The sequence below is a fragment of the Homo sapiens genome, chromosome 11 (assembly GCF_000001405.40).
Source record: "Homo sapiens chromosome 11, GRCh38.p14 Primary Assembly".
In the NCBI taxonomy this organism is placed as follows: domain Eukaryota; kingdom Metazoa; phylum Chordata; class Mammalia; order Primates; family Hominidae; genus Homo; species Homo sapiens.
The window spans coordinates 31,908,440-31,980,528 of NC_000011.10; the positions used below are offsets into that span (position 1 = coordinate 31,908,440).

General features: G+C 42.3%; 4 annotated features.

Annotated features, from left to right (window-relative positions):
- Positions 30,868 to 31,065: a silencer, noted in NCBI's record as "fragment chr11:31960853-31961050 (GRCh37/hg19 assembly coordinates)". NCBI's record gives its function as "represses an EF-1alpha promoter that drives an FKBP-Casp9 reporter gene in an ReSE screen in K562 erythroleukemia cells {active_cell/tissue: K562}" and the evidence as "EXISTENCE:reporter gene assay evidence [ECO:0000049][PMID:32094911]".
- Positions 34,845 to 34,954: an enhancer, noted in NCBI's record as "active region_4559". NCBI's record gives its function as "activates an Ori minimal core promoter by ATAC-STARR-seq in GM12878 lymphoblastoid cells {active_cell/tissue: GM12878}" and the evidence as "EXISTENCE:reporter gene assay evidence [ECO:0000049][PMID:35858748]".
- Positions 41,645 to 41,694: an enhancer, noted in NCBI's record as "active region_4560". NCBI's record gives its function as "activates an Ori minimal core promoter by ATAC-STARR-seq in GM12878 lymphoblastoid cells {active_cell/tissue: GM12878}" and the evidence as "EXISTENCE:reporter gene assay evidence [ECO:0000049][PMID:35858748]".
- Positions 59,188 to 60,037: an enhancer, noted in NCBI's record as "VISTA enhancer hs855". NCBI's record gives its function as "enhancer in: forebrain[6/9]" and the evidence as "EXISTENCE:transgenic organism evidence [ECO:0001131][PMID:17130149]".

Below are 72,089 nucleotides of genomic sequence, written 5' to 3' on the forward strand. Positions count from 1 at the left end.
TCAATAGAAAAAGAGGGAATCCTCCCTAACTCATTTTATGAGGCCAGCATCATTCTGATACCAAAGCCTGGCAGAGACACAACAAAAAAAGAGAATTTTAGACCAATATCCCCGATGAACATCGATGCAAAAATCCTCAATAAAATACTGGCAAACCGAATCCAGCAGCACATCAAAAAGCTTATCCACCATGATCAAGTGGGCTTCATCCCTGGGATACAAGGCTGGTTCGACATACACAAATCAATCAAGTAATCCAGCATATAAACAGAACCAATGGCAAAAACCACATGATTATCTCAATAGATGCAGAAAAGGCCTTTGACAAAATTCAACAGCCCTTCATGCTAAAAACTCTCAATATATTAGGTATTGATGGGACGTATCTCAAAATAATAACTGTCTATGACAAACCCACAACCAATATCATACTGAATGGGCAAAAACTGGAAGCATTCCCTTTGAAAACTGGCACAAGACAGGGATGCCCTCTCTCACCACTCCTATTCAACATAGTGTTGGAAGTTCTGGCCAGGGAAATCAGGCAGGAGAAGGAAATAAAGGGCATTCGATTAAGAAAAGAGGAAGTCCAATTGTCCCTGTTTGCAGATGACATGATTGTATATCTAGAAAACCCCATCGTCTCAGCCCAAAATCTCCTTAAGCTGATAGACAACTTCAGCAAAGTCTCAGGATACAAAATCAATGTGCAAAAATCACAAGCATTCTTACACACCATTAACAGACAAACAGAGAGCCAAGTCATGAGTGAACTCCCATTCACAATTGCTTTAAAGAGAATAAAATACCTAGGAATCCAACTTACAAGGGATGTGAAGGACCTCTTCAAGGAGAGCTACAAACCGCTGTTCAGTGAAATAAAAGGGGATACAAACAAACGGAAGAATATTCCATGCTCATGGGTAGGAAGAATCAATATCATGAAAATGGCCATACTGCCCAAGGTAATTTATAGATTCAATGCCATCCCCATCAAGCTACCAATGACTTTCTTCACAGAATTGGAAAAAACTACTTTAAAGTTCATGTGGGACTAAAAAAGAGCCCACATCGCCAAGTCAATCCTAAGCCAAAAGAACAAAGCTGGAGGCATCACACTACCTGACTTCAAACTATGCTACAAGGCTACAGTAACCAAAACAGCATGGTACTGGTACCAAAACAGAGATATAGACCAATGGAACAGAACAGAGCCCTCAGAAATAATACCATACATCTACAACCATCTGATCTTTGACAAACCTGAGAAAAACAAGCAATGGGGAAAGGATTCCCTATTTAATAAATGGTGCTGGGAAAACTGGCTAGCCATATGTAGAAAGCTGAAACTGGATCCCTTCCTTACATCTTACACAAAAATTAATTCAAGATGGATTAAAGACTTAAATGTTAGACCTAAAACCATAAAAACCCTAGAAGAAAACCTAGGCAATACCATTCAGGACATAGGCATGGGCAAGGACTTCATGTCTAAAACACCAAAAGCAATGGCAACAAAAGCCAAAATTGACAAATGGGATCTAATTAAACTAAAGAACTTCTGCACAGCAAAAGAAACTACCATCAGAGTGAACAGATAACCTACAGAACGGGAGAAAATTTTTGCAATCTACTCATCTGACAAAGGGCTAATATCCAGAATCTACAATGAACTCAAACAAATTTACAAGAAAAAAACAAACAACCCCATCAAAAAGTGGGTGAAGGAGATGAACAGACACTTCTCAAAAGAAGACATTTATGCAGCCAAAAGACACATGAAAAAATGCTCATCATCACTGGTCATCAGAGAAATGCAAATCAAAACCACAATGAGATACCATCTCACACCAGTTAGAATGGCGATCATTAAAAAGTCAGGAAACAACAGGTGCTGGAGAGGATGTGGAGAAATAGGAACACTTTTACACTGTTGGTGGGACTGTAAACTACTTCAACCATTGTGGAACCAGTGTGGCGATTCCTCAAGGATCTAGAACTAGAAATACCATTTGACCCAGCCATCCCATTACTGGGTATATACCCAAAGGATTATAAAACATGCCGCTATAAAGACACATGCACATGTATGTTTATTGTGGCACTATTCACAATAGCAAAGACTTGGAACTAACCGAAATGTCCAACAATGATAGACTGGATTAAGAAAATGTGGCACATATACATCATGGAATACTATGCAGCCATAAAAAATGATGAGTTCATGTCCTTTGTAGGGACATGGATGAAGCTGGAAACCATCATTCTCAGCAAACTATCGCAAGGACAAAAAACCAAACACTGCATGTTCTCACTTATAGGTGGGAATTGAACAATGAGAACACATGGACACAGGAAGGGGAACATCACACACCGGGGCCTGTTGTGGGGTGGGGGGAGGGGGGAGGGATAGCATTAGGAGATATACCTAATGTTAAATGACGAGTTAATGGGTGCAGCACACCAAAATGGCACATGTATACATATGTAACAAACCTGCGCGTTGTGCACATGTACCCTAAAACTTAAAGTATAATAGAAAAAAAATAGAAAAGGTAGAAGAGACCACGCATGATGGCTCACACTTGTTCTCCCAGCACTTTGGGAGGCCAAGGCAGCTGGATCACCTGAGCCCAGGAGTTTGAGACTAGCCTGAGGAACATGGTGAAATCCTATCTCTACAAAAAGTTTAAAAATTAACTGAGCATAGTGGCTCATGACTGTAGTTACAGCTACTTTGGAGGCTGAAGTGGATAGATCACTTAAGCCTGGGCAGTTGAGGCTGCAGTGAGCCATGATTTTGCCTGTGCCACAGCACTCCAGCTTGGGTGAGAGACCTGTTTCAAAAAGGAAAGGAAAGGAAAGGAAAGGAAAGGAAAGGAAAGGAAAGGAAAGGAAAGGAAAGGAAAGGAAAGGAAAGGAAAGGAAAGGAAAGGAAAGGAAAGGAAAGGAAAGGAAAGGAAAGGAAAGGAAAGGAACAATATTTGATTGCTTGATTCTTACCTTTTAAAAATAATCTAGTTTCCAAATAATTATTACCTAGCATCCTCCAAAGTTAACTTTTAAAAAAGGATAACTGAAAACTCATGAATTTAAACACATTTGAAGTGTCAACATCCATTAAGGTTATTTTTATGGAACCTCATATTGTCCTATCTTTGGCCAATGAGATCTTCTTTTAAGTTGGCCCCTGAGTCTTCTTGACATGACCCCAGTAACCTGTGATACTGTAGTTGCTCTTTGGTTTGATGAAATATTTCCAAGCCCTTTTATAATATGTTTCCTGTCTTTGCCCTGGAATCAGCCATTTCTCTAAGGATTCCTGGTTCTTTTCATTTGGAAATAGTGATTCAAAACCACAGCTTTGGCACTACGGGAGGGCATTGGATTGGTTATTATCTCCAGATCTTTTTGGTGGAAAATGTAGGGATAAAGAGAAATACAACATAAATTGATATTGATAAACATCATTTCAAATTTGAGACTAAGGGTTTCTATTTAACTGCATCTATCTTGCTTCTCTTTCTTCTTTGTACGCCAGATTCTGGTTCCCAAGGACACAAACTTACTCATTTCTTTTAATCTATAATACATATTAGAACACCCGTGTTAGACTACCAACTCCACCATCAATGATATAATGACAGAAAATTGTTTAGGGTTTTTTTTTCCCTTCAGTTCTTTTTGCTTTTGGGTGATATCCCATGAGGGATGTTTTAAGACCCTAAATCAGATTTTTGCTAATTAAAAGCTCTGGCTTTTGAAACACCAAAGCCAAGAATTAGACTCTTGTTCTCCTGTCTGGAGGAGCCCTACCTTAGAAAATGCAGTGGATGCTGGGGGAGGAGATAACAGTGAACATGTATGGAATCAGTGTGTGAATTCTAAGTGATGGAGGTTGTGGGCAAAATTACCTCTCAATTTTTCACTTAGAAATCTCTGAACATCTAGTTTATCACTTGGTCAATACTAGACGTTTGATACATATGTAAATTAATTAGACTTACCCACTAATGGCTCTAGCCTGGACATATAAACTGAGAGCAATTTCTGCAGATAGCGATGCCAGAGTAGATGTTTCTCTGGATCCTAGCTGCCTTGGGTTTCCAGGTAGAATATTTCCTGTTGGGAGCTGTGGTGCCTGGTGCTCAGAACTTGGTGAGGCCCTTAGGAAGCTCAAGTCACCACAAGGTAAAGTGCATCCCTCTTGAGTCACCTGCTTTTGACTTTTTATATAACCCGATTCAAAGTTTTCACCTTTGTTAAGGGTAGGACTTAACAGTTTATTAATCAGTAATTATTTCATAGTAACTGTGTTAGCACAAACATAATAGTTATACCAACATAAATGTATTACGTATATAAATATATGTTACTTATCATTTTCTCTTAAGTCACTAAGCATGAGTTGCATCATCTAAAGAGTTATTCAGGGCATGGGTGAGTTCTGACTGGTTCCACAAGTGCAAGATCTGATTGGTCAAAAGTTTGCCAGAGACATCCCTACACAAGTCTTTTTATGTGGGTGTTTTAAATTTTACAGAGTGCATAATAGCTTTTATTTGTTCTAAGCAAATATCTGACAAGGTCCCAATCCATTGATTTTGCAGATGAAATGTTTCAAAATGCAATTGCCTTTTCCTAAAAGCCAGCTTGAAACCCACACATGTTTATATTGCATGTTGTGTTCAAAGTGCACCTGAATGAGTGGAGTGGGTTCTGCCTGATCTTGTTGGGTAGGAAAGATGTTCCACGGTACTTGAACATGGGAGACCCTAGATGGCACTTCAGTTTTCCCTCCTGCAGGTAGCATCAGCACTAGGCACTGTAGTGGGGGAGAAATGGTCTGAGATGCACAGGGCCTGGGTACCAGTTTTGGCTGTCCTACTGAAGAGCCACATCCCCTTGGGAAAGTGTCTAATCATTTGTTTCTCACTTCCTTAACTTTTATTTTAGGTTTGGGGGTACATGTGAAGATTTGTTACAAAGTAGGACTCGTGTCATGGGGGTTTGTTGTACAGATTATTTCATCACCAAGGTATTAAGCCCTTCACCCAATAGTTATCTTTTCTGCTCCTCTCCCTCCTCCCACCCTCCACCCTCAAGGGTATCCCAGTGTCTGTTGTTCCCTTCTTTGTGTCCATGAGTTCTCATCCTTTAGTTCCCACTTATAAGCGAGAACATATGGTATTTGGTTTTCTGTTCCTTTGTTAGTTTGCTAAGGATAATAGCCTCCAGCTACTTCCATGTTCCTGCAAAAGACATGATCTCCTTCTTTTTTTATGGCTGCATAGTATTCTATGGTGTATATGTATACATTTTCTTTATCTAATTTGTCATTGATGGACATTCATGTTGATCCCATATCTTTACTACTGTGAGTAGTGCAGCAGTGAACATTTGCATGAATGTGTCTTTATGGTAGAATGATTTACATTCCCTTGGGTATATACCCAGTAATGGGATTGCTGGGTCAAATGGTCATTCTGCTTTTAGCTCTTTGAGGAATTGCCATACTGCTTTCCACAATGGTTGAATTAATTTACAGTCCTACTAACAGTGTATAAGCATTCCCTTTCCTCCACAACCCCACCAGCATCTGTTATTTTTTGACTTTTTAGTAATAGCCATCTGATTGATGTGAGATGGTATCTCATTGTGGTTTGGATTTGCATTTCTCCAATCATCTCACTTCCTTACTTCTATCAGGGTTGCCTGTCCACTGCATCTTACCAGGTTGTGGTTAGGGTCACATGAGACCTTGTACAAGCATGAAAGCCTTGGTAAGCTATAGAGAGTCACATGCATGTTTTCTGGTACATGCTGCTTGTTGAGTGTCTTCATAGTAACCAGCTTTATGAACAGCAGAGGAAGAGAAGACATTTCCCTTGAGGAACAAGCAGAATCCACCATCCTGTAGAGGCCCAGAATAGCACTGCCGTTTTCACTTTTTAGTATGGTGCATTTGCTTTTCCTCAGTTGTGCTGCGGTAACGAACAGCCCTGCAGCTCAGTGGCTCTTGAAAAAAGGTCTATTCCTTGTGTTCCATCACATTTCAGCGGTGGGTGAGCTGCAGCTCTGCTCCATGTGTCTTCCCTCTGGGATCCAGGTTGAAGAGGCTGTTGATACACACGTCATGAAGCTTTCCTGGCAGAGAAAGGAGCAAAGATAGAACTACCTGTTGGCTCTTACAACTTCTGTTTGAGTGTGACATATGTTACTGCCACTCACATGCCATTGACCAAACCAAGTCACAGAGGCACGCTTGATGTCACCTGGGTGGGAAGTACAATCTTCTCATGAAGAGGGACAGCAAATATGCAAGAACAATAGTAGAATCTCCCATGGCAAGGAAGGTCACTTAACATCGTGGTCCTCAGCCACCAGAACCAAATATCATACCAGTGAGATGCTTTTAAGCTTCACCTGGTAGATCATCAAGCTGGTTGCTTTCGCCACAGCTCTCCCTGAAGTCATTAGAGAATTGAAGACTTGATTGCCACACTGGGTCCTTGCTCAGTTAGGATAAGGAAATAAACCAAAAAGACTCAGAGCCTTGGGGTTGGGCTCTGGAAGAAATGATTAAAAGTCCTAGTGGAGAGGAATGTGCACTGACTACTCTCAGAGCACAAAGATGATTTTTAGGGAACAGAAACAGGTAAGCAATCAGATGGGGAAATAAAGGAAAGAAAAGTGAGTTAGAAATGGGATTCCTTGGAAAAAAGGCCACTGGTTTAAAGAGACAGTAGGTCAAGGACCACCCTAATTCACATGAGGACTAATTACAGAGGAAAGGAAGTTGCTTGGCCACCAGATTTGGGAGTGATGGTTCTGGCTGGTGTGGTCTTGCCAGCATCTTTGGTGGTGTTTAAGAGCAACACAGGCATGGTTTTGATGACATCAGATAACCTTCCATTTGAATGGATTTCTTTCATTTGGGAACAGCAACATGTTCGTGTAAAGATATGAATAGAGATAAAGGAAGAGGCACAGGCAGCAAATGAGGTGGGGCGAGTTGGCGGTGAGAGAGCATTTTACAATTTATCCAGCTGTAAGCACCCACCATAATGCCTCCCCAAACCTCCAAAGTCTTACTTCCTCCTCGAGAGATCCCTCTGTCCTCAACAAGATGAACAGAACAATGTCCTCATACTCTTTTGGTTGAACAATTCTGTGACAGAGCAGGGGATTTGGGGCTGACGACATTTAGGGAGCAGACCCTGGCTGCCCCAACAATACAGCCCTTGGGTGTGTTTTTCTTACTGAGTTGTTTGAATGTTCAGGTCAAGGGGCCAGAGCCTTTTGGTACATTCCCTGTGCTGCAAGTTGAAGCTCTGGCATGAGCTCATCATGGGGTTTTTTGGAATCATGGGCCAAGATGGAATGTCTCAGAGCAACGAGGGACCTTACAGGTCAGGAGCCCAGTGGATAAAGCTGCTGGCTCAGGTTTACATGAGAAATCTGTGTTGGAACTGTGACGGGACCAATGTCTCCTGGCTTCCAGGCCACAGAATCCTGTACATGCCATGCCAGCTCCCATTCACAAACTTGAAAAATTATTTCCCCAAATACAATTCAGATACTTTTGATAATAACAGACTTGGGATAGTGGCTCCCCCTGAAGGCCTTTTCCAGACACCATCTCAAATGATGGCTCTCTTGACACAAACTCTTGGGCTTGACTGAGCTTCCTCCTTCATTGGTGAGAGCCCAGTGCTACAGGCTGTTCCTCTACAAGAGGATTAGGAGGGAGCTAAGTACCTGTCCATGGGGCCAGAGGTGTCAAGGAGGTAGTCACCTGAGGCCTGGGTGCAAGGCCAATGTCAAAGAGCTAGGGCAGAATCTTGGGAGAATAACAGCTCAGGAGACAAGGCAAGGTCTTACCTTAATTTCTTTTGCTGTCTTAGAGCCACCCTTGTAATCAAAGCAAATACTCCAAGGCTGGGAGACGCCATAGCTCTGTCCTTCTCACCCTTCTTTCCGGAAATAGTTGCAATCAAGAGCTGGGGCTTTCTATTTAGACTAGCTGGCTTCCAATTCCAGCTCCACTGTTTACTATCTCTTTACCTTTGTGCTTCTTATATAAACCCCCTAAGCCTCAGTACTATTGTCTGTAGAATGGGGTAACAGTAGTACCTACCTCATAAGACTGTTCTGAGAATTAAATAAGAGAAGGCACCTACAGTATATAGAGCAATGTCTGGAAAAGTGCCCAGTGATGGTTTCCTATTACTATTAATATTGTTATTATTATTATTATTATTATTATTTTGAGACAGACTCTTGCTCTGTTGCCTAGGCTAGAGTGCAATGGCGCCATCTCAGGTCACTGGAACCTCTGCCTCCTGGGGTCAAGCGATTCTCCTGCCTCAGCCTCCTGAGTAGCTGGGATTACAGGCATGCACCACCAAGCCCCACTAATTTTTGTATTTTCAGTAGAGATGGGGTTTCGCCATGTTGGCCAGGCTGATTTTGAACTCCTGACCTCAGGTGATCCACCCGCCTCGGTCTCCCAAAGTGCTGGGATTACAGGCATGAGCCACCATGCCCAGCCTATTATTTTTAAATGATGCTATTTTTCACATACTGGATACTTAGTTACAAAAAAGTCATATGCATACTCTGCCCTTGTGGAGATCTGATCTAGCAAATGAGCATTTTGCCTTCTCATTGGTCCTCCATGCTTTTTGGAAATTCAGGATGCTAATGCTGGGAGATCCTTTAGGGATCAAAGGTCAGCCCTCTCATTTTATGGCTGAAGTCATTGAGGCACAAGGAGGAAAAGGGATTCAACCAAGGTCTTGAACTCAAGCGTTAGATGCTGTATTTCTTTCATTCATCTCTATTATTGTCATTAATTAATTTTGATATTCTTTCTAATATGTTTTTTAACTTTTAGGGAACTTATATTTGTCAGCTTTGCAAGTGGGGCTCAGTTTCGGGGAAGGGGTGAGAGAGAAGAAAGGAAGAAACTGATGAAGAGAATGAAAGAGGAAAAGACCTGCCTGACACCTGGATCTTAGAAACAAACCTTTCCTAACAACAGACCTCCAAGCATAAAGAGAGTATTTTCAAACAACTCAAAAAATCAGTCTAAATCAACGATATTCAAAAGGACAAAGAAAAAAATAATAGGGGATTATGTTCTTTTCTCATCTGTCTTATGTTCTGAAGTTATTCATTTGACACCTTCTGCTCTTGTACGATGGCAGGCCTGTATTCCCAAAGATGCCCATTCCAGCCATCTATTGCTGTGTAACAAATGACGACAATGTATGATGGTTTAAAATCACAACTATTTTATTTCATCTCTCAATATTGTGGGTCAGAGTTCAGGCTTGGTGAAGTGATTCATCTGCTCCATATGGCTTGAACAGTGGTCTCAGAGTGGTATTCTGCTGGTGAGTTGGCTGGTTTCAAGGGTCTAAGTGAAGTTTAGAGGCTTCACTCACATGTCTGCACCTTGGCAGGGATGGCTTCAAAGATGGGGTCCACTGGGACTGGCGACTGGAGCCCACACCTGGCCTCTCCACTCAGACTTCTGACAGTAAGCAAGGCAGAATCACATGACTTTTTATGACCTAGCTTCAGAAGTCACAAAGCATCATTTTGGTCATACCCCATTGGTCAAAACAGTCACAAGCCTGCCTAGACTGAAGAGGCAGGGGATGGACGCTAGCTTTTAATGGAGGGAGTGTCAAAGAAGTCATACTTCCATGGCTCCGAAGTTGGGCTCCAATGTGGAATGTGTTTACCTTTTTCCTTCTGAATGGGCCCCATGAGCAGCCATAACTGTGAAGACAGATACAATGGCAGGGACCATGGCGCCTTCATTTCCTAAGGTCCATGGTAATTTTCTGCAAACCAATACTTCTCCTCAATAAACACATTATAGAATAACTCCTTCTAATTTGGGTCCAGTCTTGTTATAATTGTAATATGCATGACATTTTGATATGACCATTCTGACATTCACATCTCTTTTATGACTCTGAAATTGAAAGTGTTTGGCTTAAAAAAATTTTTTTACCAACAAATGAACACTGAACTCTTTTCCCATTTCCTCAATCTTACACCATGGGAATGGAATAGATTCAGACATGTTCCTATCACTTTATTCAGGCAATAGTGTAGTTATTTTTGATAATTGGCTTTGTGTTAGGCACTGTGCCAACTGATTTTTATACACTATCTTGTTTATGCCTCTTAATAACCCTGTGATATGACTATTATGCCCATTTCCCGGATGAAGAAACAGAGGTTTGGAGAATTTAAGTAACTTTCTCAAAGTTCATCTAGTTAGTAAATGACTCACCCATTCATGCAACAAATACTTATTAAGTGCTTACTATGTGCCAGGCACTGACCTAGGAGCTGAGATTACAGCTGCAAACAAAGCAGACAAAAGCGCCTGCCCTCATGAAGCTTACATTCGAGGAGGGAGCAACGGAGACAGATAATAAGAAACAAACAACATGCATACGTAACACATCAGGTGATAAATGCTATGGAGAAAAACAAATGAGGAAAGATGGGTGGAGGCAGTGGGGGTGCAGGCAGATTGCTACTTTAAATCCAGTGGTCAGTTGGCATAGCAGCAAAAGCGACATCTGAGCAAACACCTGAAGGAGATGAGGGAGGGGGCTAGAAGGAAATCTGAGAAGAAGGAACAGTGTTAGAGTTCAGGAAAATGATTTGACCCCCCAGTCTGTGCCATGGTAAACCCATGCTTATAATCACTGGACTATAGTACAGTGCCATAGCCACTGGGTTGGGTCTGAGCTCAGTGCTGCTCATGTTTGACCACACATAGGATCGTGAAAAGGTCTTGTTAACTTGAGATTCCTGGGCTCACCTTCAGAGATTCTGGTGCTCTAGGTCCCCTATAGGGTCTGAAAGTGTGCATTTCTAACAAGCGCTCCGAAAATGCTGACACTGCTGGTTAAAGATCATTCTTTGAGAAGTGCTGTTAAAGAAACTCACTTAGTAAAGTAGGGCACGAAGAGCAAAGAAAGTCCTATGAGTTTCCAGGGATGCTTATGGATACTTTGGCTAACAGTAATTTCCATACCCACACAACTCCCCCCTAAAAAGGCCAAGTGTTCTCTATTCAACACACAGACACGTAAATGCACACACACACTGGATCAAATCCTCAACAAATCCTCAATTATCATTTAACCTAATGTTAATTTAGAAGTTAGGACCCTGAGTCAGAAAATCTGGCCCAGCTTATACCAGCTGTGCATCCTAGGCAAGTCACTTAACCTCTCTATGCCAAATATAGAGGTCTTTGTTTATTATGAAATTTGGGAGAAGGAGGCATTTGTAATTTGCAGTTATTCAATGAAAAGAAGTGAACTGCCATGCCCTCCCGACCCCATCCCTCTCCAGCAAAGCATTAGCCCATCCTATGAAGTGGGGAAGAGGCCAAGGGGATGAGGGAGAGGAAAGGGAATTGCAGGAAGTACACACAGGATACAAACCATGCGTGTAATTTTGTGAGCAACGATGCAACCTGACAGTTTTCAGCCTCTTCCCTGGGGCCAGCACCCCATCATGAGATGCTTTTCCTTTGCCACATTTCCTTGTCTTCTGGGTCCAGAGGAAAACGGTTTTTCCATTCTCACTATGGTGATTCACTAGCTGTACCTTCCCACCACACCTCCCAAGCCTAGATTTATAGCTCAAAGGGAAGATGTGAAGGCCGGATTTGTTCATAAATGGCAGGTGGTGATAGGAAGACTGTGTGGTCTGAGAGAGGGAGCATTGAACCAGACCAAGCCCATTCCTGTCTGAGGTCGGCCTGAGGGATTGTGGCCTTGGCAAGGCTTTCAACAAGTTCTTCTTCTGTAAAATGGGCAGAATTGCCACGGCTTCTACTTCCTCCTGGACACAGAAGTACCAAGAACAGCTAGAAGCTCAGGATCCTACTAATGTTGAATATGCCAAATACACAAATATCCAAATAGTGCTTATGGATAGCTGGGTACTGTTGGCAGTTACAGCCTCACTCACCTTTTCTGATATTAATAATAATTAAGGACGGTTGTTCAGCACCTACCCTTTGCCAGGCACTGTGCCTGGCCCTTTGCTTCCAGAATCTCTCCAGATCCCTGTGATTGCCCTGTGGGATGAGTAGAGTTATCATTCCTATTTTTCAGATAAGGACACTGAAGCTCAGAGACAGTAAATTACTTTCTCCCAAGGTCATACAGCTACTAATGGCCAGGTTGGGGTTTGAACTGGGAACTCTCTCCATAGTTTGTGCCCATATGCTATTGCCTGGTCTCCATGCACTAACTTGTTTGTTTCCTACAGCAACAAAGTTGGTTTCATAAATCTGTAAATTGATGCTGTAGTCTTAGAGATGGCTGTAGACCGGAAAACTGACATTGCCACACAATTTGGCTTAGAAACCCATCCATTTGATTATAACTTCTTTTGCTCTTTCCCTTATCCTTGCTTTTTTTTTTTTTTTGGCGGTGTCTTGCTTTGTTGCCCAGGCTGGAGTGCAGTGGTGCAATCATAGCTCACTGCAGCCTTGATTTCCTGGGCTCAAGTGATCCTCTCACCTCAGCCTCCAAGGAGCTGGGCCTACAGGCATATGCCACCATGCCCAGCTTATTTTTTAAAACCTTTTGTAGAGCTGGGTCTCACTATGTTGCCCTGGCTGGTCTCAAATTCCTGGGCTCAAGCAATCCTCCTGCCTTGGCCCACCAAAGTGCTAGGATTACAGATATAAGCCATCGTGTCTGGCCCTTGCGTTTTGATTTGGTTTTACTCTTCTCTCAGGAAAGATACAATCTGGCTTCCCAAATTCCTGAAATACTGACTCAACACAAATGCCTTCTGCTGTTTTCCCAAGGAGCTATTTGGTTGTGCTTTAACTTGCACCACAAATTGTTCCTCTCAGCATCTCCTTCCTTGAAGGAATGAGGTATGGCTAATGCTCTGGAGTCTCTTGATATTGAAAAGAAGAAACGAAAATAAACGCTGAGCTTTTAGACCCATAAGCCAATTGCTGAAGTCACTTCTCCCCAGCCTCAGCTTCAAATAGCGGAGGAAGGCTGCCTGCCTACCCCTTCCGAAAGGACAATCCAATTGTAAATATTATCTGCACTTCTAAGAACATTTGAATGGTAACACTCAAGCAATTACTTTACTTTCAAGATCATTAAACACAAATCTGACTTGTACTTTAATAGGGCTGCCAATGTTGTTAATGGTGGAGAGGGTGGCATAAAGGCTAAGTTTTTTCCTCTAATGGGTGAATGTTTACATTATTACCCTTTCTGAGGAGTGCTGTTGCTGAGAGAGGTTGCTCAATGCCCAGAGACATTTTTTTTCTTTCTCACACCCCAGAATCCAACCCCTCTTTTGCCAAATGCAATGTCAGAACAGGTAGGAGGTACAGCAATTGTGGCATGGGCCATGACAGTCCCCCAACTCCTTTCTCCTCTGGGTTGCTCACAGTCAGTCTCCCTCACCCAGCTCCTCTCCATGGACATGTCAGGGTCCCAGCAAAGAAAATGGACTTTGGAAGGAATGAACAATATTTTTACTTAGGAGGCTCCACTCTCATGCCTTGAATCTTAGCTCCCTGCTATTTTCCTCCTGTTTTAGAGAACGGGGGTTCTAAGAACGGTGCCAGAGGCAACTGTCTAGAGGCCTGCATCCTCTGCTCATATTCAGGGTGGAAGGGGCCAGCTTTGCAGGAGGGAGGCCTGTAGACTTTGCTCTCCTTTTTCCCCAGGCTACCTGGTCTCTTAGAGGCACCTGCAGTGCCACCTTGGAGGCTATGGAAAGACAACTGCTGTCATCGTAGAAATTGGACACTGGAGTCTGCAAAAAGCCTCCTGGAAGGGACACTCACTCGCTGGAGGTGCTGACTCCCAGGGGTTGGGGTGGTCCATTCCTTGTCCCCCAGCCCACAACACACACACTCAGGCCATTGCTCGTCCTTCACTGGTAGACCTCATAGCATGTCTCATGGCCCCTCCCTTGGCTTCCTATGAAAGTGACCTGGGTGGCTGCCTATGGAGTGAGATCTCAGGTTCACCTAGAAGCCACTCTGTCCCCAAAGAATTCTGTCTGGCAGTCGGGATCTGATAGTCCTTTGATAGGCAGGGTCTGGTGCCTTTCATTGCTCATTGAGAAACTGGACTGAAAATAGAAGTTTTGAATGTTGGGTGAGCAGAGCGTGCTGTCAGGGCAGTGTCTATACAGTGTGTTTCCCTTTTAACTTGTGGTTTAGTTTCAGGTATGATTAAGTTATACATTTCCAGAAAGCAAAGACGTTAGGGGCTCAGACTTTGGGATTACATTGCCCTAATTTTAATTGTCTTGGTGGTTTCTAGCTGTGTGACCTCAGGCAGTTTATTAAACTCTGTGGGCCTTATTTCTTCAAACATAAAATGGAGGTGGGGGGTAGGGGGTGCAGGGGTGAGAGTGGAGGGTTGGGGGGATTGGGGAGGTAGTGGGGAGACTACAGCTAATAATCCTTATTTCACAGGGTCGTTATGAGGGTTAGATAAATGTAAAGTCCTTGCATAAGCTGCTTCATGGGAAGTACTTAATGATCATTTCTCTGTTGTGAAATTTGCTTCCTTTGCCTGCTACAGACATTTCAAACACTACACATACAGCAATAACCAAGTAGAAAAGTCTCTCTGAGGTTGATGTGACTGATATCGGTCATTTTTTTATTTATTTTTTCCTTAGATTTATTTATATTTATTTATTTATTTATTTATTTATTTATTTATTTGAGACAGAGTCTCAATCTGTCACCTTGGCTGGAGTGCAGTTGCCCGATTGTGGCTCACCACAACCTCTGCCTCCTAGGCTCAAGCGATCCTCCCACCTCAGCCTCCTGTGTAGCTGGGACCACAGGTGTGCAACATCCCTGCCAGCTAATTTTTTGTATTTTTTGTAAAGACGGGGTCTCACCATGTTGCCCAGGCTGGCCTCAAACTCCTGGACTTAAGTGATCCTCCTGCCTCTGTCTCCCAAATTGCTGGGATTACAGGTGTGAGCCACCACACCCAGCTAGTCATTCTTAATATCAGCTTTTGATGGAAGAGGAGAGATGAAGAAAGGTTCAGAAAGGAGCCTCCAAACCTCAGCGACAGGCTCTGCTGCATTCACACTTCTGTCGAGAACCCGCAGCTTCTCCATTTTGTCCCAGGTAGGTGCAAGAGTGTGAGGGAGCAAATCCTCCCTAGTGCCTATTCTTCTCCGGGACAAATATTCATTTCACTTTTTTTTTTCTGTCCAGGTAATTCCACAAGAATTGCCATATTCATATCTATTCGATATTCTACTCTAGCAATGGGACCCATAACATGCCTTATATTCATTGGTCAGAAACAAAATGGCAGCCAAAATGATTTTCCAATGGGCTGAGAAGGATAGGAAAGTTGGCGTTTGGACGGAGACCTATGGTTGCTCTGGACCCTGAGTGAGAGTCATGATTCTGGAGCCATCTTTTGTGCCCAGATCAACTAATAACAGACATAGCCAAGCCCACTGATTTAATCAATGTGTCCCCCAGCTTCTCCTTCTCTGGCCAGCTCTGTTGATTTTTCTGAATTAATTCTTTTGAGTAAGGAAAAGATCAAACTCTGGGATCCCTTCAGTGCCTAAGTCTACTGGTTTATTCAAGAAGAGTGAGAGCTCTGGGATTTGGAATCTCACTTCTGTCCTAGAAGACCCGTTTGTGCCCCTGAAGAATAGAAGTACCTGAAAAGCATCATTTTGAGGAGTGTGCATTTAAGGTTTTTCCTTGAGTTTTCCTCACTAATGAGGTTAATAAGGAAATGATGCTTCCAACAATAGCTGTTACTGCTAAGCCCCTGTGGAGATAAAAGATCAGTGGTAAGATCTTTCAATGCCTTCTCATTTTAAACTCGTAGAATTGGTGTCTGGTACGTGCACATAATTCAGTTGTTTGAGGGATTTGCATCTGCACTACTCACTGGTCTTCCACATGCATTCACTAGGTTTTATGTCTGAAGGAGGCAGGCGTGACATTTCCAAGTCAAAGCCGGCTGACTTCTGTCAGGGAGCTGGTAGAGTTATTTTAAAAGTTTAGTAACATGCTTTTCTCTATAAAATAATATCTGCTAATAATAGAAAATTTAGACTCCATAAATAAGCAGAAAGAATAGTAGAAAATCACCCATCATCCTACCACCTAAAGATAGCCCATGTTAGCATTTGGAGATACTGTTTTCTATTTATTTATCTATTCATTAATTTTTAAAAACATAATATGATCACACAATACAAACAATTTTTTCCTGCTTTTTTTCAGTTAACATTATGGTGTAAACAGATTATTGAAAATTTTTAATAAATATAATTTTAGTAACTATATGACATTTGTAAAATTCATCCAACCATTTCTATATTATTGGACACTTTCTGATTTTTTGTTATTACAAGTAATGCTAGTTATGGCATCTATGAGTAGATGTTTTATTTACTATAATAAACATCTGTGAGTAGCTGTTTACTATAATAAACATCTGTGAGTAGATGTTTATTATAGTAGTAGCTTTAGTAGTTTATTATAGTAGTAGCTTTAGTAGTTTATTATAGTAGTAGCTTTTTCATTATGTGAGATTATTTCCTTAGGTCAGAGTTCCAGAATTGGAATTACTGGGTCAGAAGGGATAAATATTTGATAGCTCTTAATCTATAATGCAAAGTAGAAATTATTATGTTGGCAAAAGGGATGGATTTGATGGCTATGAAGGCCCCTTCTGGTGCTACTAGTCTGTGTTTCTAAGACTCTTTCTTCCTCCTATGTTGATATATCTATCAAGCCACTATAACATAGAGGCTTGCCAGACATTGATTTTTCAACATTGAACATTTGAGACAGTGTATAAAATAATCATCAAAAAGGATTTGAGTAGTATGTGTAAGTAATATTAGAACCCTCAATCAAACACACTTGAGCAAAAGAGACTCATTTATTGGCTCATCTAATTAATACTCCAGAGGTAATACGCATTCAGGCATAGTTGAACCCAGGACCTTGGTTTTCTTCTCCCCATCCTTTGGTCTTGTTTTCTTCTCTACTGGCTTCTCAGGCAAGCTCTCCCATTTTGCTCACATGATGATGCCAGAAACTCCATCTTTATCTTTCAAGCAACTCTAGTGAGGAAAACTTGCCTCTTTCCCATTATTCCAGCAAAATTCCAAGATTAATACTTACCAGCTCTGACTGGCCTAGTTTGAATCATGCGGCTATGGTAACAGGCATATTATACTCCCATTTTGCCTGGACTGGGTTACATGCATTTCTCTAGAGCTGGAGAAGAAGTCATCTTCACCTAAACCAATATTGACTAAGAGTGGAAGAGAGTCCGCCAAGAGAGAATGAGGAAGGTTTAACTTAAAGAAAAGAAGATGAATGTCAGCTGAGTGAGAACAGTCTCTCCATTAAAAAGCACTTCTCTTTTAGAGTGCTCTCTAGAACCCTTCCTCTAGGATACAAATCTCTAACAAGGTATTGCCTTGAATAAAGAAAGACCCTGAGCCCTCATGACCTTCTATAGGAAGCAAGTGACTGTTAATATCAGGTAAGCAGGTCACCACGGAAGACATTCCTAGAAAACCAAACCCATTTCTTCATTTATTCATTTGGCAAATATTATTGCAGCACCTACCATGTATCAATTTAGCATTTATTTAGCTGCCAATGTTCTAGGTGCTGGGGGCACAACAAAGATTCCTGTCCAATCTCGCCATCTGGTTTAGCCTTTTGAAGGTGCTAATGAATTCTCTGAAATGTCTCTGATGCACCCCGACTGTCTATAGGCCATGCATGTGTTTATTTACAATTGGAATGGCTCATTGCCGCTCTGGCTGGCTGGGCTATAATTTGCTCAGGCACTTAAGCTTCACTATAAAAAAAATCCAAAAAAATCACTGCTTCTTCGCTAGTTTCAATTTGGCTGTTATGTTTATACTGAAGATTACCTGGATGAAGCACTCAGCTTAAATGCAGCAGAAATGTAAAATAGGGCATGTGAAAGAAAATAGGTATGGATGGCTAATAAATCCCCTCAAATGAAGAGAGCTTCTCATGCAGCCTTAGAAGATATTTGCATAACCTAATTTCCCATAGCAGGATCTTTGCCGCTATTCATTCACATGTTTAAATCTCTCTAAAATAGAGACTGGTCATTTATACTTTTACCTGAATAATAGTCATTTGTAATTTTACTTGAATATCCTAACAAAATTTTAGTGAGAAGCATCTCCCTACAGTATGATACCATGGAACACTGTGACCAAAAGATGTGTTGAAATTAGTGAACAAGTGTCCACTCATTCAATAAATATTGGCCGAGCCATGTGCCAGGCACTGTTCTAAGAGTGCTCTTGAGCCAAGAAAAGATCCTGAGGTAGACAAATTATTCAAGGTAGGACTAATATGGTTTGGCTCTGTGTCCCCACCCAAATCTCATCTTGAATTGTAATCCAAATTGTAATCCCTAGGTGTCAAGGGAGGGACCTGGTGGGAGGGGATTGGATAATGGGGACAGTTTCCCCCATGCTGTTCTTGTGATAGTGAGTGAATTCCCATGAGATGTGGTTGTTTGATAAGTGTGGAGCTCTTCCCCCTTGATGCTCTCTGTCTCTCACCTGCCGCAATGTGCCTGCTTCCCCTTCCACCATGATTGTAAGTTTCCTGAGGCTTCCCCAGCTATGTGGAACTGAGTCAATTAAACCTCTTTCCTTTATAAATTACCCAGTCTCAGGGAAGTTCTTGATAGCAGTGTGAAAATGAACTAATACAAAGAATTTAGACTTGCGTTTGAAACCTTTCACTGACAAATGCTGACTGTGTGATTCTGGGCAGGTACATTTGTCTTTCAGGCTTCATTTTGTTGATGTTGTAATCTGAGAAGCAAAGGCAGGAAAGGCAAAGAAGAGGCCACAGTGTGAAGAGGTTAGGAGCTCAGGTGATAATCTCTCTGAGGCCCGGGTTCAATTCCCTACTCCCACTTAGTAGCTGTGTGACTTGGGTGAGTTTCTTCTCTTTAATCTTAGGGTTTTCAATTGTAAAATGGAGTTTATAAGAGACGTGCTTTATAGGATTGCTGTGAGAAACACTTGCGATACTGCATTGAAAGCACTTAGCCTAGTGCCTGGCACATAAGGATGCCTCAATCAACGCGAGCTGTCACTTTTCCCATTACTGCTATGGTTACTGTTATTGTTGTTATTGCTATCTTAGCTGACAACTTTAATAATTACAGTTGGCACTGAATTCATTCATTCATTTTATATATACGTATATATTTAGTGAGTTCTGCTATGCACCAGGGACACTCTAGTGATGGGGACCAAGCTATGACCAGTCAGAAAGACTTTTACTGGCTAGGAGCTTGAATTCTAGTGAAGAGAGAGGCAGATGATAAATTAGTAAACAAGCAAACAAATACAGAAATAATAGTTTCAGAGAGTGATATTTGCTATTAAGGAAATAAAATGGAAAAACTAATACACAATGACTGGAAGTAGGGGGAGTCTTTAAATCTTCAGAGAGGGAGACATTTTTCCTAAGAGGTGAATGCTGAGAAGATAACAGTTACGTAACAGACCTGAAGAAGGGCTTTCAAAGCAGGAGAGATAGCATGAAGATCCTAGGAAAGCCAGGGTAGCTAGAGAGTAGCTGACAAAACAGGAAAATGACATTAAGAGAAAAATTGGAGAGATGAGTGCCATGATCGATTAGTGATGTCTGTGCATGGCAAAGAAGATGAAGAATCAGCGAGAACATCACACATTTGCAAGCCCTGCTGTCCCTAAAGTCCCTTTTAATTGCTAGTATAAAAAACTTCCAGGAATCTCCTACCTTTACCCTATAATCTGACCAAATTAGAAGCATACAGCCGTTTAATAATCATATTTCTGATTTTAAGAATTTTAAGAACCAAAGTTTCTTGAGGTTATCTACTTCTGGGTTGAATAAGAAATAAGGCTATTTCCTGGTTAAGAACAACTATCTCGGCCGGGTGCGGTGGCTCACGCCTGTAATCCCAGCACTTTGGGAGGCTGAGGTGGGTGGATCACCTGAGGTCAGGAGTTCGAGACCAGCCTGGCCAACATGGTGAAACCCCGTCTCTACTAAATATACAAAAAATTAGCTGGGTGTGGTGGTTGAGCATCTGTAATCCCAGCTATTTGGGAGGCTGAGGCAGGAGAATCGCTTGAACCCGGGAGGCGGAGGTTGCAGTGAGCCGAGATTGTGCCATTGCACTCCCGCCTGGGCAACAAGAGTGAAACTCCATCTCAGAAAAAAAAGAAAAACTATCCTGGTACAAATCTGGTGCGATGGTCACTTTCTCTCTCCTCTGTCACATAGCAGCTGAGAAGGGAGAGCAGTTTCACTAGAGCTCAGCTTCATGGTTGGTTTTATTCTAAGCTAACAATTATGGTAAGCTATATCAAATAAGTCAATGGAAAAAAATTGGCCAAAAATAGGAGGGTTGAGATGAACATTTGGTTGAACCAATGATTTGGGTGAAAGTAATTTCCACAGACACTGGATTTGCTACATAAAAAACCCATACACACACAGTGTTGGTGCACAATGGGAAGGTTTTGTCATCTTTGATGTGGCTGTATATATTTATGCCATTTTTTCATTTTTCTATTTTTAAATTTATTTTCATTTATGCACTTCATCTTTGTACTGTTTGTAATATACAACCTGAATGTAATCAAACTGGAGATTGGTTAATACTGTATGTGATAAATGTTAGGGATGAGCTGACTAAAACATACATGTGTTTTATATGTATACATATAGAAATGTATCTGCATGGATGAACATGATGGAATTAACAACGGAGGATGTCTCTGAGTGAAGCTGATGGTTTAACTATAATTTAAATACTATATTCTGATTTTCATATACTGGTTTTGATATTATACTGGTTTGGATATTATAAAAAATTAAGTAATAAAGCATGAAAGGAATAATAAAAAAGTATCTAGAAATTTCAGAAGGTTGTTCGAAGTTTTTGTTCATTTCAAATTTATTTTCAGTTCATTGTAATGTCTGCTCTGCTCATTTGGATGTATTTTCATCTATGTTATAACTTTTTGCACATTTGTCAAAAATTTGTGTTTTCTATTGCTTACTTTTTAAACTCCATACAATGCATGCTACTTTGTAACCCATTATAATATATTGTTGAATTCACTACAGCTGATTCTTTAACTTACTTCCTTCTTTTCAATATTATATGCAGTCAGAACAGGAGTAGCTGGCAGAAATCAATGCAAATTTTAAAATCGACTGTGCACGGTGGCTCACGCCTGTAATCCCAGCACTTTGGGAGGCCAAGGAGGGTGGATCACCTGAGGTCAGGAGTTCGAGACCAGCCTGACCAACATCATCTGAAACTCCATCTCTACTAAAAATACAAAAAAAATTAGCTGGGCGTGGTGGCGCATGCCTATAATCCCAGTTACTTGGGAGGCTGAGGCAGGAGAATCACTTGAACCCGGGATACGGAGGTTGCAGTGAGCCGAGATTATGCCATTGCACTCCAGTCTGGGCAACAAGAGTGAAACTCTGTCTCAAAAAAAAAAAAAAATCAACAACATAGTAACAAATCTTGAAAATTTCTGAAATTCAGATAAAATTGTTTGAAGATCCATTGTAAGTTGCAAAACCATTCCCATGTCATATCCAAATTATCCATATGAGAAACATAGTGAGTAGGAATGATTGTTTCCAGTGATTATCTCAACCAATGGTGTGCTTCCACAGAAAGCCTCTCTGGCCTTCCCACAGTCACTAGCAAGGCTCTGGTGGATGCCTGAATTTCACTTACTCTAGCTTCATTTTCGAGAAATAATATGCAAATGTCCTTTTTGAGAATTGGAGTTCAAGAAGAAGGGCTCAGTCAAACTCCAAAGTAACCTGTAAATGCATTTGGAGAGGTATATGATGTTAAAATTTTTCTCTGTCTCAACACACACACACACACACACACACACACACACACACACTCATACTTTCTCTTTTTAGTTTTAGTGATATTTAATTTTTATTTCCAATTCACATTCCACTCAATTCTTAAAAGTGTGGCAGTCTACCAGCTCTCTAGTCTCTTGGTTATGTAATGATTGGAAAAACAGGACTGTTTCAAGGAAACTTACCTTTTTGTTTGTTTGTTTGTTTTAAATCTTAGATTCAGGAGGTACATGTGCAGGTTTGTTACATGGGCATATTGCATAATGCTGAGGTTTGGTTTCTCTTGATCCGGTTACCCAAATAGTGAGCATACTATCTAATAGATAGTTTTTCAATCCTTGTCCCCTTCCTTCCCTCTCTCCTTTTGGAGTCCCCAGCATCTGCTGTTCCCATCTGCTGTTCCCGTCTGTGTGTACCCAATGTTTAGCTCCCACTTCTAAGTCTCTCTCTGTGTCTTTCTCTCTCTCTGTCTTTCTCTTGCTCTCTCTTCTGAGATCATTTTAGGGCTCATTTTTAGAATTACCCTAGGTATTAGATATTGAGTAGCCCAGGCTAACCTGAGCAGAGTCTGCAGCTTTACTTTGCTGTGGAATCTAGTGCAAAGTATTCTCCGGCCCCTTTGCTACACAGTCTTCTTAGGCTTAAAGCACACAACCCTTATTGGTGCCCCCTATTTCTGAATCCTGCCACATCCTGGACACTGGGATTTCTTACCCTGGCATCCCAGCCTCCCTGCCAGCTTCATCTCTCTTCATTTTCCCATGATGTCCTAATCCCAAATGACCTGCTTCCACTCTCAGCTTTAGGCCTTTCAACTTTCGGTTCCCTCTGCCTGGAGCTCCCCCACTCCCATCTGAGGGCCCATCTTTTTCTGCTGGCTAATTTCTTCCACTTCCTTCAAGACTCAGAGCAGGTGGCAGTTCCTCTCTGAAGCTTTCCTATTTTTGTTTTCCCTATTCTGTATCCCCTTCAAGTTGGGCTCAGAACCTCTTCTGTCTCCTCACATTATCTTCCTGGGTGGTAGCTATGAATTTATATGCTCTACTCCCGGGTAGTCACTGAGCTCCTGGAGGGCAGGGTCTGTGTGCTATTTATATCTGTGTCCATGCACTCTCACCTGGCATTGTCCAACAGAACTTCCCATGATGAAGGAAAGGTTCTGTGTCTGCACCGTCCTGTACAGTAGCCACTAGCCACAAGTGGCTATTGATTATTTGAAATGTGGCTAATGCAACTGTGGTAATGAATTTTTTATTTTGTTTAATTCTGGCCAATTGAAATTGAAATAGCCACATGTAGCTAGTGGCTACCATATTATTGGACAGTGCAGATTAGCACTTTATGGAGCCCGTATTAGGTATTGACCTTGAAGGAGCATGATAGTTGTATTATATTTTTTACATGATGGCAAAAGATGTTAGTCCCTTTTATTTTTAGTGACTTTGAACCCTCAAATCCATTAATATTCTCCTCTCCTTCACTGGCCCAGAAGAGCAAGTTTATGAATTCATTCATTGTCCTATTACAGCTAAGCATAGAGGCTCCGGGTTCAAACACAGCCAGATTTGGATCTAGATTCACCACTTACCAGCATCACTAGCCACATATCCACACCAAGTTATTGAACCTCTTTAGGAACCAATTTCCTTATCTGCAAAATGGGATGGTTGATAATACCCAGGTAAAGGCTATTTGCAATCATTAAATAAGAGAATGCATGTAGAATATTTAGCGCATTGCTTGGCACACAGTAAGCATCCAAAAACATTAAGCAATTGTCATTTATTCTTTTATTCATATAAACCACATTTATTGAGCACCTACCCTGTTTCAGATGCTATGCTAAGGGACAGAGATAAAAATTTTTCAAGCCAACGAGAACAAAAAAAAGGGAATATAAGAAAAATGATAGATTGGAAAGTCACGTATATTATCACAAGATGAACATCAGCGCCTCATTTTTAAGCTTAAAATCATATTAAAGTATTTTATTTGCCCAGGAGTAAATTTGACCCCATTTTTTAAACATGGAGGCCCAGAATTTGCATTCACACTATCTAAGCCCTTACAATATGCTTGTTAATTAGTGTTCAGGCTAGAAAAGCATTATTTTTCATCATCAAGTAATGAATTTGTGTGTGGTATTAAGCTTTTATATTGTAAAATTCAGCTCAAAAAGAAAGATTTTTTCTGCTCCACAGAGGACTGAATTTTTCAACTGTGATATATCATTTATGCATCTCATCCATTATTGATGTGTGACAGCTTTTACATGAGGCACCGACCTTTTAAAATAAAAATAAAACTACATCGTCCTGATCTGTTTCTTGTCGATATTGTTTTTAGAGTACAAGAGATTCTTGTGTTCTATGGAATTCACTTTGAAGCTTCCTTTCTTTGAAAAGAAATGGCAGGAAGGCCCCCAAACAAACTGGGCTTTCCTATTTGGTGCAAGAGCTCTGTGCATGTGTCTAATCTTGAATTCTGAAGTGCAAATGTCATGTAATGAAAGTATCAGCAGTTACTTAAATGTGGTTAAATATGGAAACTCGGCATAAAGTCGATGTTTATTTGCAGCCAGTGACAGTGATAAGGGCAGGAGCCCTCCGATAAGTGGCTTTTAGCCACCGTTAATCGGCTGATGGATGGATTGGTGCAAGGCTGGTCACGAAGGAAGCCGTCTCACCCTCTGTAATGGAACGTGCTCATCTGTCTAGCAGAGGGTGAGAAGGAGACCATGTGTGCTGTTGATTCCATTATGCTGCTCAGGGTAACCTCTGCCGCTGGTGAGAGGAGGCAAAAATCAAGAGACCTTGACCTGAATCATAGTGGAAACTTAGAGACTTGCAGAATGTCACAACTGGAAGGGATCTTAGCGATCATCTAATCCAACCCCTGTATTTTTAGATGAGGAAAATTCCATGCGTAAAAAGACACCAGTATTTATTAATCAATGTACATATATTTACTCCCTGCATAAAATCACAGCTGGCTGCCCACTGCCCTTAAGGTGACTCCTTATTAAGACATCAAGGCCCTTCATTGTCTGGATTCTGCTTCCTTCCCACCCCAGCCCTCATATTTCTTTCTTGCTCTCTCTGTCTGTCTCTCTCTCCTCATGCTGTACCTCGACTGGGGAGCTCCAGTGTGAGTAACTCCTGTTCTAGCTTTAGGTGTCTGCTTGGATGACAGCAACACAAAGGTTTTCCCTGACTCTCCAGAACTGAGCTGGGGGTGCTTTCTGTTACCCTTGGTTCTTATTCCCCTCCTCATGATTACCTTACTGTCATATTTGTCTTTAACTCATTTGTCTCCTACTTGATCAGGAGCTCTTTAAGGATGTCTCATCCATCATTGTATACCAAGGGTCTTGCAAGGTGCCTGGCACATAGTAGGTGCTCATTAAATATCTGACACTAAATGAAATGGTTAATTATATGCCAAGCATTACAGCAGATACCAGTAATACAAAACTGACTAAGACACATTCCTGCCCTGGAAGAAATCAGGTTAGTCCATTCCATTTATTCATAGTTTTTCCTAAATAGGGCATTTTTTTATCCCGTTTATGAAATTTGAAGAAGTTGCATACCTAGAAGCTTTGAGAAAAGTGCAGGGACACTTGAAATTCCCAAATTTTCAAACAATGGTTAAAAATACCCCACCAGGTTGGGCGTGGTGGTTCATGCCTGTAACCCCAGCACTTTGAGAGGCTGAGGCAGAGGATCACTTGAGGCCGGGAGTTCAAGACCAGCCTGGGCAACATAGACCCCATCTCTATTTTAAATAAAATAAAAATTAAGAAAAGAATATCACACCATTAGCATCAGACAAAAGGAACCACAAAATAATTTAATCTCAATTAAGCTGTCCCCTCACAAGTAGTAAGAAACAAGCTCATATTTGTGGTGTAAAAGAACCACTGCCAGGGTGATCTCAGTGTCCACAGCTATTCTTTCCTGTACATGCCCAGGTGACAGGCAGGGATGAGAAATAGGAGCCCTGTGGAATGTTAGGACTTGGGCAGGCTTTGGAATGACCAAGCTCTGTCCCCTCCTCTTACAGAGGAGAAAATGGCAGGCCAAAGAGAATCATTGGCTCAAAGTCAAGTACCAAGTGAGTGGCCACCCTAGGCCTCTGGGCTGTGTCCCTTCTCCAATGAGGTATTGTGACCCCACACGTCACCACCCCAAATTAGTCATCTTCAGACACATTTCCAATTGTGGTAGTGGACATTGGCTTTTTTGGTTGGCCCAGCTTCCCGTACAATTGGTAACAGTACCCTAATTTTTATTAGGAAAACTACGACTCCCACACATGGGGGAGCTCGTTCCACCCCAGCTTCAGGCATGCATCCTGAGTGACTAAAGTCAATGCACCTTCCGCCCAGCACTCTGGTTTACAATCTAAGTTGACTTAACAAGGAAGGTCCTTTTCAACCGAGCTCTTGTCTAGCTCTTATCATAGCTAGAGTTCAGGGTTAAAAGCCCCCCCATGATCTTGGCTCATCCAGGGATATCTGATATTGGGGAGGGGGCAGGATTTAGGAACTGCTCCTCGACATGGGAATGATTTACAAGTGCCAACAAGGCTCCTTAGTGACTGCTGGAAGATAACTTCCATCAAAGACAGCAATAGTAAAATCAGATAAAGACAGTCTTTGTTTTAGACATCAGCACCCCAACCCTCACTCCCTTGAACTCATAGTTCAGGGAAGTCCATTTACTGCCATGTTCCAGCCGGCTTGTTGGATTTCTGTTTGTCAGTAATCTTCAGTTCCCAGCCACCAAAAAATTAATTATTTAATCAAACAATTAATTAGTCCATGCAGTTAGCTAGTTCATGGTGCCACGTACCCTGCAAAGGTGTAAAAAGCTGCTGCTGATTCTCAAATGGCTGTTTGGATCCACCTGCAGACACTGGCCACCTTTTTTTTTTAGACAGAGTCTCACTGTGTCACCCAGGGTGGAGTGCAATGGCGCGATCTCAGCTCACTGCAACCTCTGCCTCCTGGGTTCAAATGATTCTTCTGCCTCAGCCTCCCAAGTAGCTGGGGTTAAAGGCGCTCCCCACTTCGCCCAGCTAATTTTTGTATTTTTAATAGAGGTGAGGTTTCACCATGTTGGCCAGGCTGGTTTCAAACTCCTGACCTCTAGCGAATCGCCCACCTCAGCCACCCAAAGTGCTGGGATTACAGGCGTGAACCACTGTGCTGAACCTCAAATTTTTTCTTAGGCAATTAATTTCAGTTCAGAAAACTTTTATTGAGCACCTACTATATGCCAGGCCTGCATGAAGCGATACATAAATGGGTAAGATACACTCTTGGTTTTGAGGGGCTTGCATGGCATAACTGGGGAGTCAGGAAGGTAAAAAGTGCTGCTGGCCTCTCATTCTGACCTTCCTGAAGCCAATATTCTGGGGTCAAATTCAACCAAGGAACTTACCTGTCCAGGGCGGCTCTGGCCTCAGCTCAGACTGCATATGTTTAATTTTCAAGTGTACAAGGAATTTTAAAATTTTGTTTTGAGAAAGAAAAGTATCCCAGAATGTTAAGTACAGAGGATCATTACTGCAATTTCTTCATAATGAGAGATAACTCCAAGCTCACAGTGTGTATTTTTTAAAAATAAGGCTAAATAATAGGTTGGGGCTGCTTTCAGCTAGCTGCAGCAATGTTTATGAACGAGCAAACCTCTGGTGCATCTGGGAAGCAGGAGATGCAGGGCCTGGTAGGAGTCATGACACCGCAAATAAGAATGATCCTACACCAAAACAAAAATACTGTGACCTACATGCGCTCTCTTGGAGACTGCTGCTTGGTTGTTATTAATGTAATTAGGGAAAGAACATGTAAGAGTGTGTTTAGAAGTTCCTGGTGACTTTGTTAGAGTACCACTTTTTAGAAAGCTACCACCTATCAAAAGCCTGCTGTGTGTTAGGTATTTTATATGGCAATGACTTCATTTAATGCTCATTAACTGCCCTGTGAAGTAGGTGTGGTTGTCTACTTCACAGCTTGGAAAAGTTAAGAAACTTGCTCAAAGGCATGCAGCAAGGAAGTCCACAGTGGCTATAACAGGACTCGCCTACTGATGACTGTGCCACCCATAGAAAATGAGGTCAACTCCCAACCCTAAGAGCAGGTGTCATAGGTATTTTATATGTTCATAGACTTTTATTAGGAAACATACACATAAAAATGTATAATATGTATATGTATATGCAGTTTAAAGAATAATGAGAGAACAAATTCTTATGTATTCAAATTCTTATGTATTCACCACCAAGCTTATGAAACAGAATATTGTTATCATTTTGTTTGAGGTTTCTTGTTCTTTTTTCTTTATCATCTATATATGTATATGCTTTAGTATTTCCTGTTTTTATAGGATGGAATAATGCATTATCTATTCTCCCGTGACTTGATTCTTTAACATTATATTTTAGTGATTTATCCAAGTTGATTCATGTAGATGTAGTTTATTCAATTTTACTGCTACCTGGCTTACCAATTTGTGAATATGCCACAATTTATTTATTCATTCTGTTGCTGATGGGAATTTGGATTGTTTCTGGCTTTACTAACAGCACTGCTGTGAATTTTCTTGTATGTACCTGTTGGTGCACACGTGTGTGTTTTAGGGTAAATACCAGTGGAATTGATAGAGTGTAAGCATGGGTTCCTCTTGATGATAATGCCAGAGTGTTTACCAAAGGACTGTACCAATTTTAATTCCCATAAGCAGTGGATGAGAGCTTACATTGTTCTCCAATCTCTCCATCCTGATATTGACCAGTTTGTAAATTTTCACCATTCTGGTGGTATTTTCTTGGAATGCTAATTTGCATTTACTGATCATTCATAGGTTTAGGCACCTTTTCATAAATTTAAGAACCATTTGTGCTGCTTCTGCTATGAAATATGTGTTCAACTCCTTTGCCCCTTTTTCTTTTGGGTTTCCTTTTTCATATTGATTTGGAGTTCTTTATATTTTCTGAATGCTAGTTGCATTAGTTCGTTTTCACACTGCTACAAAGAACTGCCTGAGACTGAGTAATTTATAAACAAACGAGGTTTAATTGACCCACAGCTCCACATAGCAGGGGACACCTCAGGAGACTTACAGTAATGGCAGAAGGGGAAGAAGAAGCAAGTATCTTCCTCACAAGGCAGCAGGAGAGAGGAAAGAGAGCGGAGGAAACTGTCATTTATAAAACCATCAGATCTTGTGAGCACTCACTCACTATCACGAGACCAGCATGGAGGAAACCACCCCCATGATTCAGTCACCTCCCACCAGATCCTTCCCTCAACACATGGGGAGTATGGGGATTACAATTTGAGACGAGATTTGGATGGAGATACAGAGGCAAACCATATCACTAATTTTTATCAGTTATATGTATTGTAAATGTATTTTCAATTTGAGGCTTGTCTTTTTATTCTCTTCAGGGCATTTTTATTTATTTATTTTTTTTGAAATGGAGTCTTGCTCTGTCTCCCAGGCTGGAGTGCAGGGGCGTGATCTCGGCTCACTGCAACCTCTGCCTCCCAGATTCTCCCATCTCAGCCTCCCAAGTAGCTGGGACTATAGGCATGCACCACTATGCCTGGCTAATTCAGAGCATTTTTTAAAATGAGCAAGAAGTTCTTACATTTTAAAACTTTTGGGCTGGGTGCAGTGGCTCATGCCTGTAATCGCAGCACTTTGAGGGGCTGAGCTGGGTGGACCATCTGAGGTCAGGAGTTCAAGACCAGCCTGACTAAAGTGGCGAAACCCTGTCTCTACTAAAAATACAAAAATTAGCTGGGCGTGGTGGCAGGCAACTGTAATCCCAGCTACTCGGGAGGCTGAGGCAAGAGAATCGCTTGAACCCAGCAGGCGGAGGTTGCAGTGAGCTGAGATGGTGCCACTGCACTCCAGCCTGGGCGAAAAGAGCAAAACTCCATCTCAGAAAAAAAAAAAAAAGGCTTTTTATATTTCAGACTGAAGGAAAAGTTATAAAAGTAGTACAAAGATTTTTTCATCCAGATTTTCTAAATGTTAACATTTTATTGCATTTGCTTTAACACTTTATCTCTTTTATATTTTTCTTGCTGTTGTAAATGGTGTCTTTAAAAATTGCATATTCTAACTTGGTGGTGTTTAGAGATGCAATTGACTTTTTATATTGTTTTTCTATAGAATTTTGATAAACTCTCCAATTCTAACATTTTTATACATCATTTGGCATGTTTTCCAGGTAAGTAATTAAGTCATCTGCAAATAATGACAGTTTTTGTTTTGTTTCCAGTCTTTTTGAGGTTATACTTCTCTGATTGATGCCTTCAGTACCAAGTTGAATAGGTACGTTAATAGTGAGCATTCTTGTCCCCTTCCTTGTCTTGAAGGCAACATTTTCAACATTTCACCATAAAGAATGATGTTTGTGGTAGTTTTTTGTTTTTCCTTTCTTTCATTTTTGAGGTTGCCCATGATTGGGTGTGGAAGTTCCCTCTCATTCCTAGTTTAAGAAGACTTTTGTTTTAAAAAAAACATGAGTTAATGTTACATTTTATTGAATACTTTTCTCTGTGTTTACTGAAATGATCATGTTTTTTTTCTCCTTTAATCTGTAAATGGAGTGGATTTCATTAATCAATTTTCTAGTATTACATTCTTGGGATAAACCCAACTTGGTTTTATGCATTATCTTTGTTTATACATGGCTGGATTCAGCTTGCCAATATTTTGTCTAGGACTTTGGTATCTATGTTCATGAATGAGATTAGCCCGTCACTTTCGTTTTGATTCTTTGTCTAGTCTGGATAACAAGGTTAATGTTTTGGTCATCTTCTGCTACATAAAAATTTGTTCTAGGTATTTGTTGTACGTAAAAAACTACCCCAAACTGAGTGGTGTAAAACAACAACAATTATTTATTGTTATTATCTATCATGGCTCTGGGGGTTGACAGGGCTCAACTAAGTGGCTCTTGATTGGGATCTTTTGTGTGTTTGCAGCCAGAGGGTGGCTGGGAATCACTTGAAAGGCTTTCTTGCTCATTTGCCTGCTGCCTGATTTGGGAAGACTCAAACAGGTGGAGCTGGAAAGCTGAGACTCACAGGTATCTCTTTCTATCTCTATTTGTTTTGGTTTCTTCAGCATGGCAGTTTCCAAGTCATTGAGCTCCCAGAGACTTCCAGAGCAAATATCCCAACAGAAACTGGTAGAAGCTGCATAGCCTTTTCAAATCTTGGAAGTTATATGGCACCTCTTCTGCTGCATCTTGTTTGCTGAGGAAGTCACATCAGGTTTCAGGGGAGGGCACAGAGACTTCACCCTTTTTTTCTCACTATATTGCCCAGGCTGACCTTGAACTGCCCAGGCTGACCTTGAACTCTTGGGCTCAAGTGAACTTCTCAGACTACAGGCACATACCACCATCCCCAGCTGACTTCACCTTTTCAAGGAAGAAGTTTCAAAGAGCGTGTGACACGATTTAAAATCATTATACTTAAACTAGCCCCATAAAATAATTTCAGCAGTGTTTCCTCTATTTTTTCATCCTCCAGACTATTTGTGTGAGATTAGCATTAATCTGTTCTGGAAATTTTGGTAGTGCTGATCTGTAACACCAAGTGGACCTTGCATTTTCTTTGTGGAGCCACTTTTGACTACACATTAAATTTTGAAAATGGATATAGGGCTCTTTATCTTTTCTGTTTCTTGTTGAATCTTATTTTTAGGCCATGTAGATTTATTACTCATAGATAGGCAGCAAGGATAAACGGAAGCCTAGGATCCATGGTGAGCCGGTCCAGCAGGGCTCAGGAAAGCTGCCCAGGGTAGATGGAGTCTCATCTCCCTGTGCCCCATGTTGCACCACAACTGAGGGGCCTCAAAATCACTCTGCTCTGGCCTGGGTTTATGTGCTCTGGGCGTCACTTGGCTCACTGAGCACCAGTGTTGCAGAATATCCAGTTCTAGAAGGAATAAGGACATAGCCCTGGTTGTTTTGGACATTTCCTCCTTATCTCAGGATGTTGCATTCTTAGTCCATCCTGCCTGAGAAATGCAAGCAAGAGAGGGAAGAGCTGGGTCAGCCAAGGTCATCTGGAGACGTGTGCTACAATTGTGGTGCCTGCAAACTCTATTGCAATTAGTCATGTACAACATACTTTCCCAGACTATGAGCTCTTTGAGGCCAGGAACTATTTATAATTTATCTCCATATTCATGTGCCTGGCACCATGCCTGGCTCATCATAACCCTCTTGCCGAATGCAGACAGTAGAGTAAAAGCATAAAGAAGTGTGTAGTCAGGAAGTCTGCCAATTTAGGCAGTCAGGTGGAAGGTTTAACAGGGGAAGCAACATTTGAGCTGTGCTTGAAAGATGATTTGGTGTTAGCCAGGCAGGAGAGCGGAAGGAAAGACACTGGAAACAGCACCAGTAAAGCACAGAGATATAACACAGTACAGGATAACTGCAGGCTGTATTAGTCCATTTTCATACTGCTATGAAGAAATACCTGAGACTGGGTCATTTATAAAGGAAAAGAGGTTTAATGGACTCACAGTTCCACATGGCTGGGGAGGCCTCACAATCATAGTGGAAGGCGAAGGAGGAGCAAACGCACATCTTACATGGTAGCAGGCAAGAGAGCATGTACAGGGGAAATGCCCTTTATAAAACCATCAGATCTTATGAGACTTTTTCACTATCACGAGAACAGTACGGGAAAAACCTGGCCCCATGATTCAACTACCTCCAGCTGGGTCCCTCCCATGACACCTAAGGATTATCAGAATCACAATTCAAGATGAGATTTGGGTGGGAAAACAGCCAAACCATATCAGAGGGCTATAGGTCAGTGTCTTCAGAGCCTATCAGAGTGCTTGGCTCACAGTGGGTGCTCAGTAAATGCTTGTAGATGAATGAATGAATGAATATATTGATATCCTTAACTTTCTTACTATAGGAACATTTCTGTCTATAAGACCAAATCTATTGTTTGTGTTTTAAAATGTAGATTTTATTATTATTCAGATATGATGAAGCCAACAGATCACGAGATGATGGCTATTGCAAAGATAGTTTGTTACTCAAGTTTCCCAAGAAGAGGGGACAGGCCACATTATGGGGTTGGGGACACATAAGGAAGCACTAGGGTTGGTCAAGAGGCAGAGGGAGCAAGGGGAAAACATGGGCAAGGGCATTTATGGTGGTTTCTGCAGGAAGAAATGGGCAAGGCAGGATAAGCAAGTTTAGGCTTGGTTAGTTTGAATAATTTCAGTGTGCTCTGAGGAATAGGGGCTGTCTCTAGATACCTGGTACCTAGCCCTGGAGTGATTAGGGCAGGTAGGTATTAGCCCTGAGTGTGAGAACTCAACAAAGGAGGTGGTTGGGCTATGGGCTCTTAATGGATGTGTTTGCATACAAAAAGTGCACTTGTAGATGAGTTTAGTTTAGTTTTGTTTTTTTTTTGAGATGGAGTCTCGCTCTGTCACCCAGACTGGAGTGCAGTGGTACGATCTTGGCTTACTGCAACCTCCGCCTCCCGGGTTCAAGCAATTCTCCTGCCTCAGCCTCCTGAGTAGCTGGGATTACAGGCACCCGCCACCACACCTGGCTAATTTTTATATTTTTAGTAGAGACGGGGTTTCACCATGTTGGTCAGGCTGGTCTCGAACTCCTGACCTCGTGATCTCCCCAACTAGGCATCCCAAAGTGCTGGGATTACAGGCGTGAGCCACCGTGCCCAGCCTGAGTTTTTTTTACTATCCCTAAGAATTGTCTAACCCTGGGAAGGGCAGTTCCCCAAGATTCATCAAGGTCCCAAGATGTCAATGCAGCAAATATTGAAACTAGAAAACACAATGATTGATTATACTTTGACAATTAGGGAATTCTGTCTCTTAGATCATTTGGTGATAGAGCTGTGATCACTGGGAACTTTCATGACCTGTTTTGTCTTGATACCACCCATTTTCATGCCAATTTTTGCCATATTTTATTATTTCATTTATTCATTCATTTAATAAATACTTACTGAGCATCCACTGTAAACCAGGCCCTGTGTCAGACTCTGGCCCTCGCAACTTGGTCAAGAGAGACAGCCTAGGAAGCAAGTGGAATTCCTGCCTGCATGGTTAGTGCTCTAATGAAGCCCTAAATACTGTTATCTTCAGAGGCTCCTTGCCCTCCCCTGGATTCCTCAGGTAGGAAGGTACCTTGATGTCAAGTTTAGTGCCATCTATGGAGGCAGTTTCATTTCTCATAATGGAGGATTTGCTTTTAATCAAAGAGAAGGCCTTTTGTCAGTCTGAGAGCTTTGTCTTTTTTGTGACTTGCAGATAGACATTTTAATAATAGGACTAGATACGTGGCTCTTGGAGACCAGGCTGTGACTTTAAATAGTGTGAAGACCCCAATGGCTGGATTCACAGGGGCAATCTGAATACTGATCATGAATTTTTAAATGGCCTTAGAAAGTGCAGCATGATTTTAGGAGAGATTTCCAATTAACTTGGGCTGTTCAAAGCAGCTCTATGCCTGGGAAAGAGAATGCATGAGAATTTTCCAAAGAGCTTTTTCTCTTGAAACAGAAAATATAAATGGTAGTGGGGGGAAAAAAATCAAAGTTACTGAATATGGAAATCACCACTTTGGGGTTTATGAGAACCACATCCTGCTAACTCCCTGCTATGCGATGGGGCTTTCAGAGGTAATGAGGCAAGTACCAGAGTGTCAAATGTCTGCCTTGCTTTACACTTATGTGTGCTCTTGTCCTGGTCCTCCTGCTGGTAGGCTACATGCTCAGCCCAGGCAGAGATGGTGTCTGACTCCTCCTTCTAGTCTCCTAGGGAAAATCTTGCACTCAGCAGGCACTTAATGCACTCTGGTGGGATTGAACTGAAAAGACAAGACTCCCCAGGAAGGCATAGGGAGTCCTCCTGTTGCCTATTACTCTGCTGTGAATTGGAGGCACAGCAGCCTCTCTGAGGCTACAGGCAAAGGCTTTTGCCTTCTGGATGGAGGAAGGAAACTAGCTCTTACTGAGCCCTTACCATATGCCTGGTAGGCACCTTGCAGCATTTTTTCATCAAACCTCTTGATAACCCTTTGTAATTGGTATTGTTACCCCCATTTTACAGATGAGGAAATAGAGGCACTGAAGAATAAGCTCTCCTGAACGATTTTCACTGGAAAGATTTTTCAACATTCCATCTGTCCACTCCACCAGCCTGAGACAACCATCTTTACTGAGGTTTTGAATAGTTAAGCAGGAGGTAATGCACTCTTAACAGTGTTTAAAAGGATTAAGCAATTCAAAGCATACCTCCAAGGAACCCCTGCCAGAGATGCTGAATCTTGAGTTTGCTTTCTTCCTCTGAAGGGCATCTGAACTTTCACCTGACTCCTTATGCTTAGCTCAAACGGGGGCAGGTTCAAGCAGGAAATCGGATGGCCTGAGAGGTGCTGCCACTGTAATTAAGAACAGAGCAGACCATTGCCAAGACTCAAGAAAGTTGTATGCCTCTTAATCTGGTTTGTTTCATTAGGCCTTTTACTAATGCCCAAGTTATGGCCCTTCTGAAGGTGGCTAGAAGCAGGTGTTGGGGTGGAAGTGGGCCTAAAACCCAGAGCCCAGTGGCTGCTCCGCAAAAGAGAGATGGGCAATAACATTAAAATTATATTTATACCTCAACTTAGTCCACAAAACTGAGGTTCAAGCACTGAACCACCTGCCTGATCATTGTCACCACAGGGCATGATCATTTACAGTCTGGATTTGACAATACATCAGAGAGCATGGACTTATGTTTGGACATTTAAAAACCGCCTCCACGGGAGGCAGAGTTTGCAGTGAGCACGGGTGGCAGAGTTTGCAGTGAGCTGACATCACACCACTGCACTCCAGCCTGGGTGACAGAGGGAGACTCTGTCTCAAAAAAACAAAACAAAACAAAACAAAACAAAACACCTTCTGAATATCGCATTCAAAATAAATTTTTAAAAGTTATCAAAAACTTCCTAAATGATGCAGATTCTTAGGATGATACAGGTATTTGACTTTGAAGAGGACAAAGGCTGATTGCAATTCTTCTTCTGACACGAGACTCTCCGACAGTGTGTGTGGCTCCCTTTACTTTCCACATCTTCCTTCTTTCTTCTTTCCTAGCTTCATTCCTTCTGTATCTCCTGCATCTCAGACATCATAGCAGAAACTGCTAATCATTTTTCAATGTGCATTCTCCTCTTCTTCCTTCAGGAGAACCCTCAAGTTTTTGCTGAGGAGATAGCTGCTCAGTTAAAAACCAGATTTCTCAGCCTCCCATGCAACTATGTGACAATGTGACTCTTTTCTTGCCAGTGGTGTGTGAGCAAAAATAATACGTGCAACCTTTGAAAGTGCAATTAAAAAAAAGAAGAAGCATGCCCTGTTCTTCCTCCACTTTCTCCTTTCCTCTGCTTGGCACATAGCTATGATGGCAGGAGTTGGAGCAGCCATTTTGGGCCATGAGATGAAAGCCTTATATTGAGCCATGTTTTGAGCAGAAGAACAGAAAAGAAAGAACCTGGGCCCCTGACATTACTGAGCCACCATAAAGACCTAGGCTCTCTACTTGAACTTCAGGTAAGAGAGAAATAAACTTCAATATTGTTTAAGCCATTGTATTTGGGCGTTTCTCTATTATAGCAGCCTACCATGTATGCTAACAGAAGTCATAGATGTATCTTTTTTTTTTTTTTTTTTGAGATGGAGTCTCGCTCTGTCACCCATGCTGGAGTGCAATGGTGCGATCTCTGCTCACTGCAAGCTCCACTTCCCGGGTTCACACCATTCTCCTGCCTCAGCCTACCGAGGAGCTGGGACTACAGGCACCCACCACCACGCCTGGCTAATTTTTGTATTTTTAGTACAGACGGGGTTTCACCATGTTAGCCAGGATGGTCTCGATCTCCTGACCTGGTGATCCACCCACCTCGGCCTCCCAAAGTGCTGGAATTACAGGCGTGAGCCACTGCACCCAGCCAATAGATGTATCTTTAAAGCCAGCTATAGGTAATATTCAGGATAGAGAATTAATGGGTAACAGACTGGAAGTCAACAGAACAATTCACCCATCCATGACTTGCTGGTCAAAACTCTTTAGCAGCTGAAAGACTGTAGAAGAGCATGTCTCGTGGTAGCATCCACCCAAGAAAAGGTGGAATGGAGAGGTTTCAATGGAATGGAAGTCAGACAGACATGAGTGCACTTATTAGCTCTGTAGCTTTGGGTAATTCTTAATACCCTTTCTCAGTTTCTCCTTCTATTAAATGGATACAATAACTCTTGCCTGACTATTTTGTGAATCAACAAGACCATATGTTTAAAGAGAAGCATAGTGTGAATGAAAGAGCCAGAAGGTCTGGATTTGAGTCCCATCTGCCATTAACTTGCTGGGTTGCCTTAGGCAAGTCACTGCACTTCTCTGGGCCTGGTCCCATATCCTTCAAATGCGGAAGTTTAGACTAGATTATCTCTGAGGTCTTTTCCTGCTCAGACATTGTATGGTTCAACAAATTAGGCTATAATATTATGATGAGAGTCAGAATTTACAGCAACATTTTGCTGAAGGTGGCCTGGCTGGCACTGGTTCCTGAGAGTGGATTGTGTGTATCAGTTCTTAAATTGGTAGTCAGTTCTTAAATTGGGTCAGGATGGCAGCTTGAAATAGGCCATAGTAGGAGTATTTACACCACAGAAATTGGCAAACACTATGAAGTGGGGCTCCCCCCTACCCTCCACAGAGAGCTGGTTGTTAAGCACTTACCCGCATGCCACTTACTACAAGGAAAGAAAAAGTTTTTGTATGCTTTGGTGCTCACAGCAGCAAATAACTAGTAAAGCTTAAGATGAGAACGTGCAATATTTGTCTATAATGTACGGAGGACTGAGGGGGAAGAATTAGAAGTTACTCCACTCCTAGATCCCAGGTGCCCTGGTCCAGTGCTAAGTTATAGTAAATGGGCCCCTTGTGGCATGAAGGAGTTAGTATCTCTTCCTCAGTCACTAATTTACCTGGGCTTATTGTCCTGTTGTGCTTCTGGTGCACCATTTTGTAATTTAATTAAAACTGGAGGCTTGAGATAATGGGCTGGTCGTGCCTGCAACCCCACCCTGGGTAAAAGTTGGGCCCCTGGGAGCAGGAAAAAAGGTCTTCCAAGGCACCAAGTGATCAGGAGCAGTCGTTACATTATTCCAGTTAATCCAAATGAAGTAGTTACCTAAGGCCCTGACTGATCTAGCCAAGTGGGACCTGTGGCTTGGAAAATGTTTAGAGATTCTGGACCAAGGGATTACCCACTTACTCATTCTCACCATTTAGAGTGTCTTCTCCAAAGCGTATTTTGAGATACAGCACTTCCTTGGTATGCTGGTAGCAATCCTTCCCACCCCAAAATACCTCATGGTTAAATAAGTTTGGGAAACACTGAATTTAACAAAGATAAACAGGTTATTTATGGCACTACTCCTCAGACATTTTCATAAATTAAAGTAGTGCTTCTCCAACTGTCTGTGGTGATGGATCAGATTTTAAAATTTCTATTCAATGCATGATTTGGAAATCAATACATCCTATTGCCCATTACTAATAACAGCTCTTGTCTTGTGCACTTATTGTGCAAGTGTGGACATTCAACCTGGTCTAAATCTTTCAATGAGATGAGTTCATGGCTATGCACTTGGATGACCCAGCAATGTCCAATTGCTATAAAAGTCTCTAGTTGGGAGTGAGACCGGCCCTTCGGTTTGCACGGGAGCCGGGTGAGGCCTGTGACTACTGGCTTTCCTCCACTTCCCTGATAACCTGCATGACTCAGCAGAGGAAGCCATAATCCTCCTAGGTACACAACTCTGGTGACCCGAGAGTCTCACCCCCATTCTCCACAGCAGCTGCAGCAAGACCCGCCCAAGACAACCTGAGCTCAGACACACCTAGCCCTGCCCCCACCTGATGCTCCTTCCCTACCCACCCTGGTAGCCGAAGGCAAAGGGCATATAATCCTGGGAGTCCTCACCCACTGCTGGTCCCTCTCCATACTACTACAGCTGATGCTTTCTGGAAAGTGCCACCTCCTGGCAGGAGGCCAACCAGCACAAAAATAGAGCATTAAACCACCAAAGCTAAGAACCCTCAAGGAGACCATTGCACCCTGTCCCCACCACCACCTCTACTGGAACAGGCACTGGTATCCATGGCTGAGGGTCCCATAGAAGGTTCACATCGCAGGACTCTGTGCAGACAACCCCCAGTACCAGGTTAGACTTCCTAGGTGGCTAGACCCAGAAGAGAGACAACAACCACTGCAGTTTGGCCCACAGGAAGCCACATCCATAGGAAAAGAGGGAGAGTACTACATCAAGGGAACACCCCATAGGACAAAATAATCTAAGCAACAGCTTTCAGCCCCAGACCTTCCGTCTGACAGAGTCTACCTAAATGAGAAGGAACCAGAAAACCAACCCTGGTAATATGACAAAACAAGGCTCTTAACACCTCCTAAAAATCACACTAGTTCACCAGAACTGAATCCAAACCAAGAAGAAATCCCTGATTTACCCGAAAATGAATTCAGGAAGTTAGTTATTAAGCTAATCAGGGAGGCACCAGAGAAAGGCAAAGCCCAATGCAAGGAAATCCAAAAAATGATACAAGAAATGAAGGGAGAAATATTCAAGGAAAAAGATAGCTTAAAGAAAAAACAGTCAAAAATTCAGGAAACTTTAGACACACTTTTAGAAATGTGAAGTGCTCTAGAAAGTCTCAGCAACAGAACTGCACAATTAGAAGAAAGAAATTCAGAGCTCAAAGACAGGACTTCAAATTAACTCGATCAAACAGAGACAAAGAAAAAAGAATAAAAAAATGTGAACAAAGCCTCCAAGAAGTCTGGGATTATGTTAAATGACCAAACCTAAGAATAATTGGTGTTTCTGAGGAAGAAGAGAATTCTAAGAGTTTGGAAAACATATTTGGAGGAATAATCAAGGAAAACTTCCCCAGCCTTGCTAGAGACCTAAACATCCAAATACAAGAAGCACAAAGAACACCTGGGAAATTCATCACAAAAAGATCTTTGCCCAGGCACATTGTCTTCAGGTTATCCAAAGTTAAGAGGAAGGAAAGAATTTTAAGAGCTGTGAGACAGAAGCACCAGGTAGCTAATAAAGAAAAACCTATCAGGCTAAGAGGAGATTTCTCAGCAGAAACCCTACAACCTAGAAGGGATTGGGGCCCTATCTTCAGCCTCCTCAAACAAAACAATTATCAGCCAAGATACAGCCTTTTTCAGACAAACAAATGCTGAGAGAATTCACCATTACCAAGCCACCACTACAAGAACTGCTGAAAAGAGCTCTAAATCTTGAAACAAATCCTAGAAATACATCAAAACAGAACCTCTTTAAAGCATAAATCACACAGGACCTATGAAACAAAAATACAAATTAAAAAGCAAAAACAAAAGACAAAAAAACCAAAGTACACAGGCAATAAAGAGCACAATGAATACAACCGTATCTAACATTTCAACACTAACATTGAATGTAAATGGCCTAAATGCTCCACTTAAAAGATACAGAACCTCAGAATGGATAAGAACTCACCAGCCAACTACCTGCTGCCTTCAGGAGACTCACCTAACACATAAGGACTCACATAAACTTATAGTAAATGGGTGGAAAAAGGCATTTCATGCAAATGGAGGCCAAAAGAGAGCAGGGGTAGCTATTCTTATATCAGACAAAACAAACTTTAAAGCAACAGCAGTTAAAAGAGACAAAGAGAGACATTATGTAATGGTAAAAGGCCTTGTCCAACAGGAAAATATCACAATCCTAAATATATATGCACCTAACACTGGAGCTTCCAAATTTATGAAACAATTACTAATAGACTTAAGAAATGAGATAGACAGCAACACAATAATAGTGGGGGACTTCAATACTCCACTGACAGTACTAGACAGGTCATCAAGAGAGAAAGTCAACAAAGAAACAATGGATTTAAACTATACCTTGGAACAAATGGACTTAACAGATATATACAGAGCATTTCACCCAACAACCACAGAATACACATTCTATTCAACAGTGCATGGAACTTTCTCCAAGATAGACCATATGATAGGCCATAAAAGGAGCCTCAATACATCTAAGAAAATTGAAATTACATCAAGCACTCTCTCAGACCACAGTGGAATGAAACTGGAAATCAACACCAAAAGGAACCTTCAAAACCATGCAAATACATGGAAATTAAATAACCTGCTCCTGAATGAGCATTGGGTTAAAAATAAAATCAAGATGGAAATTAAAAAGTTCTTTGAACTGAATGACAATAATGACACAAACTACCCAAACCTCTGGATTACAGCAAAGACAGTGCTAAGAGGAAAGTTCATAGCCCTAAATGCCTACATCAAAAAGACTGAAAGAGCACAAACTGACATTCTAAGGTCATACCTCATGAACTAGAGAAACAAGAAAACACCAAACCCAAACCCAGCAGAAAAAAGGAAATAACCAAGATCAGAGCAGAACTAAATGAAACTGAAACAAACAAACAAACAAAAACCCACAAAAGATAAGTGAAACAAAAAGCTGGTTCTTTGAAGAGAAAATAAAATTAATAGACCATTAGCAAGATTAACAACAAAAAAGAGAAAATCCAAATAATCTCACTAAGAATGAAACTGGATATATTACAACTGACATCACTAAAATACAAAAGATCATTCAAGGCTACTATGAACACCTTTATGCACATAAACTAGAAAACTTAGAAAAAAATGGGTAAATTCCTGGAAAATCAAACCCTCCTAGCTGAAATCAGGAAGAATTGGGTACCTTGAACAGACCAATAACAAGCAGCAAGATTGAAATGGTAATTAAAAAATAACCAACAGCAGAATTCTACCAATCATTCAAAGAAGAATTGGTATTGATACCAATCCTTTTGACACTATTCCACAAGATAGAGAAAGAAGGAACACTTCCTAATTCATTCTATAAAGCCAGTATCACCCTAATACCATAACCAGGAAAGGATATAACCAAAAAAGAAAACTACAGACTGATATCCTTGATGAACGTACATGCTAAAATCCTTAACAAAATACTAGCTAACTGAATCCAACAACATATCAAAAAGATAATCTGCCATGATCAAGTGGGTTTCATACCACGGATGCAGGGATGGTTTAACATACACAAGTCAATAAATGTGATACACGATATAAACAGAATTAAAAACAAAAGTCACATGATCATCTCAATAGATGCAGAAGAAGCATTCAACAAAATCCAGCATCACTTTATGATTAAAATTCCCAGCAAAATAGGCATACAAGGGACATTCCTTAATGTAATAAAAGCCATCTATGACTAACCCACAGCCAACGTAACACTGAATGGGGAAAAGTTGAAAGCATTCCCTCTGAGAAGTTGAAAGCATTCCCGTTGAGAACTGGAACAAGACAAGCATGCCCACTCTCACCACTCCTCTTCAACATAGTACTGGAAGTCCTAGCCAGAGCAATCAGACAAGAGAAAGAAATAAAGGGCATCCAAATCAGTAAAGAGGAAGTCAAACTGCCACTGTTTGCTGATGATATGACCATTTACCTTAAAAACCCTAAAGACTTCTCCAGAAGGCTCCTAGGACTGATAAAATAATTCAGCAAAATTTCCAGATACAAGATTAATGTACACAGATAAGTAGCTCTTCTATACACCAACAGCGACCAAGTGGAGAATCAAATCAAGAACTCAACCCATTTTACAATAGCTGCAAAAAATAATAATAAAATACTTAGGAATATACCTAACCAAGGAATTGAAAGACCTCTACAAGGAAAACTACAAAACACCACTGAAAGAAATAATAGACAACACAAACAAATGGAAACATGTTCCATGCTCATGGATGGATAGAATCAATATTGTGAAAATGACCATACTGTCAAAAGCAATTACAAATTCAATGCAATCCCTATCAAAATACCATGACCATTCTTCACAGAATTGGAAAAAACAATTCTAAAATTCATATGGAACCAAAAAAGGGGCTGCATAGCCAAAGCAAGACTAAGCAAAAAGAACAAATCTGGAGGCATCACACTACCTGATTTCAAACTGTACTATAAGGCCATGGTCACCAAAACAGTGTGGTACTGGTATAAAAATAGGCACATAGACCAATGAAACAGAATAAAGAACCCAGAAATAAACACAAATACTTACAGCCAACTGATCTTCGACAAAGCAAACAAAAACATAAAGTGGGGAAAGGTCACCCTTTTCAACAAATGATGCTGGGACAATTGGCTAGCCACATGTAGGAGAATGAAACTGGATTCTCACTTCTCACCTTCTAAAAAATCAACTCAGGATGGATTAAGGACTTAAACCTAAGACCCAAAACTATAAAAATTCTAGAAGATAACATTAGAAAAACCCTTCTAGATATTGGCTTAGGCAAAGATTTCACGACCAAGAACCCAAAAGCAAATACAATAAAAACAAAGATAAACAACTGGGACCCAACTAAACTAAAGAGCTTTTGCATGGCAAAAGGAACAGTCAGCAGAGTAAACAGACAACCCACAGAGTAGGAGAAAATCTTCACAATCTATACATCTGACAAAGGACTAATATCCAGAATCTACAACAAACTCAAACAAATCAGTAAGAAAAAAAAAAAAACACAACAATCTCATCAAAAAGTGGGCCAAGGACATTACTAGACAATTCTCAAAAGAAGACATACAAATGGCCAACAAACATATGAAAAAATGCTCAACATCACTAATGATCAGGGAAATGCAAATCAAAACCACAAAGCAATACCACCTTACTCCTGAAATGGCCATAATAAAAAAATACAAAAGACAGTGGAGGTTGGCATGGATGTGGTGATCAGAGAACACTTCTACACTCCTGGTGGGAACACAAACTAGTACAGCCGCTGCAAAAAACAGTGTGGAGCTTTCTTAGAGAACTAAAAGTAGAACTACCATTTGATCCAGCAATCCCACTACTGGGTATCTACCCAGAGGAAAAGAATTCATTATTCGAAAAAGATACTTGCACATGCATGTCTATAGCAGCACAATTCATAATTGCAAAATTGTGGAACCAACCCAAATGCCCATCAATCAACAAGTAGATAAAGAAACTGTGGTGTGTATATATATATATATATACACACACACATATATATATATATACACACACATATATATATATACACACATATATATATACGTATATATGTATATATATACATATATATGTGTGTGTGTGTGTGTATATATATATATATACACACACACACACACATACAATGGAATACTGCTTAGCCATAAAAAGGAATGAATTAACAGCATTTGCAGTGACCTGGATGAGATTGGAGACTATTATTTTAAGTGAAGTAACTCAGGAATGGAAAACCAAATATCGTATGTTCTCACTGATATGTGGGAGCTAAGATATGAGGACGCAAAAGAATAAGAATGATACAATGGACTTTGAGGACTTGTGGGGAAGAGTGAGAGAGGGGCAAGGGATAAAAGACTACAAATATGGTTCAGTGTATGTATACTGCTTGGGTGATGGGTGCACCAAAATCTCACAAATCACCACTGAAGAACTTACTCAAGTAACCAAATACCACCTGTACCCCAATAACTTGTGGACAATTTTTTTAAATGACTGAAAAAATACCTAAATGTTAATTAGGATGTAGAAAAATAGAAACTTTCATACATCACTAGTGGGGGTGTAAAATTATTCCAATGGTACCATAGAAAACTGTTTAGCAATTTATGAAAATATTAAATGTGTGTCTGCTATATTTAAAAAAGGTCTCTAGTTGCTCACCTTCATATTTTGTAACTATTTGCCATGTTATGGTGCAGTAGCAAACCATCTATGGCACAGTGCATAGGCCCAACTTTGAGTAGCGCTGTGCTTAAGTACCTGGCTGTGCCTCTTAACCAAATGAAGCATGGCTCTACTGCAGTAAGACCTGCTCCCTCTCACTGGAATTTCTGGGTTTGAGCTGGTCACTGAGCTGTGTGTCCAGCTGCTGTAGACAGTGCAGCTCTCTCAGGGCTGAATGTCCCAGGCATGTGGGACATTACCCCAGTACAGCAAGAGATGAATTTCCAGAGTCCAGAAAGGACTCTGATCGAAAACACCTGCTGTCCTGGGAAGTAGTACCATCTCTGGAAAGGGTCCAGTAAAAACCAGACAGGTCCTTAAACATAAAGGAAACAAGGGTAGCCCTGGCTTCCTTTCTGTCTTCCACAGACTCAAAAACAAAAATACAGAAAAGGTACAGTAGCCTTGGGGTTTGACCACTATTAATTATGAGGGGCACGAAAATGGGAAGTGCTTCGGAAGCAACTGAGATGGTCTCTGGGGAGCAATTTGCCCACTCCCATGTGAGGCCAGTGAGCCACAGCTTAAGGATCACATGTGTCTGTTAGACTTGGGCAGCCCTCAGCCAGGACAGAGGCAGCAAGGCCCAGACCCAGCTCCCGACTCTAGCATTATTTCTCCACAGCTTGACAGGTGGGTGCCTGGGCAAGCATCTGCCCCCTCTTTTTCCTTCCCTTTTCTTGTCTTGTGCTCATTCTCCTCATGCATCCTCAATGGACGTCAAGTGTAAATAGAAGGCTCCGACTCCCAGGTCAGGCGGCTGTCAGGGGTTCCCTCCTTCTCTCTGAAATGCTCACTGTCCCTGCCAACTCTTTATTCTGTACCTGTCAGAGCTGGCTCCCTCCAATGTCTCTATGGACAGATTCCCTCCTCAGTGAAGAGTGTCAGTGACCCAAGAAGTCCCTGGAATCAGGCCGTCTCTCAGAGCAGAGACGGTTTCAGCTGGGGGTTTTTCCTCTCCCTTTCACCAGTCCAGCATTTAGCGTGAGGAACTATTTATGCATGAGGTGGGCCTGGGTGATAGTTATGGGGAAAGGGGTGCTGTGGAAGGATTCTACCAGATACAGGATGCCAGCGTCATCCCCAGTGCCACATCTTGCTACATTCCTACTATTATGGCCCCCATACTGGTCCAGACAGAGCAAGACCCTGGGAAGGTTGGGCATCAGGTAGAGTTGGCTTTTGAAGTCTCCCTCATGTCAAGTGGAGATGTCCAGCCAGTGTGTGAGGAGGGGTGATATGATTTGGCACTGTGTCCCAACCCAAATCTCATTTCCAATTGTAATCCCCAAGTGTCAAGGGAGGGACCTGTGATCTCCGTGTGTTGAGGAAGGAAAGTGATTGGACCATGGCGGTGGTTTCCCCCAAGCTGTTCTCATGATAGTGAGTGTGTTCTCACAAGATCGATGGCTTTATAAGTGTTTGGAAGTTCCTTCTTCATGCTTCTTTCTCCTGCCACCTTGTGAAGAAGGTGCCTGCTTCTGCCATGATTGCAAATTTTCTGAGGCCTCCCCAGCCATGCGGAACGGTGGGTCAATTAAAATTCTTTCCTTTACAATTACCCAGTCTCAGGTAGTATTCTTTATAGCAGTGTGAGAATGGACTAATACAAGGGAAGAGGCAGGTCATTTGTTGACACCATGGGAGTTGACACCATGGGAGTTGTGGTAGAGATTTCTGAGGCAGGCTGTGTGGATCTGAGGCGAGAGTCTGAGAGAACACCCAGTTAGCAAGAGGGAGTAGCAAGAATTTGGAAAGGAGGCTGGAGGGAGACCTTAGAGGAGTAGAGCGGAAACCAGGAGAATGTAGCACTTCATCAGGTCAGAGAGGAGAGGATCAACAGTGTTGTGTTGCCAGGAGATCAAGGAGGCTCAAGCCTGAGGAAGGGAGATGGTTGGTGATTAAGATAGATCCCGAGCACGGTGGCCAGGCATGGCTGTGCACACTGCACACCCCCAGGGGGAGTCGTCTACACCCTCGTCTGTGGGATGGTGACCCCTGGAGTTGTGTAGTGTATAACTTGTGTGGCTACTGGAGACACCCTGCTCATGAGAATCTTATCAGCCTAGGGGTGAAGGAAGAAGCCCCATTATGAGCTGCTGAAGTGTGAGCAGGAGGCATGGTGGAGCTGGAGCAGTGAGGGTGATCTGTGAAAGGAGTTTAGATGTGAAGGAAAGAAAAAGATATAGTGGCTGGAAAGCATATCTGCCTTGAGGGAAAACAACCTTATTTTACACTTGGAAATCTGAGCATGATTTAGCCAAAAGCAACAACAGCAACAACAGCAACCCCACTAAAGTAGGAGAGAGAACAGATAAGGGAGAGCGAAGGGAGAGAGGAATCCATCCATTCAGAAAGCAGTCTTTATTGCCAGCCTCCTGAGTGTCTTCTCATCGTGTGCTGGAATGTAGCTGTGGAGACAAAACAGCTCCCGCCCTCACGAAGCTTATAGTTAGTGACCAGTGACACTATAGATAGGGAGTGAAGGGTGGGTGGGGCGGCGTTGGGTTTGTGGGGCAGGGCAGACTTCTCTGAGGAGGTGACCTTTGAGCTGAGACCTGGATGATGAGAAGGAGCGCACCCTGTGAAGACCATGGGGAGGAGCGTACCTGGCAGAGGCAGTGGCTGGTGCAGCAGTTCCCAAGGTCAGGCAGGAAGATCCCAGCCTGGCTGGGTCAGAGCTGCAGAAAGGGCTGGGTGGTGAGCCTGGGTCAGGCAGGGCCTCTCAGGCTATGGGAAGATGTTTCCATGAGAGTACCGTGACATGTACTCCTCTCTTATGGAGGAGAGGTCACCTACACATGTCACTGTACTCTCATGGAAACCGGAACCTATTGGCTTGGGATCCTCTTGAGATCTGGGATAATCTCATGGCCTGGGATTCTCTTGAGGGTCTCAGTCACCTCCCTATCCTGGCATAGAGTGAAATAACTGAGGCTTGAATGAAAGTCTTCCTCCAAGTCAGCCATCAGAAACATGCCTTATCTGAGTCAGGAAGAGTTTAAATTCATGGCTTCGTAGGAAGGTCTGTGAGTCAGGCCCAAGCTCAGGGCGTTTCTACAGGCCCTTACACATGCTATGTATGTGGGGACAGGGGTGGACTGAGGCATTTCAGTAGTCCTGAGTCACCTCACCCACATAGACACCAGCTGCACTAAACTTTCCAGGTTGATGAGGTTAACTCTGAAGCCCTCCTGCCATTATTTCTGGATCCCTGAATTTCCCTGCAGTGTTCTTTCTCTATCCACACTGTTCGCCTGCTACATCTTGCTGCTCAAGCTTCTTCTTGGGGTACCCCCTTAGCTCAGCTTAAAAATTACATCCCTTATTTTTTAGCCATTCTCTCATCCTCATAAAAATTTCTATCTCCTTAATGCAGACATTAGCAAGAAAGCAATCTAATTGAAAAAATTCATGCTAAGGTGTTGGTATCACCATCACACTCATGGGGGTATTTGATTGTTGAAAAAAGAAAGATATGTGCCCAGATTACAGCATTTACTCAATGCATTGAGGACACACATGTTTGCCAAGGGATGGGCGTTAGAAAGATAAGAGAAAGGTTTAGGAATGGTAAGCCTTCCCAAATCTCCTAAAACCTTGTGCCTAAGGCTAACTTTGTTTCCAGATCCCAAAAGACAGAAAAGACAGTCCTCCACATTTGCAAGCCAAGATCAAGGTAGCTTGATGGTCTGAGGACAGGATAGTTACAAAGCACAGTTAGATTCTTAAGGTGCCTGCGTGCCTACCATTGGGTCAGCCCCAATCTGAAACCAGCTTCTCCGATTGGGGTTAAAATAACACCAAAACAAAACAAAGCAAAACAAAAAAACAAAAAAATAAACAAGGATGAAGCAACATATGTTGGAAACCTACGTGTATGTTATTTTATTTACTCTTCATCACAATCCCATGATCAGATTGTATATTGTCCCATTTTCCAGATGAAACTGAGGCTCAGAAATATTTAGTGATTTTCCCAGGGTCATGCAAATATACTTAAAGCACTGGGATTCAAACCAGGCCTGTCTGACTCCAAAGCTCCATTCCTCCTCCTGTGCCTCAGGGTTAAAACTCTATCCTAAGGCGGTGGCAGCTGTCCCGGCCAGGGCATTCTGAGAGCCACTTGCAGCTCTTCCATTTACCAGGTTGAGATTTACTTCCTGTCTCTGGGCTTCAATTTTCTCATCTAGAAAACTGGGAGACAGACGAAGTTCTTTGAGGTTCCCTTGCAGGCCTAAGCATCACCGTGTTGGGTGATTCTTCCTTTGATAAGTCAGTGTACAGCTCATTTGATGTGCAAATGTCAAAATGTCAGCAGTGCCATGAACCCTTGAGCATTCGGCTCCTTAGAGAGAAGCCTCTTGAAGGGCGGCAGGAGGTGGGCCACCTTGGACCGGCAAGTCCACAGAGGCCTGGAGAGATGTGGTGCACAGGAGAGAGGTAGATCCTCCAGCTAACCCTGGGATTTCCCGGGGAATGGGCATTTGTGTACCTCCTTGTGGACAGGGCCTGAGCCCATGGCCCGATGATCACCTGAGTTTTTACAAGGTGGTTGAGAGTTTGGGTGTGTTTTTCCTCTCTCCTTTTGAAAACCAAGAGGTCAGCGTGAGTGTAATTCTGACACATGAAATCTGCTCCTTGTTTGGAAACACCCTTTTCAAATAAATCTTGAGATGGGATTAAGAGAACAGTTTTGGCTCGTTTTCAGGACTGTCATCTGTTGAACATCTCCCAGCTCATTTGAAGGAAGTGACAGAAGAGAGTGAGATTTCAAATCAGGGAAATTGGCGACAGGCTCTGCTCAAATTGGCCTCCCCACCTCCAGCGTGCAGCCCGCAGAAAACAAAAGCTCCGGAGTAGGAAAGTGACACAGCGCCACCTCCCGGTAGCCTGGCCGGCCAAGGCCTCTGGCTTAAGCGGGCCTCTGGCCTGCCAAAATGCCTGGGGAGGGAAGAGCTGTGTCTCTGCACTCATAAGATGGGAACAGGGGGGTTCTGGGAGCTCCAAACGTTTCAGTTCACAGTGTGTGCAGTCGTGTGTCTTGCGCATACACACATGCACATAGACAGCCAATTTGAACACCGAGGATTAACTTGTCTTAAAGGGGCAACTCTCTCGTCCATCTACTTTTAGGCAGATTTTAAAGACGATCATAGTAGTTAGCATATGGACTTTGGAGCCTGGTTGCCTGGGTTCAAATCTCAGCTTGGCACTTAATAGCTGTGCAACCTTGGCCAACTTACTTAACCTCTCTGTGTCTGTTTCATCTCCTACAGAATAAGGATAATAAGAGTATCAACCTCAGAGGATCACTGCAAGAATTGAGTGGGATACATATGACGTGCTTAGCACAGTTTGTGGCCCATGGTAAGTGCTCAGTATGTATTAGCTATTTTTGGTATTCAATTAAATATAGCTCACACATTTTTTTTTTCTTCTTTACACCCACCTGTTCGGCCATTTCTAACTGCCTGTTGGCTTATACATCCTATGCAGATGTTTCTGGTTCAAGGAAGATAATGCTAAATCCACAGTTTTGCTGAAATAATTGACCCTACCCAAACGCACACCCTAAACTGAATGAACTACTTGGCAGATTTTGAGAAAAATCATCCTTGGGTAACTCCCATGTATTTTTTTTGTTTTTGTTTTCGAGCAGCCTGGCTGTGCAGTTGGGGCAGTTGATGCTTCAGAGTAAACCCAGGAAGGCTTCATGGGCCTGTGGATGATACATACAGCACTCTCAAATGTTGAGCTTCAACTCATGAGGCAATATTAGTCCTGGATTTTCCTACATTTGTCTGTAGATTGCTCCAGGGACACTGGCAGATGAGGAAAGGGTTTCATTTCAAGCCTTCCTGCTACATTTGAGCCAGAAGGTCTCTGGGAAGCTCCTTCATGGGGCCAGACTTGGGATGTGCATCCATCTTGATGGAAAGTTCTCCCAACCTAGAGAAAAGATGGTGAGGCAACAGGCTGCCAAGGTCAGAGGCTGGTCTTTCCCAAAGTCAACCGTAAATCAAAGCCTCCAAGGTGACCGACCACGTGTCACAGACACCAGCTCTGCAGTCTCTGAGCGGGTGGCACAGGGCTTGATGACAGGAGGCCACCCCTTCCCCAGCCCATCTGCTGCTAGGGAAGACCAGCGTGTGGGCTGTTCATTGCCACCAAGGAGGTTTTCCTGCTGTTTACTGAGGTTTAACTCTCCTTGTAAAGGAGGGCCTGGCCCAAACATCTGTTTCATCAAAGGGGTTGGAGTCTTGGAGACACAAAAGCTTCTCTCAGTGGCTCCATTCTATGGCCTTTATCGCTCCCAGAGTCGTCCTATTAATATGCTGAAACAGCCATGACTTTGCCACTATGAACGTGTCTAGGGAGCACAGCCAGGTTTCAGGGTGAGGAAGGAGAGAAAGGGAGAGTCCTTTGAATCCCCTCAGACTTTACACTTGGCTTCCTCTTATGGGTAAGACTTAACCATGACTCACCTGTTTTAGAATGTTTTGTTAGCCAATCCCTGATTTGCTTGAAACCTCCAAAGTCTCAAGAAAATAGCCTCAAGGGAACTTGGAGCTAAGTCGCAATGTCTCAGGCCTAATAAATAAACTGCATATGAGGACAGCACATGATCGAAAGAGCAAATGCCAGACCGGGAATCTTCAGGTCCAGCACTTGGAAGTCACTGGGATTTTTGCAGAAAACCATGAAGCATTAACGTTTTAAGTTTAAAGGATTAAATAGATAATTTAGGGCTACATCTGACTGTGGAGCCCTGGAGTCTCCTGCTATTTATTGGCTATTTAACTCTGCAGTAGTTACTTCACGTCTCTGAAACTCCATTTCCTCATCTGTCAAAGGGACGGAAAATACTGGGGTGAGGACTTAATGACAAATAATATGTTTTACTCCCTCTAGTGCTTGGCACGTAGACACTCAAACAATGGTAACCAAGTAACAAAAGTTTAAGAGAAATGTGTCAGAGAAGAAGCTAACTTGAGAAATGCTTTTCCATTGAAATTATTATTATTTAAAAAGTTTTGTTTTTGTAAATTGGGAAAAGAGTGCCACAGCTTGATGATAGTGGAGTGGCAGACGTGTTGTATGGCCCGGCTAGGGCAGGCGGCCCTGATATATGCAGCGGTGTGGCTTCCTGTGCTAGGTTAGGGTTCTCAACCTTCTCTACCTATGACAACACACCTATCCAGTGGCATGAGGTTGCCCAACCCACTCTCCTCATTGATGACAGGTTCGAATCCTAGCTCGATCACTAGCTTTGCATTATCTTGGGCAAGTAAATGAGTGATATGAATAGTACCTACCTTCCAGGTTTTGGGGGGTGGGTGGGTAACTGTGATTATGTAGATAAAGCACTGAGGACAGTCTTGAGCACAAAATAAATGCTCAATCCAAAAGAAAAAAATGCGTTCATGATTTCTGTATGATTTTCAGCCCCAGCTATAACCCCGTCTTTTTCACTCAGGGAAGCAATTTGGAAAATAACACTGTGATAGGGATACTCTTGAATCTGCTCAAAAATTGCTAAAACTCATTCACACATAGATTTAATCATTATCAGTAACAAATTATTTGTGAATGACTTCATAACTGTTGTAGATCACAAGTCCTCAAACGCAAATGGGTGCCATACTTTTCTCCAGGCTGCGTGAAATCTGCATTTGCTTCAGGTGGCTGCTGTAACAAATTACCACCAACTTGTTGGCTTAAGCCAATACGATTGTATTATCTTACAGTTCTGAAGCTCAGAAGTCCTAAATGGATGCCAGTGGGCTAAAATCAAGGTGTCGGCCGGGCTATGCTTTTTCTGCAGGCTCTAGGGGAGAATTGTTTGCTTGCCTTTTCCAGATTTTAAAGGCTACCTCCTTCCTTGGCTTGTGGCCACATTCTGTCTTCAAAGCCAGCAATGGTCAGATGAGTCTTTACTCCTATGCCATCTCTCTGACTCTTCTCCACTTAAGATGCCTTGTGATTACACTGAGTTCACCCCAATAATCCAGGATAATTGCCCTATTTTAAGATCAGGTGATTAGCAACCTTAATTCCATTTGCAGTTTCTACTTGCCATATGATACAACAGATTCATAGGTTGTAGGAATTAGGATTGTGGACATCTTTGGGGTTGGCAGCTGGGGGCGGCAGTGGGTATGGGAGGGGCATATTTTGGCAACCACATGGGATAACTTTGAATCTGCCAAAATTACTTAAAATTCATTCACACATATTGTTGCTTTAATCATCAGTAACAAATACAGTGAATAACTCCACAATCAATATTGATAAGAGGGCCTCAAATACGGTGGGGGCCATACTTTTCTCTAGGCTACATGAAATGTGAAAAGATAAGATAATATGGCAATTTTTAACTGAAAATAAACTTACTCCATTTAAAGGACTATTCTTTTGGTATTAAAATGTTGGCAGCAGATGATAGTTGGCTTTTAAAATTGTTGACGTACTTGTCAAATATAAAAGTTAGTAAGTCAGTCAAGACCCAAAGGCTTTCTGGGAAGGAGGGGATGTTGCTGTTTTGTGCAATCAAGGGCAGCAGCCATTACGACCTTCCAGGAGGCAGGCCTCCAGCCGACAGTGTGCAGGGCCACAGGACTCTCAGAGCCTTTCCCTTCTCCATACTTTTCCTTCTCCATTCTTCCCAGGGTTTAGAGAGCTTGGAGCCAAAGGACTGGGATCTGAACCCCTCCTCTGACATGGGACAATTCACTCCTCAGTTTTCATCCATAGAATCAGAATGACAGAAAACCCAGCCTGCTCTTCTCACAGGATGGCAAGGAGAACCAAACTAGAAGAGTGCAGTAAAGTGTAAAGTGCTGTACAAATGGGGATGGTTGTTTTTATAGCTGAAACTTACACTCTTAGTTTCTGGATCTTTCTATAATGTTTATTGAGTGGGTGAGAGAAAATGATGAAGGCCCCAGGGGGTACAATTAAGCCTTTAGGGAATAGCAGTTAGAAAAATGCCATTTTCCTCCCTAAAAACGAAAACAAACAAATCTTTAGGGTTTTTTTTTAAATGGTAAAATACACATAACATAAATTTGTCATCTTACGCATTGTTAGGTGTACAGTTCAGCAGTGTTAAGTACATTCATATTGCTGTGCAACCCATCTCCAGGACATTTCCATCTTGCTAGAAGGGAATTCTGTGCCCATGGACAACAACTCCCCATTTTCCACTGTCCTCAGACCCTGGCAACCATCACTCTGCTTTCTGTGTCTATGAATTTGACTAAGTACCTCAAATAAGTGGAATCACGCAGGATTTGTCTTTCAGTGATTGGCTTATTTCACTTAGTGTAATGTCCTCAAGGTTCATTCATATAGTTAGTCTGTGTCAGAATTCCCTTCCTTTTTAACACTGAATAATATTCCACTGTATGTATATGCCACATTTTGTTTATGCATTCATCTGTCCACGAACAACTTGGGTGGATTCCACTTTTCCGCCATTGTGAATGCTGCTGCTATGAGTGTAGGTATACAAATATCTTTTCAAGACCCTGCTTTCAATTCTTTTCGGTATGTACCCAGTAGTGCAATTGCTGGATCATACGGTAATCATATTTTTAATGTTTCAAGAAACCGCCATACTGTTTTCCATAGTGGCTGTACTATTTCACATTTCCACCAACAGTGTACGAGGTTTCTAACTTTTCTATGTCCTTACCAACACTTGTTTGTTTTTTTTGACAGTAGCCATCCCAATGGGTGTGAGATAGTCCTAATTTTACTTTTTTAATCACAAAAGTAATACTAGCTCATAGTAAAAATGTTGAATAGGTGCAGAAAGGCAAAGAAACAAAATTCACCTACTTGCTCCTTACTTCCTCTTACTTCTCAGAGATAGCCACAATTGTATTGATGTCTACCTATTTCTATAGCATACATGCCATTCCATACTTTTAAATTTTCACTTAATAATCTATCTTGGACGTCTTTTTATATTAATCCCTATAGATTGACCTCATTCCTTTTCACAACCACAGAATATTCCAATGTATCAATGGACTATAATTTAAACAACTTCTCAACTTCCTATTAGTGGACACTTAGTTGATTTTCAGAACTTTAAAAAAAAAAAAACAGCAATGAGAGACCATGTAGCAGCAATGATGAGTACAGAGCATGAAGCCCAACTGTTTTGGTTCAAATTCCAACTCTGCTACCTAGCAGCCCTCGAATGTTGGGCAAGTGATTAACCCTCTCTATGCTTCAGTTTTCTCATCTCTAAAATGGGGATGATTATAACAACTACCTCTTAAGGTTACTGCGAGGGTTAAATGAATCAATGTATGTAAAGCTCCTGAAGCAGAAGGTGTGGTGTGCATCAGCTGTTACTTGGTTTTAATCAACCTCCTTGGACATATATATCTTTGTGCATTTTTCTGAGTATTTATTTTATTTTATTTTTTCTTTAACTTTTACTTTAAGTTCAGGGGTACAAGTGCAGGACTTGCAGCGTTTTTTACATAGGTAAATGTGTTCTGAGTATTTATCGTAGGACAAATTGTTAGAAGTCAAATCGCTGGGCCAAAGGGTATAATTTTTTTCTTTCCACATAGACTTTTTTTTTTTTTGAGCAAAATGGTCATTTTCTGGGAGGCTAAAATTGTACAACCTGTGGTGTGACAAATTTGAATGCCAAAAAGTAGCAAATTGTCCTCCAAGAGGGTTGCACCAACACACTAAGATGGCCTTAAGACCCCCAGGCTCTGTCACTTCATGGTCCTCATCACTTTACTCCTGTTTCTGAGTCAAGTCTGTCTTCTCTTCCCTGAACAATGGCCTTGTCCATTACCCCTTTCAGCCCAAAGGGAAGAAATTGGCAGGGAGGGATATGCCAAGCCATGCCCTGGGGCCCTGTTGTGATTGTGGGCCTGGGCCAGGCACTTCCTACTTTGTTGGTAAAAGCTGCTCTGTCTGGGCCCCAGCTCTATCGCTATGTCCTTCCACATGCACATCCACAACCATAGCGAGAAGCCCGGGCCCCCCACCCAGTACCTCTTCCTTCTCTTGAGCCTTAGTCTGATGTCCCTGTGGCCCCATCATAGGACTGAACTAAATATAATGATGCATTAAAGCCTACCAAGCCACTCTGAAAGGGGATCTCATTTTCTCAGGCCCTGTTGGTCTAGTGGTTCTCTCTAGAAATATATCTTCATTGTATTTGTTGATTCCAAAAGCAGTGCATACTCCTTGTAAAACAAATCAAGCAATACAGAGGAATGAATCAAGGTCAAAGCAAAAGTTTCCCATTATCTCATGTTCCCAGAAATAATCACTGTTAGTAGTTTGTTAAATATTCTCCCAGACTTTTTAAAAACATGCATATTTAAAAATGCAATTATATTACATACATTCTATAACCCTCTTTTTTCACTCAACAATGGACATCTTTCCATGTCAATATGTGAATCTATTTTATCTTTTTAAATAGTTGCATGATATCCTGGAAGTCTCTTTTTCTTGGCCTTGGTTTCCTAACTTTCAAAGGGTTCATTCCCCTTTGAGGAGGTGTGTGGCATGGTAGAAAATGTATCAGACTGGGAGTTGGAAGATGGATTCTTGACTAAACTTACTGTGTGCCCTTGAGCAAGTAACTTGCTTTCTCTCTGTTAGAAATGGAACAGGATTATACATGTGAGAGTACAAACCTACTTTAAAATACACAGATGCGCCTGTAATCTCAGCACTTTGGGAGGCCGAGGTGGGAGGATCACTTGAGGCCAGGAGTTCGAGACCAGCCTGGCCAACATGGTGAAACCCCATCTCTACTAAAAATACAAAAATTACCCGGGCGTGGTGGTGGGCGCCTGTAATCCCAGCTACTCAGGAGGCTGAGACAGGAGAATCACTTGAACCCAGGAAGCAGAGGTTGCAGTGAGCCGAGATCGCGCCACTACATTCCAGTCTGGGTGACAGAGTGAGACTCCATCTCAAAAAACAAACAAACAAACAAAACCAGATGTATTATTCTCATAAGACCAAAATTAAGTCTGGGTTAGATGAGGACTTAACACAAGATGGTCTAGCACTTGTATGGTCATCATGGCTTTTGGTGATCGCCAGGGGAGAGCTGCTTCTGTTTTTCCCAACAATAGAACTGTCTGAAGACCATGGGGAACCCAGACCCACACTTGCTGGGTGTCGCACTAGAAGAAGAGCAGAACTTATCTGCCTTGCAGCCTTGGTTCTCAGGGAAGGGTGCTGACCTGCCCAAGGTCAAAGCAGGTCCAGAAAGGCCACAGTCCTGGCTCGGTGCTCTCCCAGCTCCTGCATGTAGCCTGTCCTGTAGAAAAGAGAGGATAGATCTGGCCAGAGCTGGGGCTGTGGGCAAAGAGGACTGGATGCTCTCTTGGCAACATCATCCAAGGCTCAAGGACCAGGTACCCTCCAGGGGGAGTTGGGGGAGGGTGCTGGTCCAGAGATTTGGAATCTGGTACTTTTCTGCCTCTAACTTTGGTCAAGTCACAGTGGACTTTACAGTTCTTATCTATAAAATGAAGGGGTTGGGAGGTATGATATCTAAGAACTTTCATTCATTGGTTCAACCAATATTCAACCAACTGCCTGCCACTAGTTAGGCACTGTTCAGCCCTTGAAGATGAAATAATTTTTAAAAGTGAACATTTACATAGCATTTACTATGCCAGACACTGCCTTAAGAATTTATACATAATATAAATATAATATAAAAGATATTATAATTATTATACTATGATTATATCAATATATTATAATTATAATATTATATAATATATTATAATATAATTATATTATTATAATTATTTTATAATATAATCATAATTATAATATATACATAAATGTTATATTATATATCTAATCATTTAACCCTTAATCTTTTATGACTCTATAAGGTAGGTACTATTAGTATTACCATGTTGTAGATGAGGACACTGAGACAGAGAAGTCAAGTTCCTTGTCTAAGTTTACAGAGTGAATAAGGAGAGGAGCCAGGATTGGAACCCAGCACCCTAGCTCACGGCTACACTCTCAACCTCTAGGGTCCTCACCCTCATGAGACTCACAGCCTAGCGATAATGCTCCTCCCATTTATTGAACACCTACATGTTCATCTATACCAAGCATGTTACACTCCTTGTTTCATTTAATTCTTATAGCAACTCCATGAGGGAGAGAGTAATACCCCATTATATAAATGAGAAAATTAAGGCTCCAAAAGGCCACAATGCAGCTTATAAGTGACAAGGATGGCACTTGATCCCAGGTCTGTTTAACTCCAGAGTCTGGGCTGTGAAACACTGTGCTGTTCTGTTCTCTAATCCAACCTTTTGACATAGCTGAAACTGAGACAAGGCCTGGGGGTCTGAGTCTGGGCAGCCATGGGCTGCCTGGTCGTCCCTGCTGGCCTAGGTGGATTTTCCTCTGGGGCCTGGGTTCTCTCACTCGCTGGCTCTGGGGTCCTGGGGTCCGCAGGAGACGGAGAGCAGGCTCCCCTTTCTTAGCATCCCAGGCTATCTCCGGGATGAACTCCTGCTGTAGCAGCCTCAAGTGGACATGGAGAAGAGGCCACTCCCATGCTGTGGCTTCAAAGCCTCTCCCATGGGCTATTGCCGAACATTCCTCTGTTGCTTCTTATAAGTCACCAAGCAACCACCCCACCCAGAAGAGTTGCACTTCGTCTCCAGTGTAAAAGGCCTCCTTAGACCTCTTCCTGAGATGAGAGCAAGTTCCGGGGCTCAGGCCCTAAGAGTCCTGCATAGACTCCCAGGGAAAGGGGAGTCTTTTCTCGAACAAGGAGCTGTACGGGTGGGCACAAGTTCTGATCCCACTGAGGGTTTCAGTAAATGTTTGGATGAACATAGGGATGGATAAATTATCTAATGGACTAATGAATGAATGAATCAAAATGAACTCAGAAATGAAAGGATGCACAAAGAAATGAATCCATCAGCCTGTGAAGGAATGAATAAGCCCCAGGGCGGCCCTGTGGCCTCAGCCTCAGTCTGGGTCCCCAGGTGAGCACTTGAGTGAAGGGAGGAAGTTTCAGAACAGGACAAAATTGCAGCATCCATAACTCTCCCATCTGAGATGCCAAGAGGAGGAGCCCCTGGCATCTCCTAGGCATTCCCCGTCTGGAGTCCTCTGGCAAAAGTGTCCCTCACCTGCCCTCTCTGCCATGAGGACTGGCTTAGAGGGAAGCTCAGAGCTCCCTCCCATCGGTGCCCAGTGGAAGGAGAGCGGCACCAGCCCGGTGTGAAGGAAGGGTCCTCACCCACTCCCTTCCCCCTCTGGGAAGCCACACAGAACTCCAAGTTAATTAAAGCCTCCACTCTGAGAAGAAGGGAATGTTCCATTTGGTAAATTTAGAAACAGCTGGTTAGTTTTACCCATTACTTTTGTGCTAACATCAGTGGAGCTCATTCAACTCTGTCTTTTTATGAAGCTGTCCTTCCAATGCTACCTGATAGCTACTAATTGCTGCAACTACATTTCTGAATTGCAAATTTTCTGCACTGATAAAAACTTTGATTGCCTGTCAGCTACACATAAGGAAAAGATCAGCAGTGCTAAATGAGGGGTTCCACGCTTGGATAATAATGCCTAATGAATTATTCAGGAAAGAATGCTTGAATGAAGCAAACAATTTGAAGGGTTACTAGCAGCCGTAACAGTTCAACAGGCAAAAGAACAAAAGTATCATCCTGAACATTACACTAATGATTAAAAAATGTGTATTAATTCTAGATTTGGAGAAAAAAGAAATGCCAATCTGATTTTAAAGGTTAATCATTATTTTCTCAGTAATGCTCTGATCTCTGGTGGGGAGGGTGGTGATGAAGGGGGAGAACCCTTTACCAATATTTTGGGATGTATAATATTATGACATAATAGAGTCATATAATTTCACACACGTCATTTAAAAATTGTAAATTTCAAATTTCATTGGAAAAGATAACGCAAAAAACTAACAGCGTGGGAGCAGAATGCTCACTTGAGAGAACTTTGCTGAGTGCAGGCTGAACCAGCGCCAAGGACCCCCTCCCTGAAGCGAGGGGCCCTGCAGAAATGGCAAAATGAAATAAGATATATATGTGATTAAACATATGCAAATACATATCATAATTAGTGACTCTTTCTGGCGGAATCTGAATGTGTTTTACATATTTTGCAAGTACGCTGTTGATGCAAATGAAAAATTCTTTCAAAAGCTTCTGCCTATTGGGTCTGAAACCCTAGAAAACAAACCAATAAATCAGGTTTCAGCTTCTGTCCGATACTGACACATTTGCTGCTTTCATAAAAAATATATTTCTACCACCCAAAGTGCTAATTTGTTTTGACAGATGCTGTGGAGTTGCCAAATATGAGGGGGTGGGGGGAATCCTGGAAACTGTAATGCAAAATAGTATAATTAAAGATGTTAAAAAATACGAATGTAACTACTGTGATATTACGATGTAACTGAATATTTAAAAATAGCTCTTCAGGGTTGTGCTTAAAAAATCTCCAGGCAATCAAGATCACCTGGAGAGTATCTAAGAAAGCTGTGGTGTACGTGTGGAACTGGAGGAATTTTAAGAGTAGTTTTAAATTATGGAATATGCAGCCGACCACTTAACAGCCTCAATGAGATTTTTTTTTCCAGCTTAAAAGCCCATGGTATTAGACATCAATTAGTAATTTTATTATAAAGATGTTCAATGTCAAGATAACACTCTTCGTTCCTGGCATTGATGCTGCACAGTGGCTTGGAAGTCTGACTTCAGGAGAAGAGCTGACCATCTGCCAGAGCCTGCACACTCACAGATGACTAATGTTTTCCCCGGAGGACTGTGGCTCCCTGCGTTTCTGTTGCTGTCTTTTCGATATCAAAGCAAGGCTGATAAACACATTCAAGTCACAATTAAAAAACATTTTCGCTGACCAGTTGCCACCGATGATATCATCGGACAGCTTCGGTCACTGTTGTAACAACGCATTTCATGGTGTTGATGTGCAGGCAAGATGAAGTTTCCCTTTATTTGGTCCTTAACCTAGCTCTGCAATTCTTTAACGACATTTCCAGGCACTTGGAGTCTTGCATGGAAATGCCATTTGGTCTAAATCAGGTAGAGAGACACAGGGAGAATGCTGGGATTTTTCAGGCCAAGGCCCCATCCAGGAGGATCCATCTAAGCTGGGACTCACTGAGGGAGGTACTTTGTAGGGGGTTCAGACCAATGCCAGTCAATGAGCTTTTTGACTGTTGCTACCCTGCGTTGTCACTAAATTCAACCTAGAATGAAAAACAGAATGCTATACATTTTTCTGGATATGAAAAAATCAGATTATCCAGCTGTGACGCCTAGAAGCTTTATAGAAAAGTCATAGACACTTAGTTTAAAGCAAGAGTCATCTAACTGGACCTCAGGATATTTTTGCATGATGAATGGTGGGAGGAGAAATTGGTTGATCGGAGCATCTACTACCACTTGTTAATCTCCATGCTAAACACTGTTCAGGTATTTTATGCAACTACACATGCCACTCCACAACAAACTAGGAGGTATATAGTATCATTTTCTCTATTTTACAGAAGAAAAAGTTGATGCCTAGAGAAGTTATTTACCCAAAGTCACACAATGGTAGCACTAGGATTTGAGCCCGCATATGATGTCAAGACTTACGCACTTAATCAATCAGCACTACACCTTTAGGGTCACAGAGGAGGCTGTTAGAGCTGGAGGAAGACTCAGAGGTCATCCATTTCCTTATTTTGCAGGAGAAACTAGGGCTCAGAGATGTGGAAAGGGGAGCCCACGTCATGTTGCTAGCTGGTGTTCGGGCTTAACTGGAGCATCATGGGTATGAATTCTACTTGGTCTTACCTATGAGCCACCTCAGGATTTCCTGGGCTTTGTCCAGCCTTGCCTGAGAGTTCTACACTTCCCTCCGTGGTCTCAGCATTTTCAGACTCTGAGAGTCCTGGGACACCGCCTGGGTCTTGTATCAACCTCCCACACTTCACGGCCATGGAGTTCTTAGAACGCTATCTACCACAGATATCCTGGGCAGAGTACGTCCAGGACTCATGGGAGAATGTGCCTTATTGTTGGCTCTCTGAAGGGGAAATCTCCATGTTTCGCTTCAGAACAGAGTCAATGTGCCAACCAGGAAAGAGAGGGTTTGGGTTTGATAAGACCTGAAGAAAACTTGTTCTGCAATGGGGTGGTCAGCAGAGATGGGAAGTTGCCTGGTGTAGACAGAGCCCTGGGTTTTGATTTGGAGTCTTGGTCCTGCCACAAAGACAGTGTGATGAAGGCAAGTCACTTTGCTTCTCTGAGCTCTAGCTTTCCTCTGTAAAATGAAGAGGCCGAAGGCTGAACCCTGCCCAGTCTTCTATACCAATGTATTCGAGATCATTTGGGTCTGGAAGCCTATTAAGACCCAGGTCTTTCAGGACTTTCTCAGCAGAAGATTCTGGTTTTGGTTTCCATTCATGATACTTAGAGGCAGTCTTCTTCTCAATTAGAAATTCCAGGAGGAAAAGCAAAATGTGACCTTCTCCAGAGCCTGAGAAGTACCTTCTGCATTCCTTTTTTTTTCTTTTTTTTTAGTATTTATTGATCATTCTTGGGTGTTTCTCGCAGAGGGGGATTTGGCAGGGTCACAGGACAATAGTGGAGGGAAGGTCAGCAGATAAACAAGTGAACAAAGGTCTCTGGTTTTCCTAGGCAGAGGACCCAGCGGCCTTCCGCAGTGTTTGTGTCCCTGGGTACTTGAGATTAGGGAGTGGTGATGACTCTTAACGAGCATGCTGCCTTCAAGCATCTGTTTAAGAAAGCACATCTTGCACCACCCTTAATCCATTTAACCCTGAGTGGACACAGCACATGTTTCAGAGAGCAGGGGGTTGGGGGTAAGGTTATAGATTAACAGCATCCCAAGGCAGAAGAATTTTTCTTAGTACAGAACAAAATGGAGTCTCCCATGTCTACTTCTTTCTACACAGACACAGCAACAATCTGATTTCTCTATCTTTTCCCCACATTTCCCCCTTTTCTATTCGACAAAACTGCCATCGTCATCATGGCCTGTTCTCAATGAGCTGTTGGGTACACCTCCCAGACAGGGTGGCGGCCAGGCAGAGACGCTCCTCACTTCCCAGACGGGGTGGCGGCCGGGCAGAGGCTGCAATCTCGGCACTTTGGGAGGCCAAGGCAGGCGGCTGGGAGGTGGAGGTTGTAGCGAGCCAAGATCACACCACTGCACTCCAGCCTGGGCAACATTGAGCACTGAGTGAACGAGACTCCATCCACAATCCCGGCACCTCGGGAGGCCGAGGCTGGCAGATCACTCGCGGTTAGGAGCTGGAGACCAGCCGGGCCAACACAGCGAAACCCCGTCTCCACCAAAAAAATACGAAAACCAGTCAGGCGTGGCGGCGTGCGCCCGCAATCCCAGGCACTCGGCAGGCTGAGGCAGGAGAATCAGGCAGGGAGGTTGCAGTGAGCCGAGATGGCGGCAGTACAGTCCAGCTTCTGCTGCGCATCAGAGGGAGACGTGGAAAGAGAGGGAGAGGGAGACCGTGGGGAGACGGGAAAGGGGGAGGGGGAGGGGGAGCGGGAGGGGGAGGGGGAGAGGTAGAGGGAGAGCCCTTCTGCATTCCTTAAGAGCTTTCAAGTCATTCTTGGGTTCAGTCCTTATATCTGCTGGGAATAATTAATCTAGGACTATTCGCTTCAGAGCCCCGAGCTGTAACATGGGATCTCAGGAGCAACTGAAGCACTCAGCACTTTCTGAGGAAAATTACACCAGATGAGACACTAAATCTCTAAAATTCAACTTAGAAATGTGCTTTATTCTCAGGAGTTTTGTCGCCAAGTGCTGGTAATGGCAAGGAAGTGGGGGGTGTTGAGAAGAAGTGGGGAGAAACAGGGACAAAAAGAAGCCAAAACAGTCAAGAAACAGGAGACAAAGGAAACTCAGGCCAAGGCACAGCTGGGTGTTTCCTTTCTTCTAATTTCTGTCCTCTTTGTAAATGTCTGATTGCATCAAACTGTCATCAATAGTAGTCAACATTGATCACATTTCCACTACATGTCCAGCATGTGCTGAACACTCTACATATATTATTTCATTTAATACAACAACCCATTGAGGTAGGTAACGCTATTAATCTCCATTCTACAACTGTGGGACAGAAGGACAGAGATGCTGATAAACTTGCCCCAGTACACTTCGTTAGCAAGTGGCAGAGGCAGAGGCGGGAGTTAAACCAGGCAGTCTGGCTTTAGAACCCAGTGTAACCACGAGGCTCTCCCACCTTCAATAAAGTGACACCCACATAGATTACTTTGTCAGGTGTAGAATCCCTCACATTTCACACACACACTCAGTAAGCTCTCAACTGTGTTCCAGGCCTGACCACGACTAGGCTCAGAGAAGCAAAGGGCATTTCCCTTTGAATGACGTAACAGAATTTGTGTCATTAAAAAGCTGGGTCATTAATCAGATTTGTGCTTGGATGGATTGGACTCACCAGTGCAAGTCAGCTGCTGGATTTCTATGGTTTCTTTGCTCTATGGAAGCAAATGCTTCTTCTCTTCAGGAATGAAGAGCTCCTTAAAAGAATGATTTTTTAAAAGCTCATTAATCAAGGAGCACGGTTCAACTATAGAATATTTCCATTGCTCTAACCGCCCAGTACCATCTTGTCCTCTCTAGCTCCAGATCTGCATCCTGGGAAGCCAGGAGGTATTGGTGGGGTGGGCAGCTGCCTGTTAAAATGCTGAATTGATTGCCACCCATCCAGCCCATTTCAGCGTGTAGACAGATTTGAACCTAAGCTAGGCAAGTGAATTAACCCTGTGTCCTCTTGGCCCCTCGGCCCTCTAGGCAAATTGTGAATCAAATGGAATCTCCCTCGTGCTAAGGGGCTGCAGAGCTGTCATTCCATATGCTTTGCTCAGGGTAAGGGGTCTCTGGAGAGAAGTTAATGAGCAGGGGCTCCCAGGGCAGGGAGAGTCCCATTACTGAGTTTCCTCAGCAATATGGCCACCGTGGAAGCAATGCATGCACTGGCATGTTTCTGAGAAAAGAACAAGATTTGTTATTTGTTTGTGTAATTTCTAAGCACACCGGTGAATAGCAGGAGACTGTCAACACCCAGTGGCCACTTTCCTGAGAAGCTGAGTGAGCCCTTCTGCTGTTGAGTGCACAAGGGGGATTTTCTGAGTGGAAATCTTTCCTCATTACTGCGCTGCCACAAACAAATGAACATTGGAAGAGTTCATGCACAGATAAGGGACATGTCTAGGGAACTGTGGAGAACTCATTACATCCCTTCTGATGGTAACCCTATAAGAAGAAGGAGAAAAGGGAAACAAACAAACAAACAAACAAAAAACTACTTTCCTGCCAAAGCAACATTCCCATCACCCCAAAAGTTTGTTGTGTCTCTTTGCAATGAATCCCCATTCCCCCAACCCCAGCTTCTGATCCACTGATCAATTTTCTGTCCCTAAAGTTTTGTCTCTCCTAGAATGTCGTACCTATGGAATTCTGTCTCGTTGAGTTGTGAGCTTTCCTTATAGATTCTGGATTCAAGCCCTTTATCAGTTATGTTTTGTGAGGGCTTCTTTCAGTAAAAATACCAAAAATATTTCAAGGACTTGCAAATAATCCTTTGTATAGTACTAAAGCATTCTTTGACACAAAAAATGTACAGTAACAAAAAATTGTTCTTTTTAAATCAATGCCTTAAATAAACTAGGAGTGTATTAATTACAACATAATCTAATGTATATATTTTTAAATCATACATGGCATTTACTTGAATAGGAAGTTTTCTTTCAGACCTCTTTTGGGAAGATGATAAAATACAATGATCCTTTTCCCCCTGCAAGTTGTCAAATAAACACACATATAAAATATTTGCATTCAATTTCAGAAGGTTCATAGATGCCTAAAATTCACTATAAATTACCTAGGGATAGCTCCATGGCCCTAAGATGAAGCAAGACTAATTGATTCGGTCCATAGACAAACGTAATGTACATGTTGGTTCAGGCATCCCTGCAACAGCTCTAGGGTGCCCCAGAGGCTCAGAGTCCACAACTGGGAACCCAGCATGGGTGGCCTCTGAGCTCAAAAAAATCTACAGTTCTCACTTCACTAGGACAAGGACATTCAGATACTTAAAATGACACATTTGCCCAGTGCTGAGAAAAAAAAAAAAATCCTTGGGAAAATCAGGGAAACTTATTATGCATGCTCTGATATTAAAAAGGACAGAGTGGGAAATATCCTTGCCTGGGATTGGTGAATCCAAGCTTCTCTTTTCAACCCTATCTGTTCATGTTTTAGGAGCTGAGTCTGTGTCTCCAGGTGAGGTGATTGGATCTGGTTCTGAGTCAGCTGGTCCAAGCTTGCCTTTTTTCCATGGGCCTCATTGCACACTTCTCTAGTGCTTCCCATGAACACACTTAATTGGCCGTGTGTCAGCTCAATTGCTGAGCTGATCTAAGTCATGATGAATCTTTCCTGCTCTTTGCCCCTGGCCACAGCTTGCCACGTAATTCTGTATCATCAGCACTCACCATGAATTTACATTTGTTCTTTTTTTTCTGGGTCATTTATAAAGCTGGAGGCAGAAAGCGCCCAACATATTGATTTGGAGGAATTGTGTTTTAGCCTTTCCACTTTCCTGTTGAAAATTAATAGCAAAAGCACACATATATTTGTGAAATTTGTGGATAGAAAAGGGGTCACTGTCAAGAGATACTTTGGGGAGAGATTTGGTGACGGATGGGGAAGCTGCTGAGAGACAAAGATAGGGGTCCCTGACGATTACTGGTTGAAAGGTTGCAGGAAAATTCCATCAACTGTGAAGATGGGAGTCAGGTGGAGAGAGAAATAGATCATGAGTCCATTTTTAAAAATGTTGAATTTTGAGAAGTTGGCAGAGAGATCCAGGAGGGAATTGGATAAAGAAATCTGCAGCTCTGAAATGAGGTCTGGGCTGGAGACAGAAATTTGGGAGTCATTGACATGTAGCCCTGAGACTGGAGGAGCTTGTCAACGGTTTTGTAGATGGTGCTTCAGGTTATAGACAATATGTTGTCTTCTTCCTTCAGAGCAGGCCACAGAATTGACTGAGATGTGTAACTTTCATGTCCCCCCATGAGCAAACAGCATGTTTCTACTCTGTGATGTGTATGTTAGGGGGCATGTATATCTGTATTTCTTTTTTATTCTCTCCAAAAGAAATTTCATTATGCAAAACATTATCAGGCAATGCAGCTCGTAATAAAGATGTTGGAGAACTGAAAAAGAGAGCTTACATGCACCCCTAATAGCAAAACTCTCCACACATTTCCAGCAGATGTATGTGTCCTTCCGTGGTCACCTTCTCTCCCACCATCACCTGTGTTTTTCTCCACTGCCACCCTTCCACCGAAAAAGCTTAGTTGTGCCTTTATTGTTCTAGACAGTTCAGCTCTGGCCACTAATTTGCGTATTCCTGTCAGTAAGAGAAACCTCCTGCAGTTAACCAGGCCCACCTCCTCAAAAGGGAGTATGACAGCAATAGCATTAATGTGGCATACGTCTTAGGGGAGCTCCCCCAACCTCGACTTTAGTATGAGGTGCAGGGTGGGATTACAAGGAAGGTTTCTCAACCTTGGCACTATTGACATTTGGGTCTGGATAATTCTTTGTTGTTGGAGAGGGGGAAAGTGCTGTGCATTACAGGATGATTAACAGCATCTCTGGTCCCTACCCGCTACATCCCTCTAGCACACTTTCACCCCATACCCCGCCTTCAGTTGTGATTTCTCAACTTCTTGGAATAAATCCCCAACTCTCTCATTCACAAATTTTGTGACTCTGGACAAATGATCTAGCCTCCATGTGCCTCGGTTTTCTCATCTAGAAAGTAGGGGTAATCATAATGCCTACTTCATAGCACTCTAGTGAAAATTAAATGATTTAATACTTCTGAGGGGCCAGGTGCCATAGCTCACACCTGTAATCCCAGCACTTTCAGAGGGTGAGTGGGGGGTGGATTGCTTGAGTCCATGAGTTTGAGACCAGCCTGGGCAACATGGTGAAACCCCATCTCTACTAAAAATACGAAACAGTAGCTGGGCATGGTGGTGTGCACCTGAAGCTCCAGCTACTTGGGAGGCTGGGCAAGGAGGATTGCTTGGGCCTGGGAGTTCAAGACTGCAGTGAGCCATGATTGCACCACTGCACTCTACCCTGGGAGACAGAACGAGACCCTGTCTCAAAACAAAACAAAACAAAACAAAAAAGCCTGTGAGGGCCTGCATATAAAAAGTACTCAGTAAAGGTTACCTCTTATTATTCCCAAGGACTTATCAAATTATTCCTCCTGATAGGAATAATTCTAGATAGGATTCTAGATAGGAATAATTCCAGATAGAATTTTCTACATAGAATTCTCCCCGATAGGTGCAGCAAACCACCACGGCACATGTATACCTAGGCAACAAACCTGCACGTTCTGCACACGTATCTAAGAACTTAAAGTAAAATAAAATTTAAAAGAATGTTCAAAGGAGATGATCAGAAATGAGTCTCCTATATCAAAAAGTGAACAGTGACAACCAAATTAAATTAGTCCAGGAGGAAAAAAAAAAAAAAAAGGAACTCTCCTCAAGAGGAGCTCTGGTGCATACAATTTTTTTTTCCAATTTGACTTAATAATTTTATTCTGAACCTCAGAATAAGTAAATTCAACTCCTGTTTTCAAAACAGGATTTGAGTGTTAATCCAGTTCCGTGAACAAAGATCAATTACTTTTTATTTTTTATTTATTTAGTTATTTTTAAGTATATGTAGGTAGTAAAAACCTAATGTTTGACATCAGGTTGTGCCCTTGACTCTAATCCTCTAGCCTACCTAAGGGTGAGAGCTTGTGCTTAAATAAAGCAGCTTGAACACACAGCCTATATGCAAAGGAAAACTGGGCATCCTCCTCCTCACCCCAGGAATGTGTGTGTGCAGTTGTGTTTCTACTGGAGAACTTTGCTCCAATTCTCCCACTAAATTCTTGATCTTCCTCTGACCTGGCAGCTTCACCTGCTCCTTGAGCCCTGCCTCCCACAATGAGCGATAGTTCTTTCCTTTGATGTCCCCAACAGGGGGTTGTGTGGGGGAGAGTTTTTACCGGTAATTCAGCAGGAGTGAATGGCGAACCACTAAAGATGAACATTACAACGTAGTTAAGCCTTGTTTTTTTTTTGTTTTTTTTTTTTTTTTTTTTTTTTTTGAGGCAGAGTCTCCCTCTGTTGCCCAGGCTGCAGTGCAGTGGCACAATCTCGGCTTACTACAACCTCCGCCTCCTGGGTTCAAGTGATTCTCCTGCCTCAACTTCTCAAGTAGCTGGGACTACGGGCATGTGCCACCACGCCTGGCTAATTTTTGTATTTTTAGTAGAGACGGGTTTCACCATATTGGCCAGGCTGGTCTCGAACTCCTGACCTTGTGACCTGCCTGCCTGGGCCTCTCAAAGCCCTGGGATTACAAGTGTGAGCCACTGTGCCCAGCCTAGTTAAGTCTTTTAGCAGTACTTATCCCCAAGAACTTCTCCCTGGCTATCTCCTCTCTCAGGTCCCACCTTCTTTCATCTTTCAGAACCCAACCCTCTGACCCTTCTCATCTCTCCCAGCTTTTCTTTGTTCCTGGGCTCACCACCTGCCTCCTCAAAATTCATCTTTCTTTACTCTGCAGAGCAATTTGGTTCCATTTGTTTCACTCCTGTGCCACAGGGAGGAACCCTAAGAAATATCCTTTTACAAAATGGCACCTCAAGGAACTTGAATTTTAAGAGACAGTTCTGATTCCTCAACCAGCTTTTGAGAATTTTTTCCTGCATATGCTTATGTATCTTCATATAATATTATAGAACACACAGCCCCATATCTCACCACCATTCTTTTATAACAGGGATTGTTGCCATTTTTGTAGATTGCTTTTTAGTATTTTGTTTTCTTTAAAAAATCAACTTTATTGAGATAAAATTTTCATACAATAAATGCATTCATTTTAAGTGTGCAGTTTGGTGAGTTTTGACAGCTGTATATACCCATGAAGACATGACAACAATCAAGGTATAGAAAATTTGCATTACCCCCCAGAAGATGCCTAGTGCCTCCATATGGCACCCCAGTCCCCAGACAATTACAGATCTGCTTTCTGTAACTACAGATTAATTTTGCCCATCCTATAATTTTTTTTTTTTTTTTGGCAGAATCTCGCCCTGTCGCCCAGGCTGGAGTGCAGTGGCGCGACCTCGGCTCACTGCAACCTCCGCCTCCTGGGTTCAAGCGATTCTCCTGCCTCAGCCTCCCGAGTAGCTGGGACTACAGGCACGTGCCACCACACCCGGCTAATTTTTGTATTTTTAGTAGAGATGGGATTTCACCATGTTGGTCAGGCTGGTCTCGAATTCCTGGCTTCCTGTGATCTGCCCTTCTCGGCTTCCCAAAGTGCTGGGATTCCAGGCGTGAGCCACCGTGCCCAGCCCTAGAATTTTATATAATCAAATCATCTAGTATGAACTCTTTTGTGTCTAGCTTCTTATAGTCAGCATGACCTTTCTGAGAGTCATCCATGTTGTGTGTACCAGTAGGTCTTCCTTTATTGGTAAGTAGTTTCCACTGAGTGGATATATAAAAATTGATCTGTCCATTCACCTGCCAAGCAACATTTTCTGGCCTTTTTTTCCACATGCATATTTGTATTTAATCATTGTATGAATTAATGTAATTATTATATAGAGAGAATTTGGAAAGTAAAAACAAAGCAGAAAGAAGCAGAGAGGAGAACACAACCTAATTTTTCAATCAGTGGCAAACATGTTTGACACTTTGACATATTTCCTTCTCACACTGTTTTCTTTTTCAATTTTGCACATGTTTAAGTTAATGTTCTGCATATTACTTATATACCGCTTCTGTCTCTTAAGTTTTATATCATAAGCATTTTCCTAAAAGCTGTTAAAAAGAATGGAGTAGATGGTGCTGATGTAGAAATGTTGTCAAGATACAGTGCTAAGTTAAACTGCTGAACAGTATATTAAGTGTGATCACATTTGTAAGGGGACAAGCAGTGGATGTTTGTGAGAGGGAAAGTGAGTAGCTGAGTCAGACAGTTAACCTGAAGCTGGACTGTGGAAGGTCTCCACAGTCATAGTAAGGATTTTGGATTTATTTGGAATAAAATGGGGAGCTATTAGAGGGTTTTGAGGAGAGAAGTGATATGACATGACATGTGTTTTAAAAGGCTGTCTCTGGACAATGTTGAGAAAAGACTATTGGGCAACATGGATGGAGGGAGGCTAGGTTGGCAGCTATTGAAATAACCCAAGTGAAAGGTAATGGCGGTGGAGAGGATGGGAGATGGTGAGATTCTGGATGTATTTTAAAGGCATATCCCATAGACTAGATATGATGTGTGAGAGAATGATAAAAGTCAGAGATTATGCTAATAGTTTTGAACTGGGCAACTGAATGGATAAAGTTGCCATTTGCTAAGTTAGAGAAGACTAGGAAGTACAGTGTGGGGAGGGAGAGATGGGGAGCTTGGTTTAGATGTGTTCAGTTTAAGAAAGTTTTTATACATCCAAGTAGAGGTGGTGGTTGAGCAGCTGGATATATGAATTTGGAGCTCTGGGGAGTGAAGCAGGATGAAAATATAATGTGGAATTCATCAGCATATAAATAATATTTAAAGACCATAGATTGGATGCAATTACCAAGGTAAATGAGTTTAGATAAAGAAGAGAAGAGATCCAAGAACAAAGCTCTGGACATTCCACCATTATGAGGAAAGAGACATGAAAATAAAGCATCAAAGGGAAATGAGAAGGAGCAGCCAGTGAAGAAGAAAGAGAACAAGGAGAGTGTGATGTCCTGAAGACCAAGCGGGAAAGGTGTTTGAAGGAGGAAAGAGGGGCCAACTATATTAAAACGAAGTTGTTAGCAACTTAAGTTGAAGACTGAGAATTGGTGACTGGATTTAGCAACATGGCGGTCTTGATGATGGTCACAGCAGCAATTATGGAGG